Genomic DNA, 72,089 nt, shown 5'->3' on the forward strand with positions numbered 1-72,089 from the left:
TTCACTCGCCCATGTGCCAGGGCCTGCTAGTAATATCTCAGAATCAGCTTATGTTGTTGGTCTCTTTCCTGGTATTATGACTGAGTTTCTAAATACATCAAATGTTATATAGCTCAACAATTGCTTCAGCAGCAACAGTCTCTTTTACAAAAGTGCTCTGAACCTGTTTTTATTACTGATATCAGATCTCATTCTGGTCTTTCTGGACCTGTGAATCGGGCATAGTTCAAAAAAAAAAAAAAAGGAGGTATGCCCCGTTCAACTCCTTGTCCTTGACATTGTTCTCTTTACAAATTTTGAATTTACCTCGAGGGGAGCCATATACAGCAGCTGAAAAGCATTTTCAGGAAGATGCACAAGCTCAGAAAACTACTAATTCTTCTATTTTGATTAAAATTGACAGAGACTGGGCAGAATGAAGGAGACACCTCATTTGAGGAAGAAGCTATATTTTTCTTTCAACAGATAACTCCACCAAGAAACTTTGGGTCTCATTGCATTTCATCAGGAGCCGAATTCATCTATTTGCTTTAACTTTCAGACCTTTGCAGTCTTACAACTCTCTAAATTCCAGCTCCAAGCTATCGACAAGCTGATTTCAAGCTGATTTCAGCTGGAATTCACAGGTAAATCAGAGAAGGCCTGCAGCAAAGGATTCCAGCTCCTTCAACATATCATGAGATCAAATTAAAAGCATTCCTTATACCCTTCTCTTACAGGTTGTGGATTGGGCAACTCCAGAACCCCATATTTTGGATTAACAATTCCTTACTTTTACCCTCTCCTTAGAATTCACAGGTGTCTCAGCTCTCAAAGGAGAAAGGAATGACTTTTAATAGGAACGCCTTTTAATTTTTCTCTAGGAGAACTGTCGGAGTCCCCCCCTGTCTCTTTCTCTATCCACAGGCATGGAGATGTACCAAACCCCAATGGTTGAAACCTGATAACTTTAAAAAAGTGTTTTTTCCAAACATAAGCTAGGTTGCACATATATGACTGCCAGTGAACCTGACCAGAGAATGACTGCATTCCCCTGCTGAAGAGCTCCTGACAGAAATTGTGATGCTCCTGTTCCAGTGCTCCCTGCCTGATCCAGTGCTCCCTGAAGTTCATCAGACTCCAATAGCTACTCCCCTGGGACTCACTGCTGTGACCACTACTGTTGCTGTTGCAGAAACAACTCTTCAAATTGTGATCCGGACTCTCCATTTCTTCAAAACGTGACTAAATGACTCTGATCACCCTTGAACAGTGCAGGACTATTGGACACTTTGCAACAAGCACTGCTCTGGGTTCAGGGGTGGGCTGAAGTTTTACCACAACAAATGAGAATTTTGTGTTTGTAATTGTTACTCTTTCTATTTCAAATTTTGTGCTTTGTAAACAGAAAAGGGGGAGATGTTGGGTAACATTGCTTTGTCCTTCAAGAAGCTTAGGTTTTATCTGGTTACACCCACCTCAGTGCTCCTGAAGCACTTCCACTTCCATTGTGTTTATCTGTAAACAGTCTTCCCTATGCTCTCCCACCCAGTTAATCAGCTTTCCCCTTAATCAGACTTTGTTAGTTTGTAAGATCAGTTTCCCAGAAATCTATGATTTTATATGTATAGTGAAATATTGCCCTTTTCCTCTCCTTATGCCTTATGAATAGTTTACCTTAAAGTAATATCCTTTTTGTATAGATACAGGAAGACCGTTAACATTATGCTTTGTAATTTAGGATTTGATTGGCCTTGAATATTATTCACTCCCGGGCATCATCTTTCTCGACTTAAGCCTCAGTTGCCCATAGTTCCTAACACCCCAAAAGCAGGGTCCCGACGAGGGACTGAATGGACCCAGGGCAAGCGGTGAGCTACCCTGGCAGCGAAATGGGCCAGGCCAAAGTGCCACGATTCTTAACTATAAGTTAAGAATTTGATCATGGACAAATGCTGTCATGATCCAAGGTAACGACAAGACTAGGATCCTGCTAGGGGTGGGAAAGACTATCTGGCCTGAGCACCGTAGTCTGAGATCAAGATGGCCCTAGGAGAGCAATTCTATAAGTTTAAGATATTTCTTACTGTATCCATACAAAATGATTTATATTATATTCTTGTACGCTTGTCGGTCAAGGAGAGGAGAGGCACGCCCATGGAATTCTGCTCTAGGGTGGGTCCTCCTGCTAAGGAAGGATCTGTCCTAGGAGCGGTCTTCCCTGAGGCTAAGATTTCTACCCCTGTTCATCTCCACCCCTATTGATTGTGACCACACCTATGTGTAATTGTTCCCCCAATTCCTCAGGAGAGAGGATTTAACTGTACTGTAGGAGTGAGACAGGGGCAGCAGAAGGAAGAAGAGAGTTCAGAGAGGATCAGAACCCAGACTCCAGAGAAGGAGGATGAAGGGGAATGGAGAAGGAGAATGAAGTAGCTGGGGGAGGAAGAATGGGGGCAGAGATAGAGAGACAGAGGAGAAGAGGAAAGAATCAGAATAAACGACGACTAATACCAACCAGCCTGGCCCTCGTTCCTTCCTCTGCCTGACCATCGCCATCGACCTCTCCGGGGTGGTAGAAGGGTGAGACTACCGAACGCGGGTGGCGGGAGAGAAAGAGCCGCCGCCGTGTGGGTGCCGCGTGCCCCCCAAGTTGTGTGAGTTTACACAGAGTACAAAATTCATTATGAAGTGGTGCTTCATTCTTAATTGATTTCATGATATGAACTTTCAAGGTTTATTTATTTATTTTTTCAGAAAAGTGAAGAAATTGACTATCTTATGCTAAGCCTGTATAGCATTTAATAGTTTACAAATCTCTAACTTGAAAAAAAAGCTTTAGTTTGGGGGAGGCAGTATATGGGTCAAAGATCGCTGTGCTCAGGGCTTGCACCCTGCTGTGTGCTCAGGGTTCACTTATGAAGGTGCTTAGAGGCTCATATGTGATGCTGAGGATCAAACTAAGGTCGGCTGTGCGCAGGGCAAGTGCTTTATTGACTGCGCTATTCCTCTATTCTAAGTCTCTTATTTTTAAGTACGGTTTACACAGAAAATCTTTCAAGTACAAGCGAAACAACAGTACCACATGACCAAGAGTAAGAACGACAACAGTTACCTCTGATCTTCTAGCTCACGGACTTGTCCATGATCCTTAGAAGAGCCAGTAAGAATGTATTGCCCATTGCAGGAAGGTGCCCAATTGTGGCATCATGAGTTGTGTGGAGGGAGTATATTGTTTACGGGGGACTGATTTCTTCCGTGGTTCCTTTGTAGTGATGAATTCTCTGGGGTAGAAAACTTCCCTAGCATTGAAACCTTCTGATCAGACATTTTATCTGACACAAACTTCAAGATTACCCATGTCTTGCAGTATCAGGATTCAAATACTTGAGAATAAACCACCAGCAGAGCTCCCAGATATTCCCATGATAGATTCAGAATAAAGTAACCTGGCACTACCCCAATTTCCAACTCAGGAACAAACAGATAAGAATTGGGATCAGATGAACATTGGGATTTCAACGTCTCTGGATACCTACCAGATCCCAATAGAAAACCAAGATCCTCCACTGTACCCTTTAACAGTCCATGGATCCACCAGCTCCTGGCCTGCACTGATTTTCTTAGCCAGAAGCAACAGCCTGGTACTGAAACTACTGGTCAGGAAAAGAATGGTCAATGTTTGGAGGACACAGTAACACTTGAATGTGGAACTGAATCTCGTGGTATTTTTGCAGATCACAACATGGGAGGAAGATAAACAACTTCCCCAGCTCTTTGATTGCTTAAAAGACCTAGATCAATGCATACATCCGCAGGTAATGAACACCACAGATACCATCACTCTGAATCAGGGGCAAGAAAACTCAGATGGCACTAAGGGGACCTCCCCACCAATACGGAAGAACAAAAAGTCGGCATCTGAGCCACCGGAGGGAGAACCCAAGGCTAAAATCCATTCCAAAGACCCAGAACGCTTGCTAGGGGGAGCAGGGATTGTTTGTAATGCTGCAGCCAGTGATAGGTGTCCTGTGACCAGGGCCAAACATAACAGCAAATCTCAGAAAACTGCATCTAGCAGGATCAGCAAGACCAAGAACCATGAGTAGGAGAAAACAAAAAAGGCCAGAGAAAACTCTAAGAAAGGTGATGACAATAAGCATACAGGGTGCAAGTTGAAAGCAGAAGAGAAGCTCACCATTGCCAGGATGAAACGTAATTTAAGCCAAACTGAGCTTGGCCAAGAGGCCCTTAAAAAGCCCCGCAGGTGCCAAGGCATGCACATGCTAGAGTCTGTGCAAGTGTTTGATGCACTGGGGAAGTAGAAGCATCCAAAGCCTGGATCCTCTTTTTCCCGGGTACTGGGTAATTCATAGAAGCCCAAAGATGTCCAGAACTCCTCAGCTGTCAAACCATGGCCAGGTGCTACACGGGATAAAAAAGGTCTTGAGAAAACTCAGGTCAAAGTACAGAAACCAAGCAGTGGTACTGAAGAACGCTCCTCTCCATCACAGTCTGAGCTGCCATTTTCTGGGAAGGTCAAATTTGTACCTTTGCCTTTTCTTACCATGGAGAAGTCACAAATTCAATGTGTTCCTCAGAAACCACAGTCTCTGGCTTCACATCATCCTGCTGCAGCTTATCCTGCCAGGCCTGGCTCTACCAACTCAGCTCAGTCAACTGCCACCAATTCATCCTGGCCAGCGACCTCATCTTTGTCACGTCCTGCCAGACCAGCTCGGCCATTTCGACCAACCCATCTTGACCAGCTTTGCTGATCTCTACTAGCCGGCCTATTTCTCAGCCTGCAACTTCTAGACCTGATCCCTCCAAGAAAACAGCTAGCACTTCTCTCCAGTGGGGCCCTCTTCCTGTCTCTGGGACTGAGCTCCAGGTTCACCCAAACAGCAGAGTCAGTTTCTACTCCAAGACTTCTGTTTCCAACCAATTTCACAGAGAAAATCCAATGTTCCCGAGTCAGTGATAGCCTATCACCAAAGAGCAGAAACCAGAGCATGAGGTTATGAAGAGGAAAGCTCAGCAGGAGCGTGAGAACTCTGCCAAATGCACCTCTTTGGGGAAAGTGCAGTTTTTTATCCAGAGAGAAAAAGATATGGACATCTCCTGATTCTATGGCTATAAGTAGCTGGAATGGTTGGTGCCACTTTAAGTACCAAATGGTTGCCTTAGACAAACACTTGAAAAGCCATACACATTGCATTCATTCTGATATATTTTTTTGAAAAATAAATAGATGCATATAAGTTAATAAATTAGTTATAAAATTTCTGAATATTGAGAGGTTTTCCATTGTGGTAATCATTTGGAGGGGGTGAGGATTGAAAGATTCATAAGAAAGAAATAGAAGTTAGAGGGGGGATAAAAGGGGAAACAGACAATAATTTAAGAAAGAGAAACTTGGCTTAGAGTTGCATACTCCTTAAGAGGAGAAATTTTATGGGCCTGATGAATAGTTGAGAGGGAGGGCAGGCAGAGAAATAGTCTACCTGATAGGGCATTTGCAGGAGGCTGACCCAAGATTCATCCCTGGAATACTAAGTGGTAGAACAAGTTTCACTAGATGTTATCCTTGAGCACAGAGCCAGGAGTAAGCCCTGAGCACAGGCCAGTATGCCTCCATCTCCAGTCTCCTCCAAAAGAGAATGGGAGAAATGGCACAGTTAAGGGGTTTGGTTTAATATTAAAAAAATGGAATAGGCTGAAGAAGGAGGATTAGTATGACAAGATGACCTGATAAAAAGGAAAAATAGTTTCACAGAGTTTCAATAGTCTTTATATTTTATGACCTCCGTTGTTTAATAAAGAGATTTGAGACATATCTCAAAAGGTGTGAGTGGACTCTCCATAAATGATCAGGCTGTGGGATGTTAAGACATATACTAGGGAAACAACCTACAGATGAACAGTCAACGGCCCTCAGAGTTATTCAGGGGTGACTGTAAATTGGGACCAAGAAAAGACAACAGTTGTAGCAAGAAGCCGAAATATCAGCTCTTGGAACATGTAAAGATCAATCGCCATGTACTCAGACCCGTGGTTCAGCCACCCTAGATGCACCATTTCGCTTCATCTTCCCAACAATAATCAGAGCCAGAATTACCGGGGCACTAGGCCAGTGCGGTTCAACAATGAGGTCTATCTGACTAAGTTCTTTGGATTTGCAAACTCCCCAAGTTGGCCAATGTGTCTTTCAGACTACAGCATCCTGACATTATTGACTTGGGAGCTCAAAATATATTAGCTTCAGGGGGCTTCTTGCGGGTTTTTCGTGGTGCCTGATCCCTGCAGCCTGCTCCAAACATCAATGTTAATGGAAGCTCACACAAAAACCAATGCTATAACTCGCGTTGGAGGCTGGGCTGTGGGAGAATCCATACTGGGACATGCACACTCGGTCACTATTCCCAGAGCTGTTGGGACCGGCTCTTCTTGAGGCTGGAAAGGTGGTGGTGGGAAGAGATGGTCCTAGGAGAGATATGGAATGATAAATGAAAGGGAAGGAAATAGGGAAGGGCTGGGACCGGGACAGTAGATGGGCATGATGGGAAAGTTGGTGGATTACATTAAAATGTTTTTTAGTGAAAAACTGTTTACCACTCATCAAAGGAACAACAAAAGTGGAAAACAACAGGTCACATACAAGGTCAGAGAGAGCTCAAAGAGCAGAAGTTTGTTCTGGAGTTCCTGCCTGCAATCCAATAGCTCTATGACACACAATGGAGGTAGGGTCTCTGCAATTAGGAAGATCAAAGAAGGAAATCACATACAAAGGAGCATCCCTTAGATTTGCTGCAGACTTATCAAAGGAAACCGTTCTAGCCAAAAGACAATGCAGCGATATAGTGAAAACACCCATTGAAATGAATGCTTCACCAAGAATACTCTATCCGTCAATGGAATGCACTGCAACTGTTAGAAAGGATGAAGCCATGAAATTGACATACAAGTAGCTCAACATAGTAAGTATCATACAATGTGAAATGAGCCAGAAAGGGAGGGACAGATATAAAAAGACTGCACTCATCTGGGGAAAATTAAATAACTGAATGGGAGAAAACACCCAAGAATATTTGAGATCATTACCAGGAGGGCTGCTCCACAGCTTGGAACCTTGCAAAACTGGACAGCTACATGCGAAAAAAAAAAGTTCAGACATCTACCTAATGCCATGCACAAAAGTCAGATAAAAATGGGTTAAAGAATCTCAGCATCAAATCTGAATGCATAAGGTCCATTGAAGAGAAGTTCAGCAAAATCCTCTGCAACAGAGAAACTAATAGTATCGTCAAAGGAGACAGGCCACTGACCAAGCAAGTGGAAACAGAGATACACTATAGGACTATCTTTATTTTTTTTAGTTTTAAAATATTTTTTCTTTATTTTTACTTTTTTAGTAAAATTTTTAAAATTTAAAAAAAAATTTTATTAGTGAGACATCATGTACAGTTGTAGACTTACAAATTTTTGTGCTTGGGTTTCAATTATACAATGGTCAAATACCCATCCCTCCACCAGTGCCCATTTACCACCAACACTGATTCCAATATCCCTCACACCCCCCATTCCCCCTACCCCCCATCCCAAACAGCTTCTGTGGCAGGGCATTCCCTTTTGTTTTCTCTCTCTTATTAGGTGTTGTGGTTTACAAAAGAGGCAATGGGTGACAATCATGTTTGGTCTGTAGTCTACTTTTAGCATGCTGCTCCCATCCTGGGAGGATCCTTCAAACACCCTTTATTTGGTGCTCCCTTCTCTATCTGAGCTGCACTTTCACCTAGTATGTGTGGCTGGCCTCTGAGTCATGGAGTAAAATTCCTGGTACTAATCTCGGCCATTCTTGGATGTTAGTCTCCTATTTTTTTACTTTATGTGAATGGGACTATCTTAAACCAATAAGCCTCTGTGCCTCAAAAGAATCAGTGAGCCAAATACAAAGACAGTTTACAGAATGTGAAAGGATATTCACCCAATACCCGTCTGATAAGGGGTGAATATCAAGGCTATACAAGGCACTGGTTAAACTCTACAATAAGAAAACATCCATCACATTAGAAAATAAGGCGATGAAATGAATAGAAAATTTATCAGAGGAGAAATCTGAATGGCCAAAAGGCACATGAAAAAATGCTCTTCATCACAAATCATCAGGGAGATGCAGATGAAAACAAAAAGATACCATGTCACACCACAGAAACTGGCACATATCCAAAAGAACAAAAACAACAAGTGTTGGCATGGATGGGGGTCCAAGGGCACTCTCTTTCTCTGCTGGTGAGAATGCTGACTGGTGTAGCCTTTGTGGAAAACAATATGGATGTTTCTCAAAAACACTAGAAATTGAGCTCCCATTTGACCCCACAATACCACTTCTGGGAATATATCCTGGAGATGCAAAGAATACGGTAGAAATGACATCTGAACATGTTTATTCATTGCAGAACTCTTTTCAATAGCCAGAATTTGGAAAAAATCCAAGTACCCGGGAACAGATGACTGGTTAAAAAAACTTTGGTACAACTACACAATGGAATACTGTTGGAGTACACGGAGCTTAGGTTTATCAGATTGTACCCATCACAGTGCTCCCGAGTCACTCCCATTACTTTGTCTGTCTGTAACTTCTTCTATGCTCTCTTCCCCAACCAATTTGTAAGGTCTCATCCTTCTTAGGCACTGAAGCTGTACTGTAAGTTAATATTGTCTTTCTCCTCTCCTTATGTCTTTTGTATATATACAGGAAGACAATTAATTAATATGCTCCGTAACTTAGGAATTGATTGGCTTTGAATGTTATTCACTCCTGGGCATCTGCCTTCTCAACTTAAGCCTCAATTGCCCTACTTCCTAGCACCCCAAAGACAGGGTCCCGACGTGGGACTGGATGGAAACAGGGCAAGCCGGTAAGTAATGTGCTACCCTGGCATCGCGATGGGCCAGGCCAAGGTGCCACGATTCTTAACTATAAGTTAAGAGTTTGATCATAGGCAAATGATGTCATGATCCAAAAGTAACGACAAGACTAGGGCCCTGCTGCTAGGAATAGGAAAGATATCTGGCCTGAGCACTGCAGTCTGAGATCGAGATGGCCCTAGGAGAGCAATTCTATAAGCTCAAAGTATTTCTTACTGTGTCCATACGAAATGATTAATATTATGTATGCTTATATGTTGGTTGGACAAGGAGAGGAGAAACACGTCCTAGAAGCAGTTTCCTGTGTGTCCTGACTAGCTTGGATGAGACTGCTTTTTTGGAGATGTAAATTCCAAGCTCTAGCAGACTGGTCTTTGTTGTGCTAATCTAAGAGCTTGTAGTTTGTTAAAAGGTGAGGCCAGGATTACTGGCCTGAGGATGTAAGGAAACAATGTATGTTTGCCGCCTCAATGTTCTTTCTGTAACTCCTTTTGATGACATCATTATATTGCGCCCTTTAGAGGTACTATGATCTATATAAGGGAGATTTCAGGACTCTCTGGGGAGACACGTGCATCAGAGAACCTGGGAAGATGGGGTTGAGGACAGAAGCTGAGAGAACAAAGGCGCACGTGCTTGAGGATTCCTGAGGCCTCCATGACATACATCTCTTCCATGTAATAAACGGCTGCTAAGACCAACCAGCTTGGCCTCGTTTCCTTCCTTCGCCTGACCATCGCCATCGACCTTCCTGGAGTGGGGAAACGGCCAGACTGCCGGCCTTTTATTTTTTGTGTGTTTACACAGAATACTATGCATCTGTTAGAAAAAGGAGAAATGATGAAATTTGAATATAAGTGGATTGATATGGAGAGTATCATGCTAAGTGAAATCAGTCAGATAGAGAGGGACAGACATAGAATGACTGCACGCACTGTAAAATATAAAGTGACAGAAGGGGAGACTAACAACAATGCTGGGGGAAAAGGCAGATGGAATATAGAAGGGACCACTATGTAAATGATTCTTGGAGGGCTCACTTGGGTTGGTAGATGCCTGTTGAAAGTAGAATGTAGACCAAACATGATGGCCACTTACTACATGCATTGCAAACCATAAAACCCCAAAGGAGATAGAGAGTAAAAGGGATTTTGTTTGGCACAGAGGCAGGTGCGAGAGATTGTGTGGGGGTGGCGGGAGGGATACTGGGAACATTAATGGTAGAGAATGTGCATTGGTGGAGAGATGGGTACTCGATCATTTTACGACCGAATGTACTTTCAAAATGTAATCAAGAAAGTTTGCAAATCTCTAACTGAACCTCATGGTGATTCATTAAAACATAAAAATAAATAAATAAATAAAAATAAATAGAATACAATAGAATAGAAGGACACCAATCTTAAGGGAAATATACTTATACAGAAAGATAGATAGATCTTGCAATACTTTACTCTAAGAAACAATTTTTGGATCATTTTTAGCGAATTATTCATAACAAGCAGTACAAAATTAATTATTTTGGCTCTGCATTAGTGTGGGTGGCCCTGCCAGACCAATCCTCTGGCACGCGGAGGTGGCCTTCGGGTCCATAGGTGCAGGGAGGAACCGACCCAATGAAAACAAGACACAAGAGACATAATGCAGTTTAGAAGCATAGAGAAAAAAGGACAGGACAAAACAGACAGGACAGCAGACAGGATCGGACAGGACAGGAGTTTATTCAGGGCAGCAGGGGCTTAAATACCTATCAGTACAGGAAAGGCACAATGCAGTTACACAAAAAGGGTCATGACCATATATGGTCAGAAAGGTTACAAAGTCTATACGTTTTCACATACCAGGCATGAGGTAGTTACACAAAGCGTTGTGTCAATATATGATTTACAAAGTTTATACGTTTCACATACTAGGTTAGTCACTGTCAGTTACTTGTTGTTTTTACTGAGAGCCATGACAGATGTTTTCTCAAGATAACAATACATATCAAAGGCACGTAAGCCCTTGGTCATTTAAAGGGCCAGCTTCCCACATATTTGGGCAGGGTTTTAGGTTTGGATGGAAACATTTGAAATATGGTGGTGAGAATGTGTAATGGTGGTGTATTGGTGTTTGAATATTAAATGCACTCAAATATTGTGTGAACAACTTTTAAAAACAAAATTAAATTAAAAAAACTTTTTAAGAGATCAAAGCAACAATTCTGAGTGTGGAAATCTATGAAGAGGTAAGCAAAATCAAGAATAACTCAGAGGTTTCTGTATTCAATTATTAGGTGTTCAGAAAGAGAATTCAGCATGGTCCACAAGGCTCAGGCTGAAAAATGAATGCTGAAAGCCCCAAAGGTGCCATGTGGAGAGAAGCATCATGTGAGTCCAACACTAAGCCAGAGGCTTGGGACTGTGATCATTAGAAAACAGTTGGTTGTCAAAAAATGAAAGTGTATAGAGCAAGACCACCTAAGATCAAGTTAGAATCAGTGCAGACTAATAATATTGAGAATCTAATAGTGCAATTTTCTGCTATTCACAGTTCTCACACTTTCGTCCATAAACCACTAGGAATTTCATCTTGCACATAGCACTGTAGCACTGTCCTCTCATTGTTCATGTATTTGCTCAAGCGGGCCCAGTAACGTTTCCTTTGTGAGACTAGTTTTTACTGTGTTTGGCATATTGATAATGGCACCTTAGGTTGCCTTGCTTTGTTGTGCAGGCGAGATAATCTCAGTAGCTTCCCGGGCTCTCTGAGAAGAGCAGAGGCATCGAACTCAGCTCGATCAGGCTGAATAAATATATTTACTAACTTTAAATATAGTAATACCTCAGTCAGAGCAATAGTAAAGCAGATAGGTATTTGACTTTGTCAGGGCCTATCCAGGTTCAATCTAAGACATCCCATATTTTTCAACAAGCACAGCCAGGCATAATTACTGAGTTTTGAGCCAGGAGTCACCTCTGAGAATTTTGGGGTGCCCCCGCAAATAGTAAGACCATATGAAGTACCCACTGTATACAAGCCATTGTCTTAAGCATTTTAAGATGCATTGAGTTGATAATATTTTTTTAGAAACGCTCTAGTATCAAAGATATAAGATTAAAGAGATAGAATGTGGGAAGTTGTCCGCCATGAAGGCAGTGGGAAGGCGAGAAAGGGGGCAGTTTCTGGGGAGACAAGCTGAGGGTTGTGTGTTTGCAGGCTCTCTGGGTGGCTCTATCTCACCGCCCGCATTCAGTGCCCTAGAACTACTGTGTGTGGCCTGGATCTGGAAGGCTGTTGGCCATGGACAGACAAAGGAAGAGACCAGGGCCAGAATGGTTGATCTTTGTACAGTTTGTAAACCAGGAAGTTTATCCCATAGAAGAAATTTATGTTATGGAGAACCTAGGTTCTCTCAAGCACATGTTCTCCTTGATAGACTCTCCCTGATCCATCTTGCAGCCTTGCTCTGTCTCTCTCCAGCTCCCTTGTCTCTCCAACTCCCTGGCTGTCTGGGGTGACACTCCATTCTGTCAGGTAGTCAAATCAACAGCAGAAAGCCCTTCCTGAGGGCCCACCAAAAAGGTAATTCTAAAGCCCTTCCTGACAGCCCAAGGGCAAATTCCTCCTAAAGTGTTTTTCTATTTTCCTCAGTCTAATAAAATATCAAGAAACTATCAAATATCAACTATTCCTGAGGCTTTGCAGAAAGGAGAGAACAGATTTATCCTACAGAATGTGCACTGGTGGAGGGATGGGTGTTTGAACATTATATGTTTGTAACTCAAACATGAACGCTTGTAACTCTCTCACGGTGATTCATAAAATGAAATTTAAAAAAATATAAAGATTCAATCAAGAGAACTCTCAAAAAAAAGATAAAAAATAAAGAAAATGTGATTCAAAGTCTATTTGGAGTCCCATTTAGGGATTTTGAAAATGAAATCTGTCTAAAATCAATTTATTTTCCTGATTTTGTGGATAGTAGATGCTGTTTGGTAAGGAAGAAAAACTTTGATTCAAACACTCGTTCTAACTTTTTAAAGCTTTATTTGCTTGTATTTAAGAAAAAAGGCATTATAACCACCTATCTAAGAGGTTTTTAAAATTAGAATGGATTATAAATTACTTAGTACAGTGCCTGGCAAATAAATGGTAAGAATTGTTTTTATATAGCATATATTGTATTTCAGCATTTTTTTGCTAAGTGGAGTTTGACTATACTGGCTTTGACTATACTGGCTTTTACAAACATTTTTGCATTCTTTTTTGAATGGTGTGATTGGAAGATGTTATTTTCATTATTGTGATTTCCATAAACATAATTACTCTGTGAACTTTTTCTAACAGGACAAAAAGACTAATGGGACTCTGAAGTAATAGTTTCTTATTCCATCCTGCTCCATCTCTTCTAAATAGATTTTAACAGTGTAATAGGGGGCAATACAGTGAGTTGGACTTTGGCCTTGTACATAGCCAGTCTGGATTTGATTCTTGGCACCCCTTATGGTCTCTTGAGCACTGCCAGGTGTGGCCCAAAAACCAAAAAAAAAAAGGTTCAAGTACAAAAAAATAAATAAATAAAGATTCAATCAAGAGAACTCTCAAAAAAAATAAGAAAATAAAGAAAATGTGATTCAAAATTTATTTGGAGTCCCATCCCTTCCACGCCCCAATGGACCTAGCCCCAGCAGCCAAAAACCTCCAGAAATTGAAAGACATGATCATGGCCGCTATCCTCATGTGTGGAGAAGCGTCATATATGCGTGAATATGCAGAAAAACTCAGGTATGTGGGACTTTTGATTGAAAACTCCAGGCTCAATGAAATCAGAGAATGGGTGACCTCTCCCCAACCCCCCCACCCCGTTTCCAGCAGCTTGGCAGTGACACCCACAAACCACCTCTAGATCCATATTATCTCAGCCATGGCCTGCATCCAGAGACTCAACAATAAATCTCTCAGAAGAGAGCACAGAACAATACACCATAGAAATGCCCCTAGATCCCATGCCAGCCTGTTTTATTCAGGGCATGGGGGGGGTGGTGAGGTCATATGAACCCAGCCCCAGCTGCCGAAGACGTGTTCTTTCCTCCTTCCTTCCTTCCTTCCTTCCTTCCTTCCTTCCTTCCTTCCTTCCTTCCTTCCTTCCTTCCTTCCCCTTCCTTCCTTCTTTCCTTGATTCCTTTCTTCCTTTCTTTATTCCTTTCTACTTTCCATCCTTCCTTCCTTCCATCTCTCTTTCCTTCCTTACACATGCCTCTCTTTCTTCCTTCTTTCTTTCTTTCTTTCTTCCTTCCTTTCTTTTTTCTTTCTTTCTTTCTCTCTTTCTTTATTTTTTCTCTTTCTCCTTTCTTTCTCCCTTTCTTCTTCTCAGTCTTGCTTTCTTTTTTCCTTTTGTTAATTAGGGATCAGCAAATAATTTCTATTTAAAAAAACTGCATATACTCAATTGATTACTCTTTGAGCATCTGTCTCTGTCTCTGCTCATCTCTGCATATGTAGTATGAAATCAGTCCCTGGCCACTTGGGTGATCCTTCCCCAGCAAAGTTCCTGATTCTGTGTTTGCACTGACTCCTACTGGCTCATCTTTTTTTCATTTCTAAAATATATATCTGTTCCAGCACTGAGGAATAATGTAGGGCTTAATATATTAATATTCCATGTGACTGACCCTGGTTCTATCTGCAGCACAACATATGGTCTCATGATCACCACCAGGAGTTACTCCTGAGAACAGAGACAGGAGTACTTGAGTATCACTGGGGCTACCCCAAATCCTCTCTCTACACACACACAAACACAGATACATAACACACACATACACACATATGCATTTCCTGGGCTGGATTGATACTACAGTGTGTAGGGTGCTTGCCATGTATGAAGACAATCCTAAAGGGCTCAAGGGACCATATGTATTGGGATGGCAGGGATTGATCCAGGTCGGCCATGTGCAAGGCAACTCCGTTTCCCACTGGATTATCATTTTGATCCAGATGACGACACTATGTTAAATTACAACTGCCTTCAAGTATTCCTTGTGTTCTTCCTGAATGGTTCCCAAATATCCCACACTACTTGGGATTTTCTAATACTATAATTAGTTGATCACAATAATTGGTTATTATATGTGTAAATTGTTTCTCATCTGCGAAATCCAATTGTCACTTTAAACCTCCATTCAGCAGTGGTCACTCACAGAAAATGAGACAAACACAGAAGTAGACAAACAAGCGGATTGACCTAGCTTTTTTTGGTTTGTTTGTTTTTTTCTTTTTTTATTAGTGAAAAACCATGAGGCACAGTTATAGGCCCACAAATTTTGTGCTTGGGTTTCAGTTATACAATGATCAAGTGCCCATACCGCCACCAGTGCCCGTCATCCATCCCCAGGGGTCCCAGCACCCCCCGCCTCATCCCCCCCCATCCCATCCTGCCTCTGTGGCAGGGTGTTCCCCCTTGTTCTCTCTCTCTTCTTTTGGGTAATGCGTTTTGCAAGAGAGGCATTGAGTGGCAATCATGTTAGACTACTTTCAGCGTGATTCTCCCACCCTGGGAGGGTCCTCACAACACCCTTTATTTGGTGCTCTCTTCTCTATCTGAGCTTCCTTTTCACCTAGAGCCTGTGGCTGGCCTTCCATTCATGGAGCAAAATTTCTGGTACTAATCTCAGCCATTCCTGGGTGTTACTCTCCCTTTTTGTTGCTTTATGTTCCCCAGATGAATGCAATCTTTCTGTGTCTATCCCGCTCTTTCTGACTCATTTCGCTTAACATGATACTTTCCATGTAGTACCACTTGTATGTAAATTTCATAACTTCATCTTTTCTAACAATTACATAGTACTCCATTGTGTAAATGTACCAAAGTTTCTTTAACCAGTCATCTGTTCTTGGGCACTCAGGTTTTTTCCAGATTCTGGCTATTGTAAAGAGTGCTGCAATGAACAAACAATTGCAGATGTCACTTCGACTATACCTTTTTGCCTCTCTGGGATATATTCCCAGGAGTGCTATAGCTGGGTCAAATGGCAGATCAAATTCTAATTTTTTGAGAGTCGTCCATACTGTTTTCCAAAAGGGTTGGACCAGCCTGCATTCCCACCAGCAGTGAAGGAGGGTCCCTTTCTCGCCACATACACGCCAGCACCGGTTGCTTTTGTTCTTGTGGATGTGGGCCAGTCTCTGTGGTGTGAAATGATATCTCATTGTGGTTTTGATCTGCAGCTCTCTGATGATTAGTGATGTAGAGCATTTTCTCATGTGCCTTTTTGCCATTAGAATTTCTTCTTTGCAAAAGTTTCTGTTCATTTCCTCACCCCATTTTTTGATGGGGTTGGGTGATTTCTTGTTGTGGAGTTTAACCAGCACCTTGTATATCCTTGATATCAATCCCTTGTCGGATGTGTACTTGGTGAATATCCTTTCCCATTCTGTAGGCTGTCTTTGTATTTTGATCACTGTTTCTTTTGAGGTGCAGAAGCTTCTTAGTTTAAGATAGTCCCATTTGTCTATCTCTGTTTTCACTTGCTCGGCCAGTGGCGTGACATCTTTGAAGATACCATTAGCTTCAATATCATGGAGAGTTTTGCCGACTTTGTCTTCAATAAACATTATGGATTCTGGTCTGATGTTGAGGTCATAAATCCATTTTGATCTTACTTTTGTGCATGGTGTTAGGCAGAGATCTGAGCCCATTTTTTTGCAAGTAGCCATCCAATTTTGCCAGCACAGTTTATTGAAGAGGCTTTACCTGCTCCATTTCAGTTTTCTTGCCCCCTTATCAAAAATTAGATGATTATATGTTTGGGAGGAAATGTCAGTATATTCAACTCTGTTCCATTGGTCTGCAGCTCTGCTTTTGTTCCAGTACCATGCTGTTTTAATTATTACTGCCTTGTAGTAGAGTTTGAAGTTAGGGAGGTTGATTCCTCCCATTTTCTTTTTCCCAAGAATTGCTTTAGCTATTCGTGGGGGCTTATTGTTCCATATAAATTTCAGGAGTGTTTGCTCCATTTCTTTGAAGAATGTCATGGGTATCCTTATAGGGATTGCATTGAATTTGTACAGTGCTTTGGGAAGTATTGCCATTTTGACAATGTTGATTCTCCCCATCCATGAACAGGGGATATTTTTCCATTTCCTCGTGTCCTCTTTTATTTCCTGAAGTAGCGTTTTGTAGTTTTCTTTGTACAGGTCCTTTACTTCCTTAGTTAAGCTGATTCCTAGATACTTGATTTTCTGGGGCACAATTGTGAATGGGATTGTTTTCTTGATGTCACTTGCTTCTCTTTCACTATTTGCGTATAGAAATGCCATGGATTTTTGGGTATTGATTTTATAGACTGCCACTTTACTATACAAGCCTATTGTTTCTAGGAGTTTCTTGGTAGAGGTTTTAGGGTTCTCCAAGTATAGTATCATGTCATCTGCGAATAGTGAGAGCTTAATTTCTTCTTTCCCTATCTGGATGCCCTTAATATCTTTTTCTTGCCTAATCGCTATTGCAAGTACTTCCAGTACTATATTGAACAGTAGTGGAGAGAGTGGGCATCCTTGTCTCGTCCCTGACCTTAGGGGGAAGGGTCTCAGTTTTTCCCCATTGAGGATGATGTTTGCTGTAGGTTTGTGGTAGATGGCTTTAACTATATTTAGGAACGTCCCCTCTATCCCCATTTTTGCAAGGGTTTTCATCATGAATGGGTGCTGGATCTTGTCAAAAGCTTTCTCTGCGTCTATTGATATGATCATATGATTTTTATCTTTTCTTTTGTTGATATGATGGATTATGTTGATTGATTTCCGAATGTTGAACCATCCTTGCATCCCTTGGATGAATCCCACTTGGTCATGATGTATGATCTTTTTGATGAGTTGTTGTATTCTATTGGCTAGTATTTTGTTGAGAATCTTCGCATCTGTGTTCATCAGGGATATTGGCCTGTAGTTTTCTTTTCTTGTGGTGTCTTTGTTTCCTTTTGGTATTAGAGAGATATGGGCTTCATAGAAGCTGTTTGGGAGAGTTTCTGTTTTTTCAATTTCCTGGAAAAGCTTGAGAAGAATTAGCAATAGGTCCTCTTTAAATGTTTGGAAAAATTCGGTAGTAAATCCGTCTGGGCCTGGGCTTTTGTTTTTGGGAAGACTTGATTACAGTTTCAATTTCCTTGATGTGAATAGGTTTATTCAGGTATTCTATATCTTCTTGATTCAGCTTTGGAAGATGGTAGGAATCCAGGAATTTATCCATTTCTTCCAGGTTCTCGTGTTTTGTGGCATAGAGACTTTCAAAGTAGTCTCTGATGATCTCTTGAATTTCTTTAGTTTCTGTTGTGATATCCCCATTCTTATTTCTGATTCGATTTATTAGGGTTCTCTCTCTCTCTGTTTCTTTGTGAGTGTTGCTAGTGGTTTATCTCTCTTATTTATTTTCTCGAAGAACCAGCTCTTGGTTTCATTGATCTTTCGGATTGTTTCTTTGTTTTCCATGTCGTTGATTTCTGCTCTAAGTTTTATGATCTCTTTACTTCTGCCTGATTTAGGCTCTTTCTGTTGATCCTTTTCTAAGGTCTTGAGCTGTGAGTTCAAATTGTTTATGTGCATTGTTTCTATCGACTTAAGATATGCTTGCAGAGCTATAAATTTTCCCCTTAATACAGCTTTCGCTGCATCCCATAAGTTCTGGTAGTTAGTGTCTTCATTCTCATTTGTTTCCAGGTATCTTTTGATTTCATCCTTGACTTTGTTCCTGACCCACTCATTGTTCAGCATCGAGTTGTTTAATTTCCAGGTGTTTGATTTGGTTCTCCGTGTCTGTGTGTGATTCACATCTATCCTCAGTGCATCATGGTCTGAAAAGATGGCTGATACTATTTCTATCTTCTTGATTCTGTTGAGGTATGTTTTGTGTCCTAGTAATGGTCTATTTTGGAAAATGTTCCGTGCGCGCTGGAGAAGAATGTGTATTCTTTCTTTTTGGGGTGTAAAGCCCTGTATAAGTCCATAAGACCTTTCTCTTCTATTACTTCTTTCAAAGCCAATAATTCCTTGCTGGGTTTTGTTCGTGTTGATCTATCCAGAGGTGATAAGGCAATGTTGAAGTCTCCAAGTACTATTGTGTTGGTAGTGATGTCCTCCTTAAAATCTGTTAGCAGTTGTTTTAAATATTTAGCTGTTCCCTCATTAGGTGCGTATACATTTAAGAGTGTGATTTCTTCCTGTTGTACGTATCCCTTAGTGAAGAGAAAATAGCCTTCACTGTCCCTTCTAATCTTTTTCAAGGTGAAATTAATGTTGTCAGATACTAGTATGGCCACCCCACCTTTTTTGAGGGAGTTGTGTGCTTGCAGGATTGTTTTCCATCCTTTGACTTTGAGTCTGTGTTTGCTCTGGCTGTTGAGGTGAGTTTCTTGTAGGCAGCAGAATGTTGGGTTCTGTCTCTGTATCCATTTTGCCACTCTGTGTCTCTTAACTGGTGAATTTAGACCGTTGACATTGAGAGAGAGAATGGTTATGGGGTTTTGTGTCATGTTTCTGTGTGTGTTTTCTTATAGTAGCCCCTTTAGGCGAGTCTATGAAGTTCCTGAGCTGCTGTTTATCTATAAAATAGTGTACTGTTCCTTCGATTTTGAGGGAGAGTTTAGCCGGGTAGAGTATTCTTGGTGAAGCATTCATTTCCGTGAGTTTCTTGACTATATCTCGCCACTGCCTTCGGGCTTGTAGGGTTTCCTCTGATAGGTCTGCTGTGAATCTAAGGGATGCTCCTTTGTATGTGATTTCCTTCTTTGCCCTTGCTGCTTGCAGTATTGTGTCTCTATCGGCAGTATCGATCATTCTAAGTATGATGTGTCTTGGAGTGTTTTTGTTGGGGTCTCTTTTAGCTGGCACCCTTCGGGCTCCTTGAACCTGAATGGCTGCAATGTGCAGCTCTGGGAAGTTTTCAGCAATGATTTGTTTGACGGTGTTTTTTTCGTTGGTATTGTTTCCCTGAGGTTCAGGTAGTCCCATGATTCTAATATTGTTCCTCTTGGAATCATCTGCTAGGACTCTGATTCTCTGTAGGGCCATTTTGAGGTCCCTTGCCACTGTTTGTTGTTGCGTGTTGGCTTGTTGCAGCTGATGTTCCAGGTCACTGATTCTCTCTTCAGCTGCGGTCATTCTATTTTTAAGAGAAGAAACTGAGTTTCTCATTGCATCTATGGAATCTTTTAATCGTGACATTTCTGCCCTCATTTCTTCTCGTAATTTGTCGATTTTTTTCTGTGGTGTTACTGGCTGTCTGTCTGACTGTTTCATTCAGTTGATTGAACATCTTGATGACTTCGTACCTGAATTCTATGTCAGAAAGGTCCCTTAGGTGAGCTGTATTGACAGAATGGTCTAGATTGTTTTCGTTGTTCTCCCCTTGTGTTGGAGATTTTGTTTCTTCATGTTGCTGAGTAGGTTGGGTTACTAGATTCCTTGGGGACTAGGTTACTTAGTGTGGGAAAAGAACCTGCTGCCGCGTAAGCGGCCGCCCGCTGGAAATTAAGCCACGCCCACTTTTGGGGCCATGCCCACTTTTGAGGAGGCCACGCCTCTACAGAACCCTGGGTTTGGGATGAGATGGGCGCCACGGTCAGGTCAGGAGTGAAGAGGGCAGGGCAGACGCTCAAAGCTGCTTCTCTTCAGGCATCTCGGGGGACACCTGGGGTCCTGCAGGGAAAGATGGAGGTCCCAGGGTCGCGAGCCGGCAGCTGTGCTGACCTGGAAGTAAGATGAGATGGGCGCCGCCGTCAGGTCAGGAGTCGACCTAGCTTTATAGTGACCTGTGCAGCATTCAGTGGTCTCATGGCAGGTCAATATAATGCAATATTGCTCCCACAACACAGCAGAACCCGAAAGGTGAGCCAATGTTGGAGTTGACAGAAACATCAAGGACAGTTAAGAAGTATATAAACATGACACAGGGACCTGGAGAGCAGAGGCTAGTGTAGTTCACAGAGAATCTGTAGGCATCAGTAAAATTTAAAGTTGTTTGTGCAGGAAAGAAATTCAGTGGGCAGGGTACCTCTCTTGCACCCAGTCTACAGAGCTCCTCCAGGAGTGATTCCTTAGCGTGGAGCCTGGAGCAAACCCTGAGCAGTGCTAGGTGAGGACCCAAAAGCAAATAAATAAATAAAAGATTGTGAAAGTTATTTATTCTAGTTTTGGCTATATTGTCCCCTAAATCTAAAAGACCCTACAAAGTATTAGTCTATGTTCGTCTGACACAAGTTTACAGCTGGCAGATACTGTGTCATCTATTCTATCCTTGCCTACTATTATTTTCTGGCTGCATGTTTGCTAGCAGAACAGCCTAAACATAGGGGTTTTTGTTAGGGGAAGATTTCTCATAATTATCCATCATTTCCTACCCCTAAAGTAAGTAATAATGTATATCATAAAGCATTAACATGTAATTTATTTTTTATTATTTAACATTATACAAAATACACTAGTAGTAACTTATGTTATTGGTTAACTAGGGAATATAAGTTATTACCTAGTACCTGTTGATTTATTAATGAAATATGTAAGCTCATCAGTATATAGGAGTATTTCCCTAACCTAAGAGTCTAAGGAAAGTGAAACTGTTATAACTGTCTTGTAAGATTTCATCTCTCTAGCCTGCTTAAGTCTAAATCTCAGTGTATCCAATCCAGTCTTCTTGGGAATCCGAACTCCGTATTGGCTAGCTGCTACCTTTTAACTGCCAGCTTTATGACATCATTCTCACACCAAACCCACCACCACCTGGTAGAATCTTGGGGCTCCCGTGCAGTTGTTTGGAAACAAGTTTGGATCATCGCAAGTGACCACCCGGTTTTCATTCCCAAAATCCCATATGGTCCCCTGAGTACTGCCAGGAGTAATGTCTGAGTGCATGAACCAGCAGTTACCCCTGTGCATCGCAGGGTGTGACACAAAAAGAAAAAAGAAAACGTTGTCAGAGGTTATCAGTCTCACAGATTTTTTTCATCACCTTCTTGTTCCTTACAGAAAATATTCAAACTCCATTTGTATTGGGAACTGCAGATTCTCTGCAGCTTCCCCTACCCGTGGTGAACAATGCATCTTCCTTAACAGGAAGTGTCTGCAAGTACTCCAGGTATCTACTCCAGCTGGAAATCTGCTCAGCTCCTTCCCTCAGATTCTGGCATCTCTTTACAACCACTCATTGGCGGTGCCGATGTTGACCAACATTCTAGCACAACAATGCTGCCTGGAGTGTCTGGCCAGAGTCAGATATCCACTTTATCTGCTTCCAACCCAAGTGTTTTGGAGTGGGATATTGCAGGAAGTACTGAAAAGAAGTCTTACACTGGAGACTTTAATGTGACTATCCTTGACCAAAAACAGCACTGTCTCTTCCATGTCTATGGCAGCTCGCTATGAGGAAACCTCAGATACTAACCAAATGTTGTCTCTGTACACATCACTTTCTTCCAGTCTTGTTGACACCATCTCAGGTTCCCAATCAGAGTTATAGGCTGTCGCTTCCTTACCAGAAAGGAAGACAGGTTGTTTACTATCATCAGGGCACTCCAGGACCCTCTGGAGAAGACATCACGACATGGTTAGAAGTAAACAACTACCCCAGCTCTTTGAGTTCTTGGAAGACCTAGATCAATGCATAGATTCACAGGGAATGAACACCACATATACCATCACTCTAAATCAGGGGCAAGAAAACTCAGGTGGCACTAATGGGACCTCCCATCCAACACAGAAGAACAAAAACCAGGCCTCTGAGCCTCTAGAGGGAGAAGCCAAGGCCAAAGTCCATTCCAAAGACCCAGAACACTTGCTAGGGGGAGCAGGAATTGTTTGTATTGCTGCAGCCAGTGATAGGTTTCCTGTGACCATGGCCATACCTAACAGCAAACCTCAGAAAACTGCGTCCAGCAGGATCAGCATGACGAAGAGCCATGAGCAGGAGAAGACAAAAAAGGCCAGAGAAAACTCCAAGAAAGCTGATGACAATAAGCAGACAGGAAACAAGGTGAAGGCAGAAGAGAAGCCCACCATTGCCAGGATGAAACGCAAGTTAAGTCAACCTGAGTTGTGCCAAGAGGCCCTTAAAAAGCCCCGCAGCTGCCAGCCCATCCATATGCTGGAGTCTGTGCAAGAGTTTGATGCACTGAGGAAAAAGAGGGATCCAAAGCCTGGCTCCTCTTCCTCCCGGGTTCTGGGTAGTTGAAACAAGCCCATAGATGTCCAGTCCTCCTCAGCTGTCAAAGCACAGCCAGGTGCTGCACCGGATGGAAAACTTCTTGAGAAAACTCAGGTCAAATCTCGGAAACCAAGCAGCAGTACTGAAGAACGCTAGTCTACATCCCAATCTGAGCTGCCACCTCCTGGGAAGGTCAAATTGGTACCTTTGCCTTTTATTACCATGGAGAAGGTGCAAGCTCGAAGTGTTCCTCGGAAACCACAGTCTCTGGCTTCACATCGTCCTGCCATGCCTGGCTCTACCAACTCAGACCGGCCAACTGCCACCAGTTCATCCCAGCCAGCTACTGCATCTTTGTCATGTCCTGTCACACCAGTTCAGCCCATTTTGACCAACCCATCTCGACCAGCTTTGCTGAACTCTACTAGCTGACCTATTTCTCAGCCTGCAACTTCTAGACCTGCGCACTACAAGACAACAGCCTACACTTCTCTCCAGTGGGGCCATCTTCCTGTCTCTGTGACAGAGCACCTGGCTCCACCCAAACATCAAAGTCAGTTTCGACGCCAAGACTGCCGTTTCCAACCAATTCCATGGAGAAAGCCCAATGTTCCCTAGCCAGTCATGTCAAAGCCCTTCACAAAAGAGCAGAGACCAGAGCGTGAAGCTATGAAGAGGAAGGCTCAGGAGCAGCGTGAGAATGCTGCCAAATGCACCACTTTGGGGAAAGTGCATATCGAATACACAGCGGATAGCTTGCCAGGCTCTTCCGTGCGGGCGGAATACTCTCGCTAGTTTGCCAGTCTTTCCGAGAGGGATAGAGGCTTTTGGGGTGACCTCTAATCACCCTTGTAGGTGTTACCATATTTGAACCCTATCAAATATGGTACGACAATTCCAGAAGATGGGTATTTAGTATCTTATGATGTGTCGTGCGGCCGCAAGCGGTCGCGCGGGTCCGGAAAGCATCCTGGAGTGTGGCAAGGGCTGGGTAGTGGAAGTAGTGTCGAGAGTGGAAGTCTGCCAGTGGGGTATTTATCTGGGTAGGGTGGGTCTCCTGTGCACAATTCGATCCCTGGGTGGTTGATGGAAGCAGACAGGGCAGGGTAGGGTGGGGCTCCTGATTAGAATCCCTTTGTCACCTGTGGTGGTGGGAGCAAGCAGAGAAGCTCTGTATTCGATATGCCAAAACCAGTAACTACAACTGGTCTCATTCACCTGACCCTGAAGGCTTCACCGACATGGCAGCACTGAGAAGGATGAGAAAGGAGAGGCCGACAAAATCTCAAGGACGACCTAGGCTGCCACAACGAAGGAAGACAAAAATGATCGTCTGTACTTTCAATGCACGTACGCTAGCATCAGATGCATCCATCGAGGACCTGATGGTACAAGCGCGAATGATCAAGTACGACATCATTGGTCTGACCGAGACAAGAAGGCACGAATCTCACCATGCCGTTTTCGACACCGGAGAAGAATTGTTCCTCGGAACATGCGATAAAAGAGGTGTTGGAGGCGTCGGTGTCCTTGTCAACACATACTTGGCCAAGAGCATTGATTCATTCGAATGCCTAACAACCCAAATCAGACGTTTACATTTGAATAGATGTGGCTCACTGCCTGCAGTTTCTATCTTCGTTGTCTATGCACCAACATCTCATTATGATGAAAGAGAAATCGAGAAGTTCTACATGGAGCTAGAGAAGTTCTATAAAGAAGACCACACCTTCTACAAGATCATTGTGGGTGATTTTAATGCCAAGATAGGACCGAGAAGATTAGCTGAAGAACTTCACATCGGGACCCATGGCCTAGAATGGAACGAACAGGGTGAGAGACTGTCAGAGTTCATCATGTCGACCAAGACCATCCATGGTAACTCACAGTTCCAGAAGGCAGAATCTAAACGATGGACATGGGAGTCTCCCGGTGGACGATTCCACAACGAAATAGACCACATCATATTCAATCGACGGTTTTGCCTGACTGATGTCGCTGTTGTCCCAAAATTTCGAACGGGATCGGACCACCGTCTCCTTCGTGCAAAATTCTACTTCACAGAGCGGGGAGAAAGGGCTGCAAAGTTCAAAAAGAGAACTCCCAGAATGACCACCAACTGGGAACTCTTTGGTACTATTGCGGCAACATGGGAAGATGCCATTGTTGACAACATTGACGAGGAATACGATCGACTGGTTCAGCACCTCCATGAATGTGCGAGGAACGCCAAGAGAGAGATAGCCACAAAAAGTCGCCTATCTTCGAAAACTCTTGAGCTAATTCGCCAGCGTGGTTTGGCGCATGCCTCAGGCAACCGCAAGCTAACGTCCGAGCTTGCAAAGCAGTGCAGAGATGAGATCAAGGAAGACCTCAAAGAGAGAAGAGCAGAAGTACTGGTAGATGCGGCAGAAGCCGGGAAAAGTATTCGTAACGCCCGCCTGTCCTTCGCCAACTATAAGACCAAGATGACTGCCCTCCGACGTCCTGATGGATCCATCACATCCTCCAGAACGGCAATGGAGAAGATTATCCATGACTTCTACTCAAATCTCTTCGATAGCCATGTCCACTTGCCAACATACCAAATTCCACAGGATGGGTATGTTGTTCCCAACGTTCTCCCCTCCGAAATCCGACACGCCATTTCGTTGGTAAAGAAACAAACAGCACCCGGCCCAGACAAGGTCAGACCTGAACACCTGAAGAACCTGCCGTCAGTACTCATCAATACACTGGCTCGGCTCTTCACTCGCTACCTGTCTGAATGCAAGGTTCCGTCCCAATGGAAAACCAGCAGGACCGTACTACTGTTCAAGAAGGGAGACATCCATGACATTGGCAACTATCGCCCGATCTGCCTATTGTCTGTCATCTACAAGTTGTTCACTCGAGTCATCCTGAATAGGATTGGCAGAACATTAGATGAAGGACAACCATGCGAGCAAGCAGGGTTCCGCAAAGGATTCAGCACCATCGACCATATCCACACGATAACCAGGCTCATTGAGGTTTCTCGGGAGTTCAAGACGCCGCTCTGCTTAACGTTCATTGATTTAAAGAAGGCCTTTGATTCTGTTGAGACGGAAGCGGTCATTGAAGCCCTAGCAAATCAGGGCATTCAAGCCCAATACATCAGGATCCTCCGTGAGCTGTATTGCGGATTCACTACCAGGATCTCACCATTCTACAAAGAAGTGATCGTTCATATCAAGAGAGGGGTGTGGCAGGGTGATACCATTTCACCGAAACTCTTCAGTGCCACCCTCGAGAACATCATGCGACGACTAGAATTGGAAGGAATGGGAGTGAAGATAGATGGTCGGCAATTACACCACCTCCGCTTTGCTGATGATATTGTTTTAATAACACCAAGCATTAGCCAAGCGGCACAAATGCTGGCCGACTTTGACCGTGAGTGTGGAAAGGTAGGACTACAGCTGAATCTTACGAAGACAATGTTTATGAGAAACAGCCTTGTTCCTGACGCCCCATTCGCTCTCAATGGAACGACCATCTCCGAATGCAACAGTTATGTCTACCTAGGTCGAGAGGTCAACATGACAAATGACCTGGCACCCGAGCTGCGCAGGAGGAAGAGAGCGGCTTGGAACGCCTTCAAGAACGTCGAAGAAATAGCTAAGAGGACGAAGAACCTCCGGCTCTGGGCACATCTCTTTGATTCCACTGTTCTTCCTGCATTAACATATGCCTCAGAGACCTGGGCCCTACGCAAACAAGATGAGAACGCTATTCAGGTCTCCCAAAGAAGAATAGAAAGAGCTATGCTTGGAATATCACGTTTCACTCAAATGAGAGAACGAATCCGGAGTTCTGACATCCGTCGACGATCAAGGATCAGGGACGCTGTCTCATTTGCCAAGGTGTCGAAAATCAGATGGGCTGGTCACGTAATGAGATTTAAAGACGACTGTTGCACTAGAGCTGTTACTGATTGGATTCCACGGGATGTCAAAAGACCGCGTGGCCGCCCACCTACCAGATAAGATAACCTGTTGAAAAGTAAAAATAGTTTCACAGAGGCTGTCTTTGTTTCATTACCTCCATTGTTAAATGAAGAGATTTGAGACATATCTCCAAACGGTGAGACATATCTCCAAACGGTGTAGGTGGTCTATCCATAAGTAATCAGGCCGTGGCATGCTAAGACATATACTGGGAACAGATCCTACAGATAAACAGTCACCGGCCCTCACAGTTACTCAGGGGTGACTGTAAATAGTGACCAAGCAAAGAGAACAGTTGTAGCAAGAAACCCGAAAATCAGCTCTTGGAACATGTAAAGATCAATCGCCATGTACTCAGGCCCATGGTTCAGCCACACTAGATGCACCATTTCACTTCATCTTCCCAACACTACTCAAAGCCGGTATTACTGGGGCACTAGGCCAGTGCGGTTGAACATTGAGGTCTATCTGACTAAGTTCTTTGGATTTGCAAACTCCCCAAGGTGGCCAATGAGTCTTTCAGACCACAGCATCCTGACAGTACTGACTTGGGAGCTCACAATATATTAGCTTCAGGGGCCTCTTGGGGGTTTTCCATGGTGCCTGGTGCCTGCAGCCTGCTCCAAACATCGATTTTAAATGAAGATCACACAAAAACCAACAGTATCAATGGCGTTGGAGGATGGGCCCTGGGAGAATCAGAACTGGGATATGTGGAGTAGGTCACAACTCCCAGAGCATTTGGGACCGGCTCTTCTTGAGACTGGGAAGGAGGTGGTGGGAAGAGATGGTGCTAGGAGAGATATGGGGTTATGAATGAAAGGGAAGGAAATGGGGAAGACTGGTACCGGGACACCAGATGGGCATGATGGGAAAGTTGGTGGGTTACATTAAAATGGTTTTAATGAAAAACTGTATTCCATTCATCAAAGTAGGAAAATAAAATAGGTGAGAAATAACAGTTCACATACAATATCAGAGAGAGCTCAAAGAGCTGAAGTTCATTCTGGAGTTCCTACTGGATCTTGAGCAGACAGCCTACTTCTCCGAGCATCTCGTGGTGTGACCACAAAACAACCACAAAGTGTTAAACATGCAAGACAAAAGAAACAAAAATCAAGCTCCAAACATTGAGAGTGGTTAATGGTTTTTCTTTTGGGGAGCCTTGGGAGGACTTTGAAGTGAAGAGTTGTATTTCCTAAGGGGAAAATAATAAGAACACCTTGGCCAGCACAGAGATTAGAGGCCCAGAGGGGAGATTTTGATGGCCTTCTATTGCTAATGTGACAAAGGTAAGGTGTACTGCAATTACATAATGTAGAGTTTTAAAAGAAGAAAAAATCTAACACAGCCCAACAGTTATTCTGATTTTTGGAAGGTGCTTCTAGGAAATGAGTAAAGGAGAGCGAATTTGTACCCTTTTAAAATACACACCTGCTTAAGAAACTTTTTTTTTGGGATCCATCATTTAAGACAAATTTCAGTGCCATTTGCTATACTTGCTAGTTGCAACTATTACCATTATTTTATCCATGGGCTGGAGCTATAGCAAAGCAGGTAGGGCGTTTGCCTTGCAAGCGGCCAACATGGGCAACCTGAGTTCGATTCCTCCGCCTCTCGCGGAGAGCCGGCAAGCTACTCAGAGTATCTCCCCCTCATGGCAAAGCCTGGAATGTTACTCATGACGTATTCGATATGCCAAACACAGTAACAATGATCACAAAGGAGATATTATTGGGCCCGCTCGAGCAAATCGATGAACAACGGAAGGACAGTGACAGTGCCCGTAACCATTATCTTTTCCATTACAGTTTCATCATTTCCAAAAACAACCTCTTCACTACCCACTGACCTCTCCATTCTCTCTCTCCTCTGGTTTGTGACAACACTCCTCTTTGTCTATATGAATTTTCTTTCTCTAAACCATTCACATGTATAGATCTTAAGATATGTGACCCTTTTAGCAGCCGTTTTTAAACCCTGATGCTTTCAAAGTTCATCTCTGCTACAGTATGTCATTACTTCCTCTGACTGATATTCTGTTGGATGGATTTATCATATTATAGAGGGTTTCACACATTATAAATGCACAGAGCCCTGGAGGTCTCATAAATTGGCTAAAAGAAATATTGATAGTGGTTGTACACATAGTACAGAGGGTAGGGCGCTTGTCTTCAACCCAGTAGGCCTGCTTGGCTCCCTGGCACTCCAAATTTCTCCTGAGCCCAGCCAAGAGTGAATTCTGAGCAATAAATGAAGAGGAAGCTCTGAGCACCATCAGGTGTGTATGCAACACACAAAAAATCAAAGCATTCACACACACAGAAATCTAGTCCCATTCATGTAATTTTAGATGCTAACAACATCATGGTGTAGAATAGAATAGATAGTTTCTTTGAATAGAAACTATCAAATCTGCAAATATTCCTTTGTTTAGAAAACCTTGATTGAATAGATGCTATGGCTGGCAATGAAGAGATCTGGTGTATTATCAGGTGAGTCTATGGAATAAATCTTTTTCTGACACAATGGCAGAAGTAGATGATGAAGATAGAGGAGAAGGTCACGTGACCTTCGAGGCCAGGATGTGAGTGTATTAACTACAAGACAAGCCTCGTGGAAGTTATCAGAAATTTTCAGAAAAAACATCCTAAAGATCTTCTGAAGAAGGCCTATATCTGGTATGACATCTTTTACCCAGTGATCTATAAATTAAATTTCTGGCTTGTAGGAGTGAGTATTTTTTTCTTCTGATGTTTAAGCTAACAGGTGATTGGTTACATCAGTCACAGAAAACCTAAACAAAACAGCATATCAATGACACAGTAGCCTGTAAAACAATACAGTGCTCCAGCAAAAAATATTTCAAACCAGTACATATAAAACTTAAAAATCTTTATCTATTTCACTCTTAAATAAAAACAGCATTTGTTAAGGAACATGTGTAGATATTGGGCAAGTAGCAATATGGTGAACCTGGGACTTAAATTAAAATGACCAGTGTGTTTCCCTGCTCCACATTAATTTTCAAACTATTTTGACTTTTTGTTATAGTGACTTCTCCAGGAATGATTCCTGAGAGCAGAGCCAGGAGCAATACCTGGACATAACCAAGTGTGGCCCCCAAACTGAAATAAATAAATAAATAAATAGATCATATATTAAAAGTTTCCTATCCTCTTTTTAGCCATATTGTCCATAACTCAATCACCTCTATTCTCACAGCCACTATCCACACGCTCAGGCTAGTCTCACCCATGAATGAATCTCTTCCAAACTCTTACACTTTTTACCCATGATAGATCAAATGTAGCACACCACATTTATTGAGAATTAAAATAGAAGGCAAATGGTTGGTGGGCGTGCACTCCAGGGCGGTGTGCCCAGAAATCCATCTGAGGGAACTGCAAGACTCCTCACCATTGGCCATGCCCCCTCCGCCCCCCCCCCCCCCCCCCGAGGCACTCAGGACAGAGGCGTTCCAAGGCAAATTTTAGGACTGCATCTGTGAAACTTATTCCACTTCAGGCATGATTGGGGCTTACTCCCCCAAAAGTAGAGCAGCGGCAGTGCGCATGGCCTACAAGGCAGCAGCGCCTCATGCGCCTGCTCCAATTTTCCCTTTTCTCTACACTTTGGATTCAAATTTCAATCTCCATTACCTTATTTTGAGGACAGCCTGGCTGTCACAAACACATTATGCCAATAGTCCACTAGCCTATTTTGATGTGAGCAAAGTAAATGTGAACAGAAAAAAATGAACAAGTCTACATTAAAGAACGCATATCTGAAACTGCACTAGAGGACTCACAGAGATCACAAACTAGCAGAACTAAAGAGGAAGCTAGTATTCTAAAAGGGAAAGAAGGTGACCACCATCTAAGAGCTCATCCGGAATCCTTTCTCACAGCAAGAGGGGAACATTGAGAGTGAACCGGAGGGTCCCATCTCGAAAATACCAAAGCAGCATGAAGAAAAGGCGCAAATCCCCACCACGAGGAGGGCTTAAAGAAAAGAGCTCAGAAGCCTCAATAGGGAATACCAACAAATAATCTCTCCAATAAAGAATTCAGAGATGAAATGTTGAGGATGTTTATTGAACTCAAAGAAACGATGGAACAGGCAGTAATTTAAAAAAAAGTCATGAAAGAAACAGTGGAATGGACAGTCAATAAAAGCAGGAAGCAATTAAAGCAGAAATAAGAAAGCAACAAACATGTGTCATTAATAAAGTATTCAGGAGATGAAATTAAAAACAGAGTGTGCACGCTCAACAGTAGAATGACCACCACTGAAAACAGAATCAGTGAGCTTCAAGATGAGCTGCATAACGCAGTTTAACAGGCAACAGCAAATAACGGGATAGGACCTCAAAATAGGTCATGTGAATCAGAGACCTAGGGGATGAACTTCAGAGGAACAACATAAGAATATTCAAAGATTCAGAAGACTGAGGAGGCAACTCCAATAAAGTAGCAACAGTTAAGGACATCATTGCTGAGAATTTCCCAAAGCTGCAGAATGCAGACATCAAGATCCAAGGAGCTTGAAAGGTACCAGCTAAAAGAGACCCTGATAAAGAGATTCCAAGATATCATATTCAGAATGACGAATACAACAGATAGAGGCATAATACTGCAAGCAGAAAGGTCAAAGAAGGAAATCACATACAAAGGAGCATCCCTTAGATTTGCAGCAGACTCATCAAGAGAAACCACCCTAGCCCAAAGACAATGGTGGGATATAGTGAAAAAACTCAATGAAACGAATGCCTCACCGAGTATACTCTATCAATGGAATACACTGAAGCTGTTAGAAAGGATGAAGTCATGAAATTTACATACAAGTAGTTCAACATAGTAAGTATCATACCATGTGAAATGAGCCAGAAAGGGAGGGACAGACATAGAAAGACTGCACTCATCTGGGAAATATTAAATAACAGAATGGGAGAAAACACCCAAGAATATTTGAGGTCATTACCAGGAGGTCTGCTCAACAACTTGAACCCTGGCAAAACTGGAAAGCTACATGCAAAAAAATAGGGCTCAGACAACTACCAAAGACCATGCAAAAATGTCAGATCAAAATGGATTAAAGAACCTCATAATCAGATCTGAATCCATAATGTATGTTGAAGAGAAGGTCAACAAAATCCTCTGCAACACTGCAACTAATAGTATTATCAAAGGAGACAGGCCACTGAACAACCAAGTGGAAACAGAGATGCACTAATGGGACTATCTTTTTTTTTAGTTTTAAAATATTTTATTACTTTTTTAAAATTTTTATTAGTGAGACATAATGAGGTACAGTTGTAGACTTACAAATTTTTGTGCTTGGGTTTCAATTATACAATGGTCAAATGCCCAGCCCTTCACCAGTACCCATTTCCCACCACCACGGATCCCAGTATCCCTCCCACTGTCCATCTCCTCATGACCCCCATCCTACCCTGCCTCTGTGGCAGGGCATTACCTTTTGTTCTCTCTCTCTTATTGGGTGTTGTTGTTTACAAAAGAGGCAATGGTTGACAATCATCTTTGGTCTATAGTCTTCTTTTAGCATGCTTCTCCCATCCTGGAGGATCCACCCAACACCTCTATTTGGTGCTCCTTTCAGTATCTGAGCTGCCTTTTCCCCTAGCATGTGTGGCTGGCCTCCAAGCCATGGAGTAAAATTCCTGGTACTAATCTCTGCCATTCTTGGGTGTTATTCTCCTATTTTGTTACTTTATATGAATGGGACTATTTTAAACCAAGAAGCCTCTGTGCCTCAAAAGAATCAGTGAGCCAAATACACAGACAGTTTACGGAACGGGAAAGGATATTCACCCAATTCCTGTCTGAAAAGGGGCGAATATCAAGGCTATACACGACATTGGTTGAACTCTACAGTAAGAAAACATCCATCCCATCATAAAATAAGGGGATAAAATAAACAGAAACTTTCTCAGAGGAGAAATCTGAATGAACAAAAGGCACATGAAAAAATGCTCTTCATCACAAATCATCAGGGAGATGCAGATGAAAACAAAAAAAGGTACCATGTCACACCACAGAAACTGACACATATCCAAAATTAAAAAAGCAACCAGTGTTGGCATGGATGTGTGTCGAAGGGCACTCTCTTTCTCTGTTGGTGGGAATGTTGACTGCTGCAGCCTTTTTGGAAAACAATTTGGATGTTTTTCAAAGAAAATAGAAATTGAGCTCCCATTTGACCCCACAACACCACTTCTGGGAATATATACTGGAGATGCAAAGAATACAGTAGAAATGACATATGCACTTGTACATTTATTGCAGAACTCTTTTCAATAGCCAGAATTTGGAAAAAATCCAAGTACCCGGGAACAGATGACTGCTTAAACAACTTTGGTACAACTACTCAATGGAATAGTATGCATCTGTTAGAAAAGATGAAATGATGAAATTTGCATATAAATGGATCGATATGGAGAGTATCATGCTAAAGTGAAATCAGTCATATAGAGAGGGACAGACATAGAATGACTGCACTCATTTGTAAAATATAAAGTGACAGAATGGGAGACTAACACCAAAGATAATAGAGAAAAGGTCAAGCAGATTGCTCCAAGGCTTGGAAACCGGTCTCACATGCTGGAGGAAAAGGCAGATGGAATAGAAAAGGGACCATTATTTAAATGATTCTTGGAGGGCTCACTTGGGATGGTAGATGCCTGTTGAAAGTACAATATGGACCAAACATGATGGCCATTTACTACATGCATTGCAAACCATAAAACACCACAGGAGAGAGAGAGTAAAAGGGATTGTGTTTGCCACAGAGGTAGGTGTGAGAGGTTGCGTGGGGGTGGCGGGAGGGATACTGGGAACATTAGTGGTAGAGAATGTGCACTTGTGGAGAGATGGGTACTCGATCATCTTATGACCGAATGTAATTCCGAAATGTAATCAAGAAAGTTTGCAAATCTCTAACTGAACCTCATGGTGATTCATTTCATTCATCGATTGCCTCGAGAAGGCCCCAGTAACGTCTCTTTCATCCTAGCCCTGAGATTATATACAAGGCTATTAAGGAGAATGAGACCCATCATTGTTACTGGTATTTGGCATATTTGGTACGCCACAGGTAGTTTGCCAGACTCTACCCTCTGGGCAGGCTACATTCGATAGCCTGCAAGATTGTCCAAAGTAGGAATAAGAAAATAAGATGTCATAAAAAAAAGTTCTGTTACGATGTCCGGAATCTGGATTTTATAGTCTCTGAGTCTTGGCCGCTGATGGGATTACATGGCGCCAGGGGGCCAGGTGGTGGGTGTGACCCCCGCCTACTGGAATTTGGAGGACCTGGGTGGAAGATGCTCGACTCCAATTCGAGTAGGCTGGGAGGTCTCGGCCCCGGAACCCGCGTGGCTTTGTCCCTCTGCCAGTACCTTCATGTGTGCGGAGAGTGGTCTCAGCATGGTGGTGGCTGGTCCTGGAGGTCTTCGGCTGCCGGAGCCCTGGTCGGGGCGGGGAGGAAAGCTCAACCCGCTCCCCTCCAAGGGACTCCGGGAAGGAACACCCAGACGCGGGGGCAGAGACTGCACTGTTCTCGTCCGGAATCTGGATTTTATAGTCTCTGAGTCTTGGCCGCTGATGGGATTACACGGCGCCAGGGGGCCAGGTGGTGGGTGTGACCCCCGCCTACTGGAATTTGGAGGATCTGGGTGGAAGATGCTCGACTCCAATTCGAGTAGGCTGGGAGGTCTCGGCCCCGGAATAGCAGGGGAGATACCATGATCACGTAGGTGGTTTTCCCAGGGCGAGGCTTATCCATTGCACTCCGGATGGGCTGACCCCTGCGATTTCCCCAAATGTGGGAAACTCGACTGCATAATTTGTGGTATGGTGATTCATTAAAAAATAAAAATAAATAAATAAATAAATAAATAAAATAGAATAGAAGGAAACCAATCTTAAGGGAAATATATTTATACAGAAAGATAGAAAGATGGACAGACAGACAGACACACAGATAGATAGATATGCACACAAGGCTAAACCTTAACAACATGTTCCTAATCTCTTATAGAAGTGCTTAATGGCTCCTGGGTGAAATACAACCATCTTGAAATACTTTCCTCTAAGAAACAACTTTTGGATCATTTTTAGCGAATTATTCATAACAAGCAGTACAAAATTATTTATTTTGGCTCTGCATTATTGCAGGGGGCCCCACCAGACCAATCCTCCAGCCCGCCATCGGGTCCGTAGGTGCAGGGAGGGACCGACCCAATGAAAACAAGACACAAGAGACATAATGCAGTTTAGAAGCATAGAGAAAAAAGGAAAGGAGAGAGCAGACAGGACAGCAGACAGGATCAGACAGGACAGGAGTTTATCCAGGGCAAGCAGGGGCTTAAATGCCTATCAGTACAGGAAAAGCACAATTCTGTTACACAAAAAGGGTCATGTCCACATATAATTAGGAAGGTTACAAAGTCTATACGATTTCACATCCCAGGCATGAGGTAGTTACACAGTCATGTCAATATATGATTTACAAAGTGTATACGTTTGACATACCAGGTCAGTTACTTCTTGTTTTTACTGACAGCCATGACAGATGTTTTCTCAAGATAACCATACATAGCACAGGCACGTGGGCCCTTGGTCAGTTAAAGGGCCAGCTTCCCACACATAAGGGCAGGGTTTTAGGTTTGGGATGGAAACATTTGAAATATGGTGGTGAGAAGGTATAATGGTGGTGTATTTGTGTTTGAATATTAAATGCACTCAAATCACAGTCACAGTCCTCCCGTTGTTCATCGATTTCCTCGAGAGGGCCCAGTAACGTCTCCATTGTGATACTTGTTACTGTGTTTGGTATATCGAATACATCATGGGGAGCTTGCAAGGCTCTGCTGTGCAGGCAAGACACTCTAGGTAGTATCAGGCTCTCTAAGAGGGGTGGAGGAATCAATCTCCGGTCGGCCATGTTGGCTGTGTGCAAGGCAAATGCTCTACGCATTCAAATATTGTGAACAACTTTAAAAAAAGTAAAATTAAAAAATCTTTTTAAGAGATCACAGCAACAATTCTGAGTGTGGAAATCTAGAAGAGGAAAACAAAATCAAGAATATCTCAGATGATTCTGTATTCAATTATCAGGTGTTCAGAAAGAGAATTCAGCATGGTCCACAAGGCTCATGCTGAAAATTGAATGCTGAAAGCCCCAAAGGTGCCAAGTGGAGAGAACGATCATGTGAGTCCAGCACTAAGCCAGAGGCTTAGGACTGTGATCATTAGAAAACAGTTGGTTGTCCAAAAATGAAAGTGTATAGAGCCTCTTAAGATCAAGGTTGAATCAGTGCAGACTTATAATATTGAGAATTGAATAGTGGAATTTTCTGCTATTCGGAGTTCTCACACTTCAGTCAATAAACCACTAGGAATTTCATCTTTCACAGCACTGTAGCACTGTCTTCCCATTGTTCATCGATTTGCTCAAGCGGGCCCAGTAATGTCTCCTTTGTGAGACTTGTTGTTACTGTGTTTGGCATATTGATTACGGCAAGGTAGCTAGCCTTGCTTTGCTGTGCGGGCCAGATATACTCGGTAGCTTGCTGGGCTCTCTGAGAGGGGCAGATGCATCAACCTCAGCTCAACCAGGCTGAATAAATATATTTACTATATTTCAATAGGCTGGAGCAATAGCACAGTGGTAGGCGTTTGCCTTACAAGTGGCCAACATGGCCGACCCGAGTTCGATTCCTTCGCCCCTCTCGGAGAGCCTGGCAAGCTACCGAGAATATCTCGCCTGCACAGCAGAGCCTGGCATACTACCCGTGACGTATTCGATATGCCAAACACAGTAACAACAAGTCTCATAATAGAGATGTTACTGGGCCCGCTCGAGCAAATCGATGAACAACGGGAGGACCGTGTCTGTGTCTACTATATTTCAATATAGTAATACGTCAGCCAGAGCAATAGTAAAGCAGATAGGTATTTGGCTTGGTCAGGGCCTATCCAGGTTCAATCTAAGACATCCCATATTTTTCAACAAGTACTTCCAGGCATAATTACTGGGTTTTGAGCCAGGAGTCACCTCTGAGAATTTTAGGGTGTCCCCTGCAAATAGTAAGAACTTATGAAGTACCCACTGTATACAAGGCATTGTTTTAAGCATAATAGTAGGTATTAAGTTGATAATATTTTGTTAGAATGCTCTAGCATCAAAGATATAAGATCAAAGAGAAAATATGTGGGAAATTGTCTGCCATGAAGGGAGTGGGAGGGCAAAAAAGGGTGCAGTTTCTGGGGAGACACTCTGAGGGTTGTGTGTTCGCAGACTCTCTGGATGGCTCTATCTCACTGCCCGCATTTGGTGCCCTAGAACTACTGTGTGTGACCTGAATCTGGAAGGCTGTTGGCCAAGGGCAGACAAAGAAAGAGACCAGGGCCAGGCCAGTTGTTCTTTGTAGCAGTTTATTACCAGGAAGTTTAGACCATAGGAGAAATTTACGTTATGGAGGGCCTAGATACTCTCAAGCACATATTCTTTTTACTGGTCTCTCTGTGGTCCATCTTGCAACCCTGCTCTCTCTCTCTCTCCAGCTCCCTTGTCTCTCCAACCCCCTGCAGTCTGAGGTGACACTCCACCCAGTCAGGTAGCCAAATAAACAGAAGAAAGCCCTTCCTGAGGGCCCACTTAAAGGTCATTCTAAAGCTCTTCCTGATAGCCCAAGGGCAAAATACCTCCCAAGGTGTTTTTCTCTTTTCCTCAGTCCAATAAAATATCAAGAAACTATCAACTATCAACTATTCCTGAGGCTTTGCAGAAAGGACAAAACAATGTTATCCTACAGAATGTGTGCTGGTGGACAGATGGGTATTTGAACATTATTTGTTTGTAACTCAAACATGAAATCTTGTAATTCTCTCATGGGGATTCATAAAATAAATTTAAAAAATACAAAGATTCACTCAAGAGAACTATCAAAAAAGATAAGAAAATAAAGAAAATGTGATTCAAGATCTATTTGGAGTCCCATCCCTTTCACGCCCCAATGGAGCTATCCCCAGCAGCCAAAAACCTCCAGAAATTGAAAGACATGATCATGACTGCTATCCTCATGTGTGGAGAAGCCTCATCTATGCGTGAGTCTGCAGAGAAACTCAGGTATTTGGGACTTCTGATTGAAAATTCCAGGCTCAATAAAATCAGAGAATGGGTGACCTCTCCCCAACTCTACCCATTTCCAGCAGCTTGGCAGTCACACTCACAAACCACCTCTGGAGCAATATAATCTCATCAATGGCCTTGATCCAAAGACTCAACAATAAATCTCTCAGAAGAGAGCACAGAACAATAAACCATAGACATGCCCCTAGATCCCATGCCAGCCTGTTTAATTCACGGCATCCAGGGGGGTGGGGGTCCAATGAAGCCAGCCCCAGAAACTGAAAACGTCTTCTTTTCTCCCTTTTTCCTTCCTTCCTTCCTTCCTTCCTTCCTTCCTTAATTCCTTTCATCCCTTCTTTCTTTCTTCCTTTATACTTTCCATCCTTCCTTCTTTAATCCCTCTTTCCTTCCTTACATAAGCCTTTCTTTCTCCTTCCTTCCTTCCTTCCTTCCTTCCTTCCTTCCTTCCTTCCTTCCTTCCTTTCTTTGTTTCTTTCTCCTTCCTTCCTTCCTTCCTTCCTTCCTTCTTTCTTTCTTTCTTTCTTTCTTTCTTTCTTTCTTTCTTCTCTTTCTCCTTCTTTCTTTCTCTCTTCTTCTCAGTCTTAATTTCATTCTTCTTTTTGCTAAATAGGGATCAGCAAATATTTTCTATTTAAAATGCTACACATAGTCAATTGGATACTCTTTGAGGATCTGTCTCTGTCTCTGCTCATCGCTGCAGCTGTAGTATAAAATTCGTCTCTGGACTCTTGGGTGATCCTTCCCCAGCAAAGTTTCTGATTCTGTCTTTGCACTGACTCCTGCTGGCACATGTTTTTTTCATTTCTAAAACATATTTCTGCTCCAGCACTGAGCAATAATGTAGGGCTTAATATATTAATATTCCATGTGACTGACCCTGGTTCTATCTCCAGCACCACATATGGTCCCATGAGCACCAACAGGAGTCAGTCCTGAGCACAGAGACAGGAGTACTTGAGTACACTGGGGCTACCCCAAATCCTGTCTCCATACACACACAGACAAACACACATACATAACACACACATACACACACACTACCTGTGCTGGATTGATAGTACACTGTGTAGGGTGCTTGCCATGTATGAAGACAATCTTCAAGGGTTCAAGGAACCATACATATTGGGATGGCAGGGATTGAATCCAGGTCGACCATGTGCAAGGAAAGTGCGTTTCCCACTGGATTATCACTTTGATCCAGATGACGACACTCTGTTAAATTACAACTGACTTCAAGTATTTCTTGTGTTCTTCCTGATTCTTTTTATAGGTTCCCAAATATCCCACACTATTTGGGATTTTCTAATAGATGGTATAATTTGTTGATCACAATAATTGGTTATAATATGTGTAAATTGTTTCTCGTCTGCCAAATCCAATTGTCAATTTGAACCTCCATTCAGCAGAGGTCACTCACAGAGAATGAGCGAAACTAGACAAACATGCGGATTGACCTAGCTTAAAGGTCACCTGTGCAGCATTAAGTGGTCTTTTGGCAGGTCAATATGATGCAATATTGCTCCTCCAACCTCTGCAGATCCCTACAGGTGAGCCAATGTTGGAGTTGACAGAGACATCAAGGACAGTTAGGAAGTATATAAACATGCCACAGGAGATGCAGAGGCTAGTGTAGTTCAGAGAAAATCAGTAGGCATGAGTAAAATTTAAAGTTGTTTGCACAGGAGAGAGAATTTAGTGGACAGGGTACCTCTCTTGCACCCAGTCTTCCGAGCTCCTCCTCCTGGAGTGATTCCTGAGTGTGGAGCCAGGAGCAAGCCCTGAGCATGGCTATGTGAGGACTCCAAATCAAAATAAATAAATAAAAGACTGTGAAATTTGTTTATTCTAGGTTTGGCTATATTGTTGCCTAAATCTAAAAGACCCTACAAAGTATTAGTCTATGTTTGCCTGACACAAGTTTACAACTGGAAGATACTGTGTCATCTATTCTATCCTTGCCTGCTTTTCTTTTCTGGGTGGATGTTTGCTAGCAGAATACCCTAAACTTAGGGGTTTTTGCTACGGAAGATTTCTTATAATAATCCAACATTTCCTACCCATAATGTAAGTAATAATGTATATCATAAAACATTAACATATAATTTATTTTTTATTATTAAACATTATACAAAATACACTAGTATAATTTAATGTTGTTGATTAACAAGGCAATATAAATTATTACCTAGTACCTGTTGATTTATTAATGAAATATGTAAGCTCATCAGTATATAGGAGTGTTTCCCTAACCTAAGAGTCTAACGAAAGTGAAACTGTTATAACTGTCTTGTAAGATTTCATCTCTCTAACCTGCTTAAGTCTAAATCTCAGTGTATCCAATCCAGTCTTCTTCTTGGGAATCCGACCTCCCTATTGGCTAGCCTCTACCTTTCAATTGCCTGCTTTATGACATCATTCTCACACCAAACCCACCACCACCTGGTAGAATCTTGGGGCTCCTGTGCAGTTGTTTGGAAACAAGTTTGGATCATCGCAAGTGACCAGTGACCAATGACCAATGACCAGTGTTCAGTTATCGGTACTGGACACTTGTGGACTCCTGCTTCAGTGTTTAAACCTACTCTCATATCGTCTCCTCTTCTCATTTACTTTTCCTTGATATTTTCTCTTTTCTGATCATGTCAGGTAAGGAATAATATTTTTCAAAGCTTTTCATGATATTTCTTATCCCTAATCTTAGTAGTTAAGGAAAAGCAGCATGTAATAATAGAGAAAAGTATTCAACTAGAATATGGTAAGCCTTATTTTAGCTTGACGTTCACATTTGCTGTTTGATTTTAGACACTGACTTCCTTTTTCTCTAATACAAAAGGTATTTCTTCATTTATTAAATTATATTTGATACATATTTATGACCTCAAGTACATGTTTATATATAAGTTTTCACTCTCTGTGTTTCGTTTTGCTTTTAATAGTATTTTGACATGATATCCATGAAATAAAGTAAATCAGAGACAATATTTTGACAGAAACAGAAAATGCAGATTTGGTAGAAAACCTAATATATATCAGTATGTTTTATCTGTAGCGGGCTCTCCACTTGTATATATAATTTAGTATTTTAAATTTAGTGCTATTCAAAAGTCATTATCATGTGTCTTTTGAGTTTTCTCAATGATAAGAAAAACTGGATTGTGCGGAAGGTGTGAAGTGCTGAGTGGGAGGGGGGCAAGTCCTCAAAGCTAAGGAAGTTTTGGGTTATTTTCAACAAGCTTTGACCAACAGAAGTCAAGAAGTAGAAGATGATATGAGGGAGTATAAATTAGGAAATAAAAATTATGGAGGGAAATTATCAAGAAAGCAGAAACAGTTCGAGATAGAATGTTGGAGAGAACCAAATAGTTTAAATCAAAACAGAAAGAATAGATTTAAATATGCTCAGAGCAAGTCAAAGCAGTTGATTTTAATCAAATCTAGGACTAGAAAACATCCTATGTCTCAAGTAGAGTACCTAATCCTACTAGAGGAAAAACAGCTTATCTGAAAACCATGGTTGTGGTTTCTTTGATTATTGTCTCTAGAACACGGTTGGCACTTGGCAGTTTTGAATGTAAACACGTTTTAGAAATGATACTTCCTATAAATAACTAATACACATTACGTAGGGGGATGGAAGATACATCATCTTTAACATTTTTATTACATTCCAGTTTGTAAGGTACATGTATGGTCTGCCTGTTATAATAAAGAAGTGATGTCTTCTAAGTTGAAACAGGAGAATTGATTCTTTTGTGTGGTAAGTAGGGTCCAGGTTAAGGCAACTTGTCATCTTCTTCACAGTTTCCTTCTGAGCTGGAGCTATAGGTAAGTCGTTTGCCTTGCAGGAGGGTAGGCCATTTACTTCGCATGTGGCGAACACGGGTTCGATTCTCAGCATCCCGTATGGTTCCGTGAACACCACCAGGAGTAATTCCTGAGTGCATGAGCCAGGAGGAAGTCCTGTGTAGTACCAAATGTGACCAAATAAAAAAAAGTTTCTTCCTAACATGACAGCAATTTGTTAGCAGTGGACATCTGCTTTTAGATCCTAAGAAGAAAGAAAAAAGTCAAGTCTCAGATGTCTAAGTACACATTGATTTCAGTTTTGTGGAGTCTGAGTTTTCCTACATTAAAAATATTTAACTTGGATTTCGGTGATTGTTTCTGAAACTTTGGGAATGGCATTTTCCTGGTTGATAAAGATACTTGTCATCTAGGTTTTAAAAATAAATCTGAAATTTTGTGACCATATTTGAAATGGTCTTTTCTGCTTCTTTTGTGATTTACTGAAATGGCACGCTCCATTTAATACCTGTTGTTTGATGGCTAATATTCAGAGGTATGAATGAGAATAATAATGTCATTTCCTTGTAATTATTATATTTATTTCTGCTTTATACTCCTTTAAAACATACACTGGCTAAGAAATGAAATCACATTTATTATATTTTCTTCTTGTTATGTCAGTTACTGATAAATCTTCTGTTTTATGGACTAGTAAGCTATACACTCAAAAATAATCTTCTATTGCCTTTTTTTGGCTAGTAGTTTTTGCTAAAATAGAATTTCAGCTTCATATCATGACACAACTTCTTAATAAACTTTTGTACTATTTTCTTTGTTGTGTTTGGGGACGACATTCACTATTGGTCAGGGCTTACTCTGGGACTGCTCTCAATCAATTACTGTACTATGCTGCTTGCCACGTAGCCCAGATTTAATTTATAACTACATACTTCTTTTTCAGTTCTGTGATACATATTTTTCATGATTTTTTCTTGGTCTCTATTCTTCACACATGTAAGTCACGTGAAATGGACAAATTTTATTTCTGTGTGCACATTATTCCTAATTAGATTTGTAAGTAACTCCTTTGGATGAAAGCAACTTGAGAGTCAGAATTTAAACAACACTCTTCCTTCCAAAATCACATCTTGAGAAAAACAAAAGAACTCATTTTTGAGGGGGGATCAGAAACCAGGGTACAGTTGTGAACCTTTAATTCATCAAATAGATTGAGTTCTATGTGAGCTTAGGTAATAGATAGGAACTGCTCAAGAAAAAAACAAACCTGAAGATTACACTGCTAATAGTTTTAACGACCCCACATGCCTATATGAATGGAAAGTATCTTCCTCCTGGTTTCTGATATTGTAGTGATAAAGGCAGAGTCTTAGCAAGAAAGTCCACATGCTCTGTAACCAGGTAATACATAAGTGACAGCGAGATAGTACAGGAGGGGACAAGGTATTTGCCTTGTAGGCAGCCAATACAGTTGGATCTCTGTCACTGCATCCAGTCTCCTGAGCACTACAAGGGGTCACTCCAGAGTTCAGAGCCAGGGCGAGCCCAAGATCATTGCTGGGCATTGGTCCAAATTCCATCCAACACCAGTCCCTATAGAAATAATGGGAAAGCTTGAACAAGTCTCTAGGCAATCTCTGGGTCTTAGGTTTCTTTCTTCTCCAATAAAGTGTTAGTCATTCTCATAGGACTTCTTAAGTTGTAAAATGCTTTTATTCTAGGCAATAACGTAAAGTACAACAGGAGAGCAAGCTACAGGTAGAGCTAGGACAAGTAGTAACTAGCTGTAAGCCAAAAATCCTTGTACCAACAAAACCAGTCTTCTATAGCTCTTTATTCACTTTGGGAGCGTGGTAACCAATACAAAAAGTGCCAAAATGTTCCAGCCTTTCATCCACCCAAAGTTGTTTGGACTTTTGGTAACTTGCTTGACTGTTGGTATTAATAGCTTGTCTAACTTGAATTTTGAATGTGAATTTTGCTTCTGTCAAATATTGTCATAGGGGGCTGGAGTGATAGCACAGCAGATAGGGCGTTTGCCTGGTACGCGGCCAACCCGGGTTCCATTCCCAGCATCCCATATGGTCCCTTGAGCACCGCCAGAATTTCCTGAGTGCATGAACCAGGAGTAACCCCTGTATATCGCTGGTTGTGACCCAAAAAGAAAAAAAAAGGTTGTCGGAGGTTATCAGTCTCACAGATTTTTTTCATCACCCTCTTGTTCCTTACAGAAAATATTCAAACTCCATCTGTATTGGGAACTGCACATTCTCTGTAGCTTCCACTTCCCGTGATGAACAATGCAGCTTCCCTAACAGGAAGTGTCTGCCACTACGCCAGTGTACCTACTCCAGCTGGTAGTTCTGCTTGGCTCCTGCACTCAGATTCTGGCATATCTTTACAACCACTCATGGGTAGTGCCTATCTTGACCAACATTCTAGCACAACAATGCTGTCTGGAGGATCTGGCCAGAGCCAGCTATCAACTTTGCCTGCTTCCAACCCAAGTGTTTTGGAGTGAGATATTCCAGAAAGTACTGAAAAGAAGTCTTACACTGGAGACTTTACTGTGACTATCCTTGACCAAAACACCACTGTTTCTTCCATGTCTATGGCAGCTCGCTACGAGAAAACCTTAGATACCAACCACAAGGTGTCTCTGTACGCATCACTTTCTGCCAGTCTTGTTGAAAGGACAGCATCTCAGGTTCCAAATCAGAGTTATAGCCTGTTGCTTCCCTACCAGGAAGGAAGCCAGGTGGTTTATTATCATCAGGGTACTCTGGGACCTCTCCTTTCCGGAGAGGACATCATGACATGGGTGGAAGATAAACAACTTTCCCAGCTCTTTGATTGATTGGAAGACCTAGATAAATGCATAGATCCGCAGAGAATGAACACCACAGATACCATTACTCTGAATCAGGGGCAAGAAAATTCAGGTGGCACTAAGGGGACCTCCCACCCAACACGGAAGAACAAAAACCAGGCCTATGAGCCTCTGGAGGGAGAAACCAAGGCAAAAATCCATTCCAAAGACCCAGAACACTTGCTAGGGGAGCAGGGATTGTTTGTAATGCTGGAGCCAGTGATTGGTGTCCTGTGACCAGGGCCAAACATAACAGCAAACCTCAGAAAGCTGTGTTGAGCAAGATCACCAAGACCAAGAGCCATGGGCAGGAGAAGATAAAAAAAAGGCCAGAGAAAACTCCTTGAAAGCTGATGACAAGAAGCAGACAGGGAACAAGTTGAAGGCAGAAGAGAGGCCCAGCATTGCCAGGATGAAATGCAAGTTAAGTCAACCTGAGCTTGGCCAAGAGACCCTTAAAAATCCCCGTAGCTGCCTAGGCATACACATGCTGGAGTCTGTGCAAGAGTTTGATGCACTGGGGAAGAATAGGGATCCAAAGCCTGAATCCTCTTGCTCCCGGGCCCTGGGTAGTTCAAAGAAGCCCAAAGATGTCCAGCCCTCCTCAGCTGTGAAACCATTGGCAGGTACTCTAAAGGATAGAAAAGGTCTTGAGAAAACTCAGCTCAAAGCGCAGAAACCAAGCAGCAGTGCTAAAGAATGCTTGTCTCCATCCCAGTCTCAGCTGCTACCTCCTGGGTAGGTCAAATTGGTACCTTTGCCTTTTCTTAACATGGAGAAGCCGCAAGCTCGAAATGTTACTTGGAAACCAGAGTCTCTGGCTTCACATCGTCGTGTTGCGGCTTACCCTGCCAGGCCTGACTTGACCAACTCAGCTCAGCCAACTGCCACCAATTCATCCTGGCCAGCGACTGCATATTTGTCACACCCTGCCAGACCAGCTTCGCCCTTTTCAACTAACCCATCTCAACCAGCTTTGCTGAGCTCTCCTAGCCGGCCTATTTCTCAGCATGCAGCTTCTAGACCTGCTCCCTACAAGACAACAGCAAGCACTTCTCTCCAGCGGGGCCCTCTTCTTATCTCCGGGACTGATCGCCAGGCTCCACCCAAATGGCAGTCAATTTCTACTCCAAGACTTCCGTTTCCAACCAATTCCATGGAGAAAGCACAATGTTCCTGAGCCAGTCATATCAAAGCCCATCACAAAAGAGCAGAGACCAGAGTGTGAGGCTATGAAGAGGAAGGCTCAGCAGGAGCGTGAGAATGTTGCCAAATGCACCACTTTGGGGAAACTGCAGTTTTTTATCGAGAGAGAAAAAGATATGGACATCTCTTAATTCTATGGCTGTAAGTAGCTGGAATGGTTGGTGCCAATTTAAGTACCAGATGGTTGCCTTAGACAAACACTTGAAATGCCATACACATTTCATTTCTTCTGATACATTTTTCAAAAAATAAATAGATGCATATAAGTTAATAGATTAGTAATAAGATGCTTTCCATTGTGGTCATCATTTGGAGGGGGTGAGGATTGAAGGATTTATGAGAAAGAAATAGAAGTTAAGGGGGGAATAAAAGGGGAAACAGACAAAATGCTATGAAAGAGAAACTTGGCTCAGGTTGTAAAGCCCTTAAGAGAAGAAATTTTAAGGGCCTTAAGAAGAGTTGAGGTGGTGGGGCAGAGAAAAAGTATACCTGATAGGGTATTGCTGGAGGCTGACCCCAGATTCATCCCTGGAATCATATGGGGTTCCACGAGTTTCACTAGATGTTTTCCTTGAGCACAGAGCCAGGAGTAAGCCCTGAGTACAGGCAAGTATGCCTTCATTGCAAGTCTCCTCCAAAAAAGATTGGAAGAAATGGCAGAGTTACAGGGTTTGGATTAATATAAAAAAATGGAATAGTTTGAAGAAGGAAGATTGGTATAATAAGATAACCTGTTGAAAAGTAAAAATAGTTTCACTGTCTTTATGTTTTATGACCTCCGTTATTAAATAAAGAGATTTGAGACATATCTCCAAAATGTGTGAGTGGTCTATACATAAGTGATTAGGCTGTGGGATGCTACGACATATACTGGGGACAAAATCTACAGATGAACAGTCAACGACCCTCTGCATTATTCAAGGGCGACTGTATATGGGGACCAAGCAAAGAGAACAGTTGTAGCAAGAAGCCCAAATATCAACTCTTGGAACATGTAAAGATCAATTGCCATGTAGTCAGGCCCATGGTTCAGCCACCCTAGATGCACCATTTCACTTCATCTTCCCAACAATACTCAGAGCCAGTATTACTGGGGCACTAGGCCTGCGCAGTTCAACAATGAGGTGTATATGACAATGTTCTTTGGATTTGCAAACTCCCCAAGGTGGACAATGTCTCTTTCAGGCTACAGCATCCTGACATTACTGACTTGGGAGCTAAAAATATATTACCTTCAGGGGCTGACCCGGGTTTGGATCTCAAGTGACCAGTGACCAATGAACAATCACCAGTGATCAGTCATCAGTACTGGACACTTTTGGACTCCCGCTTCAGTGTTCAGACGTATGCTCATATAGTCTCCTCTTCTCATTTAACTTTCCTTGATATTTCCTAGTTTCAGATCATGTCAGGTAATGAAATAATATTTTTCAAAGCTTTCTATGAGATTTATCCCTAAACTTAGCAGTTAAGGAAAAGCAGCATATAATAATAGAGGAAAGTATTCAACTAGAATATGGTAAGCCTTATTTTAGCTTGACGTTCACATTTGCTGTGTGATTTTAGACACTGACTTCCTTTCTCGCAAATACAAAGGCTATTTCTTCATTTATAAATTATATTTGATACATATTTACGACCTCAAGTACATATTTATATATGATTGTTCACTCTCTGGGTTTCCTTTTCCTTTTAACAGTATTTTGACATGATATCCATGAAATAAAGTAAATCAGAGACAATATTTTGACAGAAACAGAAAATGCAGAAAATGCAGTTTTGGTAGAAAACCTAATATTTACAGGATGTTTTATCTATAGCGGTCTCTCCACTTGTATTTATAATTTAGTATTTTAAATTTAGTGCTATTCAAATGGCATTATCATGTGTCCTTTGAGTTTTCTTTCTAAACTTGATGATAAGAAAAACTGGATTGTGGGGAAGGTGTGGAGTGCTGAGTGGTAGCGGGCAAGTCCTCAAAGGTAAGGAAGTTTAGGGTTTTTTCAACAATCTTTGATGAACATAAGCCAAGAAGGAGAAGTTGATATGAGGGAGAATAAATTAGGAAAGAAATATTATAGAGAGAAATTATCAAGGAAGGAGAAACAGTTTGAGATAGAATGCTGGAGAGAACCAAATAGTTCAAATCAAAACAGAAGGAATATAGTTAAATATGCTGAGAGCAAGTCAAAACACGACTTTAATTAATTCTAGGACTAGAAAACATACTTTATCTCTAGTAGAGTACCTAAATCTACTAGAGGAAAAACAGCCTATCTGAAAACCATGGTTATGGTTTCTTTTCTTATTGTCCCTACAACACAGTTGGCAGTTGGCAGTTTGGAATGGAAACACGTTTTAGAAATGATACTTCCTATAAATACCTAGGAACACGTTACCTAGGAGGATGGAAGATACATCATCTTTAATGTTTTTATTACATTCTAGTTTGTAAGGTACATGTATGGTTTCCTGTTATAATAAAGAAGTTATGTCTTCTATGTTGAAACAGGAGAATTGATTCTTTTGTGTGGTAAGTAGGGTCCAGGTTAAGGCAACTTGTCATCTTCACAAAGTGTTTCCTTCTGGGCTGGAGTGATAGGTAGGGCGTTTGCCTTGCACGCGGGCATGTGGCCAACACGGGTTCAATACTCAACATCCTGTATGGTTCCCTGAACACCACCAGGAGTAATTCCTGAGTGCATGAGCCAGGAGAAACTCCTGTGAAGTGCCAGATGTGACTAAAAAAAGAAAAAAAAGTAGTTTCTTCCTAACATGACAGCATTTTGATAGCAGTCGACATGTGATTTTAGATACTAAGAAGAAAGAAAAAAGTCAAGTCTCAGATGTCTAAGTACACATTGGTTTCAGTTTTGTGGAGTCTGAGTTTTCCTACATTAGAACTATTTAACTTGGATTTTGGTGATTGATTCTGAAAATTTGGGAATGACATTTTCCTGGTTGATAAAGATACTTGTTATCTATGTTTTCAAAATAAATTTGAAATTTTGTGACCGTTTTTGAAATGTTCTTTTCTGCTTCTTGTGTGATTTACTGAAATGGTTTGCTCTATTTCATACCTGTTGTTTGATGGCTAATATATTCAGAGGTATGAATGGGAATAACAAATTCATTTCCTTGTAATTATTATTTTTATTTCTACTCTATACTCCTTTAAAACATATACTGGCTACAAAATGCAATCACATTTATTATATTTTCTGCTTGTTATATATGTTATTGGTAAATCTTCTGTTTTATGGATTGGTAAGGTATACATTCAAAAATCAACTTTTATTGCCTTTTTTAGCTAGTTGTTTTTGCTAAAATACAATTTCATCTTCATATCGAATACATGACACAATTTCTTAGTATACTTTGGTACTGTTTTTTTTTTTCTTGAGTTTGGGGCAACATTCACTGTTGGTCAGGGCTTACTCTTGGGGCTGCTCTTATTCAATTACTGTACTATGCTGCTTGCCATGTAGCCCAGATTTCAATAATTTCTACATACTTGTTTTTCAGTTCTGTGATGCATATATTTCATGATTTTTTTCTTGGTCTCAATTCTTCTCACATATAAGTCACGTGAAACAGACGAATTTTATTTCTGTGTGCACATTACTCTTAATTAGATTTGTAAGCAACTCCTTTGCAGGAAAGCAACTTGAGAGTCAGAATTTAAACAACACTCTTCCTTCCAAAAGCACATCTTGAGAAAAACTAAAGTACTCATTTTTGAGGGGGGATCAGAAACCAGGGTACAGTTGTGAACCTTTAATTCATCAAATAGATTGAGTTCTATGTGAGCTTAGGTAATAGATAGGAACTGCACAAGAAAAAGACAAACCTGAAGATTACACTGCTAATAGTTTTAACGACCCCACATGCCTATATAAATGGAAAGTTTCTTCCTCCTAGTTTCTGACATTGTAGTTATCAAGGCAGAGTCCAAGCAAGAAAGTCCACATGCTTAGGTTCTGTAACCTGGTATTACATAAGGAACAGCGAGATAGTCCAGGAGGGGATAAGGTCTTATAGGCAGCTAATCCAGTTGGATCTCTGTCACTGCTTCCAGTCTCCTGAGCACTACAGGGGGTTACTACAGAGTACAGAGCCAGGAATAGCCCAAGTTCACTGGCAGATATTGGTCCAAATCCACTCCACCCCAATTAAAATTAAAAAAAATAAACAGGAAAGCTTGAACAAGTCTCTATGCCAATTCTAGGCCTCAGGTTTCTTTCTTCTCCAATAAAATGTTAGTCATTCTCTTAGGACTTCCTAGTTATAAAATGCTTCCATTCTAGGAAATAATGTAAAATTCAACAGGAGAGCAAGCTACAGGTAGAGCTAGGATGAGGAGAAACTAGCTCTAAGTGACAAATCCATGTACCAACATCACCAGTGTCTTCTATAAACTTTGGGAGCATGGTGCCAAATACACTAAGTGCAAAATATTCCAGGCTTTCAACCAACCAAAGTTGTTTGAACTTTTGGTAACTTACTTGACTGTTGGTATTAGAAGCTTCGCTATTCCTGAAACTTTAAGTTAATTTTGCTCCCCCCCAACTTTGTCGGAAGGGGGCTGTAGGGATAGCACATCAGGTAGGGCATTTGCCTTGCACAAGGCTAACCCAGGTTCCATTCCCAAGATCCCATATGATCCCCTGAGCACTGCGAGCAGTAATACCTCAGTGCATGAATCAGCAGTAACCCTGTGCATTGCTGGATGTGACAAAAATAGAAAAAAAATCATGGTCGGAGGTTATCAGTCTCACAGATTTTTTTCATCACCCTCTTGTTTTTCACAGAAAATATTCAAACTCCATCTGTATTGGGAACTGCACATACTCTGCAGCTACCCCTTCCCATGGTGAACAATGCAGCTTCCCTAACAGGAAGTGTCTACAACTACTCAAGCGTACCTACTCCTGTTGGTAGATCTGCTTGGCTCCTTTCCTCAGATACTGGCATCTCTTTCCAACCACTCATGGGTAGTGCCTACCTTGACCAACATTCTAGCACAACAGTACTGCCTGGAGTGTCTGGCCAGAGCCAGCTATCCACTAGGTCTGCTTCCAATCCAAGTGTTTTGGAGTGGGATATTCCAGAAAGTACTGAAAAGAAGTCTAACACGAGATGCTTTACTGTGACTATCCTAGACCAAAACACCACGGTCTCATCCATGTCTATGGCAGCTCGCTATTAGAAATCCTTAGATACCAACCACATGGTGTCTCTATACCCATCACTTTCGGCCAGTCTTGTTCAAAGGACACCAATTCAGGTTCCAAATCAGAGTTATAGCCTGTCGCTTCCCTACAAGGAAAGAAGCCAGGTGGTTTACTCAGCACCTCTCCTTTCTGGAGAGGACATCACGAGATGGGTGGAATATAAACAACTTCCCGAGTACTTTGATTGCTTAGAAGACCTAGATCAATGCATAGATCCACAGGGAATGAACACCACAGATACCATCACTCTGAATCAGGGACAAGAATACTTAGGTGGCACTAAGGGGATCTCCCACCCAACATGGAAAAATAAAAACCAGGTCTCTGAGCCTCTGGAGGGAGAACCCAAGGCCAAAGTGCACTCCAAAGTCCCAGATCATTTGCTAGGGGGAGCAGGGATTGTTTGTAATGCTGCAGCCAGTGATAGGTGTCCTGCGTCCAGGGCCAAACCCAAAAGCAAACCTCAGAAAGCTGCGTCCAGCAAGATCACCAAAACCAAGAGCCATTGGTAGGAGAAGACCAAAAAGTTCAGAGAAAACTCCAAGAAAGCTGATGAAAATAAGCAGACAGGGAACAAGGTGAAGGCAGAAGAGAAGGCCACCATTGCCAGGATGAAACACAAGTTAAGTCAACCTGAGATTTGCCAAGAGGCCCTTAAAAAGCCCCACAGCTGCCTAGGCATGCTCGTGCTGGAGTCTGTGCAAGAGTTTGATGCACTGGGGCAGAAGAGGGATCCAAAACCTGGATCTCCTTCCTCCCAGGTTCTGGGTAGTTCAAAGAAGCCCAAAGATGTCCAGCCCTCCTCAGCTTTGAAACCATTGTTAGGATAGAAAATGTCTTGACAAAACTCAGGTCAAAGCTCAGAAACCAAATAGCAGTGCTGAAAAACTCTCGGCTCCTTCCAAGTCTGAGCTGCCACCTCCTGGGAATGTCAAATTGTACCTTTGCCTTTTCTTACCATGGAGAAACCGCAAGCTCGACGTGTTCCTTGGAAACCACAGTCTCTGGCTTCACATCATTATGCTGCAGCTTACCCTACCAGGCCTGGCTCTACCAACTAACCTTGGCTAACTGCCACTAATTGATCCCGGCCAGTGACTGCATATTTGTTACATCCTGCCAGACCTGCTCAGCCCATTTCCACCAACCCATCTAGACCAACTTTGCTGAGGTCTACTAGCCGGACTATTTCTCAGCCTGCAACTTCTAGACCTGCTCCCTACAAGACAACAGCTAGACCTTCTCTCCAGCCAGACCCTCTTCCTGTCTCTGGGACCGAGCGCCATGTTCCACCCAATAGTCAGGGTCAGTTTTGACTCCAAGACTTTCGTTTCCAACAATTCCATGGAGAAAACCCAATGTTCCCGAGTTAGTCATGTCAAAGCCCATCACAAAAGAGCAGAGACCAGAGTGTGAGGCTATGAAGAGGAAGGCTCAGCAGGAGCGTGAGAATGCTGCCAAATGCACCTCTTTGTGTAAAGGGTAGTTGTTTATGGAAAGAGAAAAAGATATGGACATTTCTTGATTCTATGGCTATAACTAGCTGGAATGGTTGGTGACAATTTAAGTATCAGATTGCTGACTTAGACAAACACTTGAAATGCCATACACATTTCATTTATTCTGATACATTTTTCAAAAATAAATAGATGCATATAAGTTAATAGATTAGTAATAAAATTTCTGAATGTTGAGAGGCTTTCCATTGTGGTCATCATTTGGAGGGGGTGGGGATTTAAAGTTTCATGAGAAAGAAATAGAAGTTACAGGGGGGATAAAAGGGGAAACAGACAAGACTCTATGAAAGAGAAACTTGGCTCAGGGTTGAAAAGCCCTTAAGAGGAAAAATTTTGGGGGCCTGATGAAGAGCTGGGGGAGTGGGGCAAAGTAATAGTATACCAGATAGGTCATTGCAGGAGGCTGACCCAAGATTCATCCCTGTAATCCTATGTGGTCTCAGGAGTTTCAATAGATGTTATCCTTGAGCACAGAGCCAGGAGTAAGCCCTGAGTACGGGCAAGTATGTTTCCATCGCCAGTCTCCTCCAAAAAAGAATGGGAGAAATGGCACAGCTAGAGGTTTGGTTTAATATAAAAAAAGGAATAGATTGAAGAAGGAGGATTATTATAATAAGATAACCTGAATAAAAGAAAAAATAGTTTCACAGAGGCTGTCTTTATGTTTCATGACCTCCGTTATTAAATAATGAGATTTGAGACATATCTCCAAAAGGTGTGGGTGATCTATCCATAAGTGATCAGGCTGTGGGATGCAAAAACATATACTGGGGACAGAACCTACAGATGAACAGTCAATGGCTCTCAGAGTTATTCAGGGGTGCCTGTAAAGAGTGACCAAGCAAAGAGAACAGTTGTAGAGAGAAGCCTGAAAACTAGCTCTTGGAACATGTAATGATAAATCACCATGTACTCAGGCCCGTGGTTGAGCTACCCTAGGTGTACCGTTTCACTTTATCTTCCAAACAATAGTCAAAGCCAGTATTACCGGGGCACTATGCCAGTGTGGTTCAACAGTGAGGTTTTATATGACTATGTTCTTCGGATTTCAAACTCCCCAACTTGGCCAATGTGTCTTTCAGCATCCTGAGATTACTGAATTGGGAGCTCAAAATATATTAGCTTCAGAGAACTCTCGGGGTTTTTCCGCAGTGCCTGGTGCCTACAGTTTTCTCCAAAGATTGATGTTAACGGAAGCTCACACAAAAACCAATGGTATCAATGGTCTTGGAGGCTGGGCCATAGGAGAATCCGGACTGGGATATGCGCAGTAGATCACCAGTCCCAGAGCGTTTGGGACCACCTCTTCTTGAGGCTGGGAAGGCGGTGCTGGGAAGAGATTTTGCTGGGAGAGATGTGGGTTGATGAATGACAGGGAAGGAAATGGGGAAGGAATGGGACCGGGACACCAGATGGGCATGATGGGAAAGTTGGTGGGTTACATTAAAATGTTTTTTAATGAAAAACTGTATTCCATTCATCAAAGTAGGAAAAAAAAATAGGTGAGAAATAACAGGTCCCATACAAGGTCAGAGAGAACTCAAAGAGCTGAAGTTCATTCTGGAGCTACTGCTGGCACTTGGGCAGACAATCTGGTTCTCTCAGCATCACGTGATGTGACCACAAAACAACCACAAAGTGTTAAACATGCAAAGACAAAAAAAAAAACCCACAAAAACCAAGCTGCAAACATTGGGAGTGTTGAATGGTTTTTCTTTTGGGTGCGGTGAGAGAGACTTTGAAGAGAAGAGTTGTAAGTATTTCTTAAGGGGAAAATAGTAAATACATCTTGTCCAACATAGGGATTAGATTCCCAGAGGTGAGAATCTGATGGCCTTCTATTACGAACGTGAAAAAGGTAAGGTGCACTGCATTTACATAACTTAGAGTGTGCAAAGTAGAAAAAAATCTAACACAGCCCAACAGTTATTCCCAATATTCCTAGGTGCTTGTAGGCAATGAGTAAAGGAGAGAGAACTTGTACCGTTTTAAAATACACACCTGCTTAAGCAATTTTTTTATGGGATCCATCATTTAAGACAAATTTCAATGCCATCTGCTATACTTGCTAGTTTTGCAACTATTACCATTATTTTATCCATGTGCTGGAGCGATAGCACAGTGGGAAGGGCATTTACCTTGCAAGCGGCCAACATGGGCAACCCGAGTTCAATTCCTATGCCTCTCACGGAGAGGCAGCAAGCTACCCAGAGTATCTCCCCCACATGGCAAAGCATGGAATGTTACCCATGACGTAGTCAATATGCCAAACACAATAACAATTGTTACAATGGAGACGTTACTGGGCCCGCTAGAGTAAATCGATGAACAACGGAAGGACACTGACAGTGAGGGTGACCATTATTTTATTCATAACAGTTTCATCATTTCCATAAACATCCTCTTCACTACCCACTGACCTTTCCATTCTCTCTCTCCTCTGGTTCCTGGCAATGCTCGTCTTTTTTCTACATGAATTTTCTTTCTCTAAACCCTTCACATATACGGATCTTAAGATATGTGACCTTTTTGGCAGCCGTTTTTAAACGCTGATGTTTTCAAAATTCATCTCTGCTACAGTATGTCATTAGTTCCTCTGACTGATATTCTGTTGTATGGATCTATCATATTAGAGAGGGTTCCACACTTTATAAATGCACAGAGCCCTGGAGGTCTCATAAATTGTCTAAAAGAAATATTGAAAGTGGTTGTACAAATAATACACAGGGTACTTTGCCTTTCTTCAACACAGTAGGCCTGCAATGACTCCCTGGCACTTCATATGTCCCCTGTGTGACTCCTGAGCACAAAACCAAGAAGCTTTGAGCACCATCAGCTGTGGATACAACACACAAAAAATCAAAGCCTTCACACACAAAGATCTAGTCCCATTCATGTAATTTTAGATGCTAACAACATCATGGTGTAGATTAGGTAATGGCCATTCAAAGAAACCATCAAAACTGCAAATATTCCTTTGTTTAGAAAACCTTGATTGAATAGATGCTATGCCTGGCAATGGAGTGATCAGGTGTATTTTCAGGTGAGTCAATGGAATAACAATTATTCTGACACAATGGCGGAAGTAGATGATGAAGATAGAGGAGAAGGTCATATGACCTTCGAGGCCAGGATGTGAGTTTATTAACTACCAGACAAGCCTCATGAAAATTATCAGAAGTTATCAGAAAATACAGACTAATGACCTACTAAAGAAGGCATATATCCTGGCTGACATCTTTTTCCCAGTAATCTGTATATGAAATTTATGGCTTGTAGGAGTGCATATTTTTTTCTTCTGATGTTTAAGCTAACAGGTAATTGGTTAAAGCAGTCACAGGAAACCTAAACAAAACAACACATCAACAGTAGCCTGTAAAACAATACAGTGCTCCAGCAACAAATATTTGAAACCAGTATATATAAAACTTAAAAATCTTTTTCTATTTCACTCTTAAATAAAAACGGGATGTCAAAAGACCGTGTGGCCGCCCACCTACCAGATAGTCAGACTTCTTCATCAAGATCATGAACAATCGGTTTGAGGCTCTTCATGTTCCTAGAGCGAACAGATGCCATTGGACTACACTAGCACGCGACAGGGACAAATGGAGACGTTACTGGCGCCCGCTAGAGCAAATCGACGATTAACAGGAAGTCAAGTGATCAAGTGATCAAGTGAAATAAAAACAGCATTTGTTATAAGAGAAAGAACACATGGAGGGTGCGGGATCCCGGAGGGAAAAAAAAAAGAAAAAACAGGTTCCAAAAAGAGCCAAGTTCACCTGCAAGTTCCAGATGGAGTAGGCGCCGCATCTCGCCTCCCCCAGATGGAACCCCGGTGACCAGAAGCCTCTACAAACACAGCTCGAGTATGCGGGAACGAGGACTTTTTCTCAAATCTGCCGAACTACACCTCCCAGGTAACCTCTGATTCCGGAAGTCATGCCCACAGCCCGCCCCCCAGCGCCATCTTTGAAGCCTTAAGCATAAGAGAAAGAACACATGGAGGGTGCGGGATCCCGGAGGGAAAAAAAAAAAGAAAAAACAGGTTCCAAAAAGAGCCAAGTTCACCCGCAAGTTCCAGATGGAGTAGGCGCCGCATCTCGCCTCCCCCAGATGGAACCCCGGTGACCAGAAGCCTCTACAAACACAGCTCGAGTATGCGGGAACGAGGACTTTTTCTCAAAACCGCGCGGCCGCTTACGCGGCCGCGCGACATCTCTCTATATACAAAGTGATCAATGAGAAGTAAACCACCCAATCTTTCTCCCTGAAAGTCAGAGTTAAGTTTGGAGCACGGCCACAGCCCCAGAAACACAAGGACTTAATGCAGAACCCAGCAGCTTAGAGCAGAAAAGTGAAAGGACTATGCGTTAATCCAGGCCATCAAGTCTGCCGGAGGGGAAAGGGTGTTGCCCCATTCACCCTCTCTTCTCTGGAAAGAAGGATGGCGGCCGCATGGGAGCCTTGTGGACAGCAGGTATGAGCCGGGGGGTGGGGGCGACTAAAACCTCATGGGAAGGGGGGCGTTCCGGTCCGTCCTTCACGCCCTACCGAGGTCACCAGTTGCCCCCCACGAGCGGCTCTCCAGCACGGCCACAGCCCCAGAAGCACAAGGGCTTAATGCAGAACCCAGCAGCTTGGAGCAGAAAAGTGAAAGGACTATGCGTTAATCCAGGCAATCATTTCTGCCCAGAGGGGAAAGGGTGTTGCTCCCTTCCGCCCTCCTCCCTCTGGAAAGAAAGATGACGGCCACATGGGAGCCTTGCGGACAGCAGGTATGAGCCGGGGGTGTGGGGGCGACTAAAACTTCATGGGAAGGGGGACGTTCCGGTCCGTCCTTCACGCCCTACCGAGGTCACCAGTTGCCCCCCACGAGCGGCTCTCCAGCACAGCCACGGCCCCAGAAGCACAAGGACTTAATGCAGAACCCAGCAGCTTGGAGCAGAAAAGTGAACGGACTATGCATTGATCCAGGCCATCAAGTCTGCCGGAGGGGAAAGGGTGTTGCCCCATTCGCCCTTTCCTCTCTGGAAAGAAAGATGGCGGCCACATGGGAGCCTTGTGGACAGCAGGTATGAGCCGGGAGTGTGGGGGCGACTAAAACCTCATGGGTCGGGGGGCGTTCCGGTCCGTCCTTCATGCCCTACCGAGGTCACCAGTTGCCCCCCACGAGCGGCTCTCCAGCACGGCCATGGCCCCAGAAGCACAAGGACTTAATGCAGAACCCAGCAGCTTGGAGCAGAAAAGTGAATGGACTATGCGTTGATCCAGCCCATCAAGTCTGCCGGAGGGGAAAGGGTGTTGCCCCATTCGCCCTCTCCTCTCTGGAAAGAAAGATGGCGGCCACATGGGAGCCTTGTGGACAGCAGGTATGAGCCGGGGGAGTGGGGGCGACTAAAACCTCATGGGTCGGGGGGCGTTCCGGTCCGTCCTTCATGCCCTACCGAGGTCACCAGTTGCCCCCCACGAGCGGCTCTCCAGCACGGCCATGGCCCCAGAAGCACAAGGACTTAATGCAGAACCCAGCAGCTTGGAGCAGAAAAGTGAATGGACTATGCGTTGATCCAGCCCATCAAGTCTGCCGGAGGGGAAAGGGTGTTGCCCCATTCGCCCTCTCCTCTCTGGAAAGAAAGATGGCGGCCACATGGGAGCCTTGTGGACAGCAGGTATGAGCCGGGAGTGTGGGGGCGACTAAAACCTCATGGGAAGGGGGGGCGTTTCGCTCCGCCCTTCACGCCCTACCGAGGCCACCAGTTGCCCCCCACGAGCGGCTCTCCAGCACGGCCACGACTCCAGAACACAGAAACCAATTTCTTAACTATCTGACTTTCAGTAGAAATACTTCCAGGGTCAATAAGTAAAATAGCAGAAATCCAAAACCAACATTTAATTCTTGAACCCAGCTGGAGAAAGCAAATCACTTCACAATGCTTTTTCAGCATGTCTGATTTGGGGGGGGGGGGTAAACTCTAAATAATAGTGGTGAATCTTTTATTGAAACAATGTAATCAAAGCGGATAGAGTGTTAACTAGAATTCATCTGCCTCACAGGGATGGGGAGGGGTGGGGGGTGGGGTTTTATTGGGGTTCTTCATGGGAAAAAATAAGTATTGGTAAAGGGAAATGTGTTTGATATTTGCATGACTGAGACATAAACCTGAAAGCTTTGTAACCTTTCCCACAGTGATTCAATAAATAAATAAAAAAAAAAAACAGCATTTGTTAAGGAACATGTGTAGCTATTGGGCTAGTAGCAATATCGTGAACCTGAGACGTAAATTCAAATGACCAGTGTGTTTACGTGCTCCACATTAATTTTAAAACTATTTTGATTTTTATTATAGTGACTCCTCCAGGAATGACTCCTGAGTGCAGAGCCAGGAGCAATCCCTAAGGATAACAAAGTGTGGGCCCCAAACTGAAATAAATAAATAGATCAGATTTTGAAAGTTTCCTATCCTCATTTTAGCCATATTGTCCATAACTCAATCACCTCTATTCTTACAGCCACTATTCACACGCTCAGACTAGTCTCACCCATGAATGAATCTCTTACAACCTCTTATACTTTACACCACTGATAAATCAAATATAGCACACCACATTTGTTGAGGTTTAAAATAGAAGCAAGGGGCTGGTGGAGGTGCACTTCAGGGCAGTGTGCCCAGAAATCCAGCTCAGGGAACTGCAAGACTCATCACCGTTGGCCATGCCCACTAGCCCCGCAGAGGCACTCAGGACAGAGGCGTTCCCCCAGCAAATTTTAGGACTGCATCAGAAGTGGGACTTCTTTCCAGATCAGGCACCATTGGGGCTTACTCCCCCAAAAGTAGAACAGCGTGGTGGGCATGGCCTCCAAGGCAGTAGCACCTCATGCGACTGCTCTAATTTTCCCCTTTCTCTACACTTTTGACTCACATCTCAGTTACCATTACCTAACTTTTAGGAGTACAGCCTGGCTGTCACAAACACATTATGCCAATAGTCCACTAGCCTTTTTAGATCTCACCAAAATAAATGTAAACACAAGAAAATGAACAAGTCTACATTAAAGAACGCATATCAGAAACTGCACTAGAGGACACACAGAGGTCACAAAGGAGTAGCAACAAAGATGAAGCTAGTATTCTAGAAGGGGGAAAAGGTGACCACCATTGAAGAGCTCATCCAGAATCCTTTCTGACAGAAATAGGGGAACATTGAGAATGAAGCGGAGGGTCCCACCTCAAAAACACCTAAGCAGCGTGAAGAATAGGCACAAATCCCCGCCATGAGGAGTGATGAAGAAAAGAGCTCAGAAACCTCAAAGCGAATACCCACAAATACAATCTCTCCAATAAAGAATTCAGAGATGAAATGTTGAGGATGCTTATTGAACTCAAAGAAATGATGGTACAGACAGCCAGTAATTTAAAGGAAGCCATGAAAGAAACTGTGGAATGGACAGCCAATAATACAGGAAGCAATGAAAGCAGAAATAAGAAAGCAACAAACATGTGTCACTAATAAAGGATTCAGTAGATGAAATTAAAAACAGAGTGTGCGCGCTCAACAGTAGAATGACCCCAGCTGAGGACAGAAACAGTGAGCTTCAAGATGAGCTGCATAAAGCATACAGACAAAAACATATAATGGGAAAGGACCTCAAAATAGGTCGTGTAAATCAGAGACCTAGCGGATGAACTTCAGAGGAACAACATAAGAATCATCAAAGATTCAGAAGAACAGGGAGGCCACCCCAATGAGTAGCAACAGTTAAGGACATCATTGCTGAGAATTTCCCAAAGCTGGAGAATTCAGACATTCAGACCCAAGGAGCTTGAAAGGTACCAGCTAGACTTTAATAAAGAGACTCCAAGACATAGCCTATTCAGAATGATGGATACCAAAGATAGAGACATAATACTACAATTAGAAAGATCACAGAAGGAAATCATATACAAAGGACATCCCTTATATTTGCAGCATACTTATCAAAGAAAACCGTCCTAGCCCAAAGACAATGGGGGGGATAAAAATAGTGAAAAATAGTGAAAAAACCCATTGAAATGAATGCTTCACCAAGAATACTCTATCCATCAATGGAATACAATGCAACTGTTAGAAAGGATGAAGCCATGAAATTTACATACAAGTAGTTCAACATAGTAAGTATCATGCTATGTGAAATGAGCTAGAAAGGGAGGGACAAACATAGAAATACTGCACTCATCTGGGAAATATTAAATAACAGAATGAGAGAAAACACCCAAGAATATTTGTGATTATTAACAGGAGGTCTGCTGCATGGCTCGGAACCCATCAATACTGGACAACTACATAAAAAAAGGAAGGCTCAGACATCTACCTAAGACCATGCACAAAAGTCAGATCAAAATGGATTAAAGAACCTCAGCATCAGATCTGAATCCATAAGTTTCATTGAAGAGAAAGTCAGCAAAATCCTCCGCAAGACTGAGACTAATAGTATCGTCAAAGGAGATATGCCACTGAACAAGCAAGTGGAAACAGAGATACACTAATAGGACTATCTTTTTTTTAGTTTTAAAATATTTTATGTCTTTTTAAAAAAATTTTTATTAGTGACACATCATGAGGTACAGTTGTAAACTTACAAATTTTTGTGCTTGGGCTTTAATAATACAATGATAAAATACCCATCCCTCCACCAGTGCCCATTTTCCACCACCACAGATCCCAGTATCCCTCCCATGCCCCATTCCCCCATTTTTCCAATCCCACCCTGCCTCTGTGGCAGGGCATTCCCTTTTGTTCTCTCTTTCTCTTATTGGATGTTGTGGTTTGCAAAAGAGGCAATGGGTGACAATCATGTTTGGTCTATAATCTACTTTTCAGCATGCTTCTCCCATCCTGGGAGGATGCTCCCAACACCATTTATTTGGTGCTCCCTTCTCTATCTGAGTTGCCTTTTCCCCTAGCATGTGTAGCTGCCCTCCAAGCCATGGAGTAAAATTCCTGGTACGAATCTTGGCCGTTCTTGGGTGTTAGTCTCCTATTTTGTAACTATATGTTAATAGGACTATCTTAAACCAAGAAGCCTCTGTGCCTCAAAAGAATCAGTGAGCCGAATACAAAGACAGTTTAGAGAATGGGAAAGGTGGTTCACCAATACCCGTCTTACAAGGGGTGAAAATCAAGGCTCTACAAGGCAGTGGTTAAACTCTACAACTTGTTGTAAGAAAACAACCATCCCATCAGAAAATGGGGCGATGAAATAAACAGAAACTTTCTCAGAGGAGAAATCTGAATGGCCAAGAGGCACATGAAAAAATGCTCTTCATTACAAATCATCAGGGAGATGCAGATGAAAACAAAAAGATACCATGTCACACCACAGAAACTGGCACATATCCAAAAGAACAAAAGCAACCAGTCTTGGCATGGATGTGGGTCAAAGGACACTGTCTTTCTCTGCTGGTGGGAATGCTGCATGGAGCAGGCTTTTTGGAAAACAATATGGACGTTTCTCAAAAAAACTAGAATTTGAGCTCCCATTTGACCCCGCATACCACTTCTGGGAATATATCCTGGAGATGCAAAGAATTCCAGTAGAAATGACATCTGCATTTGTACATTGATTGCAGAACTCTTTGCAATAGCCAGAATTTGGAAGAAAACCAAGTACCCGGGAACAGATGACTGGTTAAAAAAAACTTTGCTACTACACACTGGAAGAGTTTGCATCTGTTAGAAAAGATGAAATGATGAAATTTGCATATAAGTGGATAGATATGGAGAGTATCATGCTAAGTAAAATCAGTCAGAGAGAGAGGGACAGACATAGAATGACTGCACTCATTTTTAAAATATAAAGTGGCAGAATGGGAGACTAACACCCAAAGATAATAGAGAAAAGGTCAAGCAGATTGCTCCAAGGCTTGGAAACCGAACCGGTGTCACATGCTGGGGGAAAAGGAAGATGGAATAGAGAAGGGACCACTATTTAAATGATTCTTGGAGAGCTCACTTGGGATGTTAGATGCCTGTTGGAAGTAGAATATACACCAAACATGATGGCCACTTACTACATGCGTAGCAAACCATAAAACACCACAGGAGATAGAGACTATAATGGATTGTGCTTGCCACAGAAGCAGGTGCGAGACATTGTGTGGGGGTGGTGGGAGGATACTGGGAACATTAGTGGTAGAGAATGTGCACTGGTGGAGAGATGGGTACTCAATCATCTTATGACCGAATGAGCTTTCGAAATGTAATCAAGAAAGCTTGCAAATCTCTAACTGAATCTCATGGTGATCCAGTAAAAAATAAAAATAAATAAATAAAAATAAATAAATTAGAATAGAAGGAAATCAATCTTAAGGGAAATATATTTATACAGAAAGATAGATAGTTGGACAGACACACAGATAGATAGATATGCACACAAAGCTAAACCTTAACAACATGTTCTTAATCTCTTATAGAAGTGTTTAATGGCTCCTGGGTGAAATACAACTGTCTTGAAATACTTTCCACTAAGAAACAATTTTTGGATCATTTTTAGCGAATTATTCACAACAAGCAGCACAAAATTAATTATTTTGGGGGGCCCCGCCAGACAATTCCTCTGTCCTGTGGAGGTGGCACTCGGGTCTGTAGCTGCAGGGAGGGACCGACCAAATAAACACAAGACACAAGAGACATATTGCAGTTTAGAAGCAGAGAGAAAAGGACAGGACAGAGCAGACAGGACAGCAGACAGGATCTGACAGGACAGGAGTTTATTCAGGGCAGCAGGGGCTTAAACACCTATCAGTACAGGAAAAGCACAATGCAGTTACACAAAAAGGGTCATGTCCATATATGGTTATGAAGGTTACAAAGTCTATACGTTTTCACATACCAGGCATGAGGTAGTTACACAAAGAATCATGTCAATATATGATTTACAAAGTTTATACTTTTCACATACCAGATTAATCACTGTCAGTTACTTGTTGTTTTTACTGAGAGCCATGACAGATGTTTTCTCAAGATAACCATACATAGCACAGGGACATAGGCCCTTGGTCAGTTAATGGGCCAGCTTCCCACACATAAGGGTAGGGTTTCAGGTTTGGGATGGAAACAATTGAAATATGGTGGTGAGAATGTGTAATGGTGGTGTATTTGTATTTGAATATTAAATGCACTCAAATATTGTGAACAACTTTAAAAATAAAATTAAATTAAACAACTTTAAAAAATAAAATTAAATTAAAAAAATATTTTTAAGAGATTAGAGCAACAATTCTGAGTGTGGAAATTTATGAAGAGGAAAAGAAAATCAAGAATTACTCAGAAGTTTTTGTACTCAATTATCTGGTGTTCAGAAAGAGAATTCAGCATGGTCCACAAGGCTCATGCTGAAAACTGAATGCTGAAAGCCCCAAAGGTGCCATGTGGAGAGAAGGATCATGTGAGTCCACCACTAAGCCAGAGGCTTAGGACTGTGATCATTAGAAAACAGTTGGTTGTCCAAAAATGAAAGTGTATAGAGCAAGACCACTTAAGATCAAGGTTGAATCAGTGCAGAATTATAATATTGAGAATCAAATAGTGGAATTTTCTGCTATTCACAGTTCTCAAACTTCCGTCTATAAACCACTAGGAATTTCATCTTGCACATAGCACTGTAGCACTGTCCTCCCATTGTTCATCGATTTGCTCAAGCCGGCCCAGTAATGTCTCCTTTGTGAGATTTGTTGTTACTGTGTTTGGCATATTGATTATGGCACGGTAGCTTGCCTAGCTTTACTGTGCAGGCTAGATGAACTTGGTAGCTTGCTGGGCTCTCTGAGAGGGGCACAGGCATCAAACTCAGCTCGGACAGGCTGAGTCAATATATTTACTCTATATCAATATAGTAATACCTCAGCCAGAGCAATAGAAAATTAGATAGGTATTTGGCTTGGTCAGGGCCTATCCAGGTTCAATCTAAGACATCCCATATTTTTTGACAAGCACTGCCAGGCATAATTACTGAGTTTCGAGCCAAGAGTCACCTCTGAGAATTTTGGGGTGCCCCCTCAATTAGTAAGAAATTATGAAGTAGCCACTGTATACAAGCCATTGTTTTAAGCATATTAGTATGTATTAAGTTGATAATATTTTGTTAGAAATGCTCTAGCATCAAAGATATAAGATCAAAGAGATAATATGTGGGAAATTGTCTGCCTTGAAGGCAGTTGGAGGGTGAGAAAGGAGGCAGTTTCTGGGGATACTCGCTGAGAGTTGTGTGTTTGCATGCTCTCTGGATGGCTCTATCTCACTGCCCGCGTTCAGTGCCATAGAACTACTGTGTGTGGCCTGGATCTGGAGGGCTGTTGGCCAAGGGCAGACAAAGGAAGAGACCAGGGCCAGGCCGGCTGATCTTTGTAGCAGTTTATTAGCAGGAAGTTTATCCCATACAAGAAATTTACGTTATGGAGGGCCTAGGTTCTCTCAAGCACATATTCTCCTTGCTAGTGTCTTTGTGGTCCATCTTGAAGCTCTGCAATCTCTCTCTCTCCAGATTCCTTGTCTCTCCATCTCCCTGGCAGCCTTGTGTGACACTCCACCCAGTCAGTTAGCCAAATGAACATAAAGAAGTCCTTCCTGAGGCACAGCAAAAAGGTAATTCTAAAGCCCATCCTGACAGCACAAGGGCAAAATATCTCCTAAGGTGTTTTTCTCTATTCCTCAGTCCAATAAAATATCAAGAAGCTATCAACTATTAACTATTCCTGAGGCTTTGCAGAAAGGGCAGAACAGTGTTATCCTGCACAATGTGCACTGGTGGAGGGATGGGTGTTTGGACATTATATGTTTGTAGCTCAAACATGAAATCTTGTAACTCTCTCATGCGGATTAATAAAATAAAATTTAAAAAATATAAAGATTCAATCAAGAGGACTCTCAAAAAAAGATAAGAAAATTAAAAATGTGATTCAAAATCTATTTGGAGTCCCATCCCTTCCACGCCCCAATGGAGCTAGCCCCAGCAGCCAAAAACCTCCAGAGATTGAAAGCCATGATCTTGGCCGCTATCCTTATGTGTGGAGAAGCCTCATCTATGCGTGAATCTGCAGAAAAACTCAGGTATGTGGGACTTCTGATTGAAAACTCCAGGCTCAATGAAATCGTAGTATGAGTGACCTCTCCCCAACTCCCCCTGTTTCCAGCAGTTTGGCAGTCACACCCACAAAACAAAACACCTCTGGTGCCATATAATCTCATCAATGGCCGTTATCCAGAGACTCAACAAAGAATCTCTCAGAAGAGAGCACAGAACAATACACAATCGACATGCCCCTAGATTCCATGCCAGCCTGTTTTATTCAGGGCGTCCCGGGGAGGTGGGGTTGGGTGAGGTCCAATGAAGCCAGGCCCAGCAGCCGAAAACATCTTCTATCCTCCGTCCTTCCTTCCTTCTTTTCTTCCTTCTTTTCTTCCTTCCTTCCTTCCTTCCTTCCTTCCTTCCTTCCTTCCTTCCTTCCTTCCTTTCTTCCCTCCTTCCTTCCTTGATTCCGTCCTTGATTCCTTTCTTCCTTTCTTTGTTCCTTTCTACTTTTTAATAATTTATTTATTTATTGAATCACTGTGGGAAAAGTTACAAAGCTTTCAGGTTTAGGTCTCAGTCATGCAAATATCAAACACCTTTCCCTTTACCAATACTTATTTTTTACCACGAAGAAGCCCAATAAAACCCCACCCCCCCCCACCCCTCCCAATGCCTGCGAGGCAGATGAATTCTAGTTGACACTCTATCTGCTTTGGTTAGATTCATTGTTTCAATAAAAGTTGCACCACTATTATTTAGAGTTTACCCCCTCCCCCCAAATCAGACATGCTGAGAAAGCATCGTGAAGTGATTCACTTTCTACAGCTGGGTTCAAGAATTAAATGTTCGTTTTGGATTTCCGCTATTTTGCTAATTAACCCTGGAAGTATTTCTACTGAGTGTCAGATAATTAAGAGATTGGTTTCTGTGCTCTGGAGTCTTGGCCGTGCTGGAGAGCCGCTCGTGGGGGGCAACTGGCGGCCTCAGTAGGGCGTGAAGGACGGACTGGAACGCCCCCTTCCCATGAAGTTTTAGTCGCCCCCACACCCCCGGCTCATACCTGCTGTCCACAAGGCTCCCATGCGGCCAGCATCTTTCTTTCCAGAGAGGAGAGGGCGAATGGGGCAACACCCTTTCCCCTCCGGGCAGACATGATGGCCTGAATTAACGCATAGTCCGTTCACTTTTCTGCTCCAAGCTGCTGGGTTCTGCATTAAGTCCTTGTGCTTCTGGGGCTGTGGCCATGCTCCAAACTTAAACTCTGATTTTCAGGGAGAAACGTTGGCTGATTTACTTCCCATTGATCACTTTGTATATATAGAGATGTCTTACGCGGCCGCGCGATTTGGAGGAAAAGTCCTAGTTCCCGCATACTCGAGCTATGCTTGTGGAGGCTTCTGGTCACCGGGGTTCCATCTGGGGGAGGCGGGATGGGGCACCTACCCCATCTGGGACTTCCCGGTGATCTCGGCTCTTTTTGGAACCTGGATTCTTCTCCGGGAGCTGTGAAGCTAGCCCTCCATGTGGTCCTTCTTCTCTCTGTATGGCAGTGTGCTGCAAAGATGGCGCTGGGGGGCGGGCCGTGGGTGTGACTTCTGGGATCAGAGGTTGTATGGGGGCCGGGATGGTCCCGGCGGTTTGGAGGAAAAGTCCTAGTTCCTGCATACTCGACCTATGCTTGTGGAGGCTTCTGGTCACCGGGGTTCCATCTAGGGGAGGCGGGATTTGGCACCTACCCCATCTGGGACTTCTGCACGGCAGTTTGCCTTCTTCCTTTCTACTTTCTATCCTTCCTTCCTTTCTTCCATCCCTCTTTTCTTCCTTACATATGCCTTTCTTTCTCCTTCCTTCCTTCCTTTCTTTCTTTCTTTCCTTCTTTCTCACTCTTTCTTTCTTTCTCCACTTTCTCCTTCATTCTTTCACACTTTCTTCCTCTCAGTCATCCTTTCTTTCTTCCTTTTGCAAATTTTGGATCAGCAAATATTTTCTATTTAAAAACCTACACCTAGTCATTTGGTTACTCTTTGAGGATCTGTCTCTGTCTCTGCTCATCTCTGCAGTTGTAGTATGAAATCCGTCCTTGGCCACCTGGGTGATCCTTTCCCAGCTATGTTCCGGATTCTGTCTTTGCACTGACTCCTACTGGCTCATCATTTTTTATTTCTAAATTATATTTCTGCTCCAGCACTGAGGTATAATGTAAGGGTTAATATATTAATATTCCATGTGACTGACACTGGATCTATCTCCAGCACGACATATGGTCCCATGAGCACCACCAGGAGTCACTCCTGAACACAGAGACAGGAGTACTTGAATATCACTGGGGCTACACCAAATCCTCTCTCTCTAAACACACACAAAAACACACATACATAACAAACACATACACACAAACACTTTCTGGGCTGGATTGACAGTACAGTGTGTAGGGTGCTTGTCATGTATGAAGACAATCCTCAAGGGTTCAAGGGACCATACATATTTGGATGGCAGGGATTGAATCCAGGTCTACCATGTGCAAGGAAAGTGCATTTCCCACTGGATTATCACTTTGATCCAAATGACGACACTATGTTAAATTACAACTGACTTCAAGTATTTCTTGTGTTCTTCCTGAATCTTTTTATAGGTTCCCAAATATTTCACAATACTTGGGATTTTATAATAGATGGTATAATTTGCTGATCACAATAATTGGTTACAATCGATCTAAATTGTTTCTCATCTGCAAATCCAGTTGTCACTTTGAACCTCCAGTCAGCAGCGGTCTCTCACAGAGAATGAGAAAAACACAGAAGTAGACAAACACGCAGATTGACCTAGCTTTAGCTTCACCTGTGTAGCATTCAGTGGTCTCATGGCAGGTCAATATAATGCAATATTGCTCCACCAACCCCAGCAGATCCCAAAAAGTTAGCCAATGCTGGAATTGACAGAGATATCAAGGACAGTCAGGAAGTATATAAACATGCCTCAGGGACCTGGAGAGCAGAGGCTAGTGTAGTTCACAGAGAATCAGTAGGCGTGAGTAGAATCTAAAGTTGTTTGTGCAGGAGAGAGAATTCAGTGGGCAGGGTACCTCTCTTGCACCCAGTCTTCAGAGCTCCTCCAGGAGTGATTCCTGAGTGTGGAGCGAGGAGCAAGCCCTGAGCATGGCTAGGTGAGGACCCAAACTCAAAATAAATAAATCAAAGATTGTGAAAGTTGTTTATTCTAGTTTTGGCTATATTGTCCCCTAAATCTAAAAGACCCTACAAAGTATATGTTCGCCTGACGCAAGTTTACAGTTGGCAGATACTGTGTCATCTATTCTATCCTTGCCTACTATTCTTTTCTGGCTGCATGTTTGCTAGCAGAACAGCTTAAACATAGGGGTTTCTGTTAGGGGAAGATTTCTCATAATTATCCATCATTTCCTACCCCTAAAGTAAGTAATGATGTATATCATAAAGCATTAACATGTAATTTATTTTTATTATTAAACATTATACAAAATGCACTAGTAGTAACTTATTGTTATTGGTTAACTGGGCAATATAAATTATTACCTAGTACCTGTTGATTTATTAATGAAATATATAAGCTCATCAGTACATAGGAGTATATCCCTAACCTGAGAGTCTAAGGAAAGTAAAACTGTTATAACTGTCTTGTAAGATTCCATCTCTCTAGCCTGCTTAAGTCTACCTCTTAGCCTCTCCAATCCAGTCTTCTTCTTGGGAATCTGACGTTCCTATTGGCTCGCCTCCATCTTTCAGCTGCCTGATTTATGACATCATTCTCACACCAAACCTACCAGCACCTGGTAGAATCTTGGGGCTTTGTGAAGTTGTTTGTAAACAAATTTGAATCATCGCGAGTGACCAGTGACCATTGACCAATCACCAGCGATCAGTCATTGGTACTGGACACTTGTGGACTCTCGCTTGAGTGTTCAGACACTCTCATATCGTATCCTCTTCTCATTTACCTTTCCTTGATATTTCCTCTTTTCTGATCATGTCAGGTAACGAACAATATTTTTCAAAGCTTTTTATGTGATTTCTTATGCCTAAACTTAGTAGTTAAGGAAAAGCGGCATGTAATAATAGAGGAAAGTATTCAACTAGAATATGATAAGCCTTATTTTAGCCTCACATTCACATTTGCTGTGTGATTTAAACACTGACTTCCTTTCTCCAAAAAATATAAAGTGTATTTTTTCATTTATTAAATTATATTTGATAGATATTTACGACCTAACGTACTTGTTTATATATGAGTGTTCACTCTATGTGTTTCCTTTTCCTTTTCATAGTATTTTTGCATGATGTGCATGAAATAAAGTAAATCAGAGACAATATTTTGACAGAAACAGAAAATGCCATTTTGGTAGAAATCCTGATATCTACCAGGATGTTTTATCTGTAGCGGTCACTCCATTTGTATTTATAATTTAGTATTTTAAATTTAGTGCTATTCAAAAGTCATTATCATGTGTCTTTTGAGTTTTCTTCCTAAACTCGATGATAAGAAAAACTGGATTGTGGGCAAGGTGTGGAGTGCTGAGTGGTAGGGGGACAAGTCCTCAGAGGTATAGAAGTTTAGGGTTATTTTCAACAAGCTTTGACCAAAAGAAGCCAAGAAGTAGAAGACGATATGAGGGAGAATAAAATAGGAAAGAAACATTATAGAGGGAAATTATCAAGGAAGGAGATAGAGTTTGAGATAGAATGTTGGAGAGAATCAAATGGTTCAAATCAAAATGGAAAGAATATAGTTAAATGTGCTGAGAGCAAGCCAAAGCAGTTGACTTTAATCAATTCTAGAACTTGAATATATACTATGTCTCTAGTAGAGTACCTAACTCTACCAGAGGAAAAACAGCCTATCGAAATCCATGGTTGTGGTTTCTTTTCTTATTGTCTCTAGAACACAGTTGGCACTTGGCAGTTTTGAATGTAAATACGGTTTAGAAATGATACTTCCTATAAATAGCTAAGAGTGGTTACCTAGGAGGATGGAAGATACATCATCTTCCATGTTTTTATTATATTCTAGTTTGTAAGGTAGATGTATGGTCTGCCTGTTATAAGACAGAAGTTATAAGAAAGTTATAAGTTATAAGAAAGAAGGTACCTTGTAAGTTGAAGCAAGAGAATTGATTCTTTTGTGTGGTAAGTAGGGTCCAGGTTAAGGCAACTTGTCATCTTCACAAAGACTTTCTTTCTGGGCTGGAGTGAGAGGAGGGGTGTTTGCCTAGCATGCCTTTAGGTCATTTGCCTTGCACATGGCCGACCTGTTTTCGATTCCCAGCATGGCATATGGTTCCCTGAAAAACACCAGAAGTAATTTTTGAGTACATGAACTAGGAGGAACTCTTGTGTAGTGCCGGGTTTGACCAAAAAAGGAAAAAAGTAGTATCTTCCTAACATGACATCAATTTGATACTAGTCGACATCTGCGTTTAAATCCTAAGAAAAAAGAGAAAAGTCAAGTCTCAGATATCTAAGTACACAGTGATTTCAGTTTTTTGGAGTCCGAGTTTTCCTACATTAAAAATATTTCAATTGGATTTTGCTGATATTTTTCTGAAAATTTGGGAATGACATTTTCCTGGTTGATAAAGATATTTGTCATCTAGGATTTAAAAATAAATTTAAATTTTTGTGACCATTTTTCAAGTGGTCTTTTCTGCTGCTTGTTTGATTTACTGAAATTGTATGCTCTATTTAAAACCTGTTGTTTGATGGTTAATATTCAGGGGTATGAATGAGAATAATTATGATATTTCTTTATGATTTCATTTTTTTTTCATTTCATCATCCTGTTATTGTTGATTGGCTCGAGCAGGCCCCAGTAACGTCTCTTTCATCCTAGCCCTGAGATTATATTCAAGGCTCTTTAGGAGAATGAGACCCATCATTGTTACTGGTATTTGGCATATATGGTGCGCCACGGGGAGTTTGCCAGACTCTGCCCTGTGGGCAGGCTATATTCAATAGCCTGCAAGTTTGTCCAGAGTAGGAATGAGATAATGAGATATCATAAAAAGATGTTCTGATAAGATGTCGCGGATTCGCGGCCGCGCGGTTCCGGAAGCTGCATTTTGTAGTCTCTGAGTCTTGGCCGTTGATGGGATTACACGGCGCCAGGGGGCCAGGTGGTGGGTGTGACCCCCGCCTACTGGAATTTGG

At 42.3% G+C, this 72,089-nt stretch overlaps 1 pseudogene; it reads left to right on the plus strand.

Annotated features, from left to right (window-relative positions):
- Positions 1 to 34,799: 34,799 nt before the first annotated feature.
- LOC130042283 (uncharacterized) lies at positions 34,800 to 34,938 on the plus strand (annotated as a pseudogene).
- Positions 34,939 to 72,089: the final 37,151 nt, after the last annotated feature.

Source organism: Sorex fumeus, unplaced genomic scaffold (genome assembly GCF_029834395.1).
Source record: "Sorex fumeus unplaced genomic scaffold, SorFum_2.1 ptg000098l, whole genome shotgun sequence".
NCBI lineage: Eukaryota > Metazoa > Chordata > Mammalia > Eulipotyphla > Soricidae > Sorex > Sorex fumeus.